We start from the raw sequence: 72089 nt of genomic DNA, 5'->3' as shown, positions 1-72089 counted from the left end.
AAAGAGAAATAAGGAAAGTTTTTTCTTCTCCTGAATATGCAGGCTAACTTCTCTATAAAGGGAAGCCAAGTACAATGCCATCACATAGCAAGGGGAATTGTTATGGTCTTCTGTATATATGGTTTAACAACTCAATTGTGAAGTTTAACTGCAATAGATATAAACACAGCGCAACTAGGGGTTAATCTTGCAATAAATGAAATATATGAAGCCTTGGCAGAGCGCCCGTTGGTATCCATCTTGCTAACTATTGCTATGTGTGCAATGTGTTTATTACAAGTTTCATTCACAAGCATTATCCTACCAGTAATAGTTTGATGTTTCTGTGTATTTTCCCTTTGCCCTATAGCCTGTACAGCTGACAGTCATTGTAATTATTTGTTCTGTTCCACCTATTTAGGCTGGTCCCACACTCTTCAGACCATCCCACTGACGAAGGCTCTGTGCAGCCGATACGCCTCTGGTTCAGGGTCCATTCACACGGACGTATATCGGCTCGGTTTTCACGCCGAGCCGATATACATTGTCCTCGTGTACATGGGGGGGAGGGATGGAAGAGCCAGGAGCAGGAACTGAGCTCCCACCCCCTCTCTGCCTCCTCTCCACCCCTCTGCACTATTTGCAATGGGGAGAGGTGGGACAGGGGTGGGGCTAATTCTCGGACCTTGGCCCCACCCCCGTCCCACCTCCTCTCATTACAAATAGTGCAGAGGGGCAGAGAGGAGGCAGAGAGGGGGTGGGAGCTCAGTTCCTGCTTCTGGCTCTTCCATCCTCCCCCCCCTCCCCCCTGCAGAGAGAGACAACGTATATCGGCTCAGCGTGAAAACCGAGCCGATATACGTTCGTGTGAATGCAGCCTTAGAGATGTGTATACCTGGCAATATTAAATATGTCTAAGTAAAGGAAGATTATGTATTTTATTCTGCAAGCAAGCGTGGATGACACTTTTTCCTGCATGGAATTCTCTGTTGGGTGTAACCCTGTTCAGTCCCTACGTAGTAATTTGACCTAGAAATAAATAGTATCTTTATGATAGATTGTTGGACATTTAATTTCCACAGAATAACCTCCGTGTCATAAGAGCTTAGGACTTCTTATATTTGTACGTAGGTGACTGAAGCTTAAGGACTAAATGAAGCTGTAATTTGCAGTGATAAAACAAATGTTAATTCTTGTTAAAACAAAAATTGACCGTTTTTCATCTTTTTTCTACATCATATTTGTCTGTTTACAGTACATGTGGTACAAATGAAAAGGGTGGTGTTGCACATGCGCCTTCACTGCGGCACACCCCGGACCCAGTTCTTAAGATCTGTAGGGTTGCCAGTGGTCAGACACCCAACAATCAATGTTATCCTGTGGGCAGTGCAGAACTTGTTTTCATGGGACAAGTCCTTTAAGAAAATCAACTGAAGGCAAGATTTTAAAAGCAATATGTGCTGTATATCAGATGAAGTGTAAACCACTACAGGAAAGTAACCCAGTATGAGACCGGGTGTAAGAGAGAACGGGCATGCTAAAGTTCATCTACGTTTCATATTTCAGACTTCTGATTGATAAAATGTGGCATCTTCACTGCTCTGTACTCCTCAGGCTCCACCACTTTTGGCACATGCGCAGTGCTCCGGTGAAGTCAATGGGTATATACTTCACTGCACATGAACTGGGAAGATACGACCAGAGGTGCATGGCACCTTTGCAATATTTCATTGTACCAGTACTGATGGGCACGCACAGGCTGAGGCAGAAGGAAAGGCTGGTTAATGGCAGTGACTTGGAGGGTTCATGGCGCCACCTCTGACTCAAGGTGGATGATTTGCATACAGAGTGCGCTACTTTCAAACTAAGAATTTCTGCAAACACAAAAAGGAGAGAGAGAGGGAGAAATATAGAAGGTAATGATAATTGGGGTGCTCCCAGCAGGCAGAGACGGTACTGATTCTTGTTGTTCATGTGATGCTCTACGGATGCATTATGGGACTGCTAGCGCAGCATAAAGAAAAAGCAGGATGAAATTCAAAAATGAAGATGTGTCAGATATCTGTCAGGCAGAAGGCTTTACTGCATGGAAGTGACTGCAATATACATAGGAGACTTCAGAGTGCATGCAGCAGACAATCAAGTGAGTAAGTAGCTCACCAATGAAAATTATTTTTTTCTGGCGTGGCCCTTTAAGATGAATCAAACAGCCAGCCACCTTGATGCCTGGCACAGAGAGGGAACATACCACATGACCTGGGGTCAGACACAGGCAGAAGTGGAGAGGTCAATACCATGGGTGTGTGTAAGTATTAAGAAAACCCCTTTAAGGACCAATTTCCTATAAATATAGCCTTGTAAATAAACCTAAAAAAACTTGCACTCCACAAGCAGTTCTTATCTTACAGATCTGGCAAAGTTAAGCTTTACACTTAAAGGGGTTGTCCCGCGAAAGCAAGTGGGGTTATACACTTCTGTATGGCCATATTAATGCACTTTGTAATATACATCCTGCATGAAATATGTGCCATACAGAAGTTATATACTCACCTTCCCTGTGCTGGCGTCCCCGTCTCCATGGTGCCGTCTAATTTCATCGTCTAATCACCCGATTAGACGCGCTTGCGCAGAAGGGTCTTCTCCCTTCTGGTTGGTCTGGGCACGAGCGGCGTTCTGGCTCCGCCCCCTTCTACGCGTCATCGTGTAGCTCCGCCCCGTCACGTGTGCCGATTCCAGCGAATCAGGAGGCTGGAATCGGCAATGGACCGCACAGAGCCCACGGTGCACCATGGGAGAAGACCCGCGGTGTATCGTAGGTGAAGATCCCAGCGGCCATCTTGGAGGAAAAGAAGGAAGAAGTTGCAGAGAGGGGATTCGGGTAAGTAATTTTTTTTTTTTAAATTTCAACACATCCCTTGGGTTTGTCCTGCGCTGTACGGGGGGCCTATGCAAAAAAAAAAAACCCGTTTCGGCGCGGGACAACCCCTTTAATGTGTTAAATACACGGTTGCCGCAAATGTCAAGTTGACTGCACTATAAGCGGTTACAATTTGCTGCAACTGTTTAAGAAGTTAAGCATTAATTTAAAGTTTGCTATAAACAGATGAATGGGGGAGTTCTAGAATTCTGTAATATTCTATATAAATGACCTTATATAAAAACTAGTATTCTGCTTTATGACGTTTTGCAGCGTTTGTGAAGTCTTACTCTGTAAGCGGCGTATATCAGACATCAGGACCGTGCTCTCACAAGCTGTAAAACTCAAGTCTACTTTAATATTTTGGCACAAAAGTTCCAGCGACAGAGGGAAATGGTTCGGGTGCAGAGAAGGGACACATGAACTCTTGAGCTATTCAGCTACTTAGAATGTAAAGCAGCATTACATTAGTACTTAGAGAAGGTCTGAAATGTGAACTTTTGAACTATGCAAATGACTCAAGATGTTGTCTTACTAATGTTATTTCCTCTGATGCCTGCATCTGTTTTGTTGTTAATAGAAACTTTAAAGTTCTTTGTCGTTATCAAATAAACTTTTTCTATTGTAGGTTTAATAGCCGTTATTAAGCTATTCCCTATTGTCATCTGAACTAACAGACCATGCGGCAAATGTATTAAAAGTCCCACAACTTAATAACTTTGGCGCCAGAAAGTCAAATCTACATCAGTTATGAGCTAGAACTTATACCAGTTTATGGCATAACTTATAAATTTGCCTGGCGCTGGTAGTCCCTCCCCCTTTCGCTATGCCCCACCCGCTTTTTAAACGGATGACGAGATCAGTAGAAAAGGGGCGAAGAGATGCAAATTTTTGTACAAATCCGCTTTGCAAAAAATATATGCAATATTTTAAATGCCAGAATTCTGATGCACGACCCTTTTTACTTCCCTCTTCTGTTCTTTGCAATATGTGGACATTTTGGACACAATAAATTTGTCTTTTTCGAAATTTGTTTTTCATATTTTTACTTAACATGATAGTTATAATGTAGAAACATAAATTTAGGTTGATTGTATTAAATGTTTCTCATTAAAACAAAACCATATTCCCCACCACCACCACCACTCCAGTGGGGCCCTGCCTGGAACAAATGAGGGCATACTTGCCTCTACTAGGGCCCTGGGATGAAGCTGACAGCCGATGCTGGGATCGGCTGTGACTTCCAGGTCGATTGGCTGGGTGGAAGCCAATTGGAGACTATAGTATCACATCCTGGCATCATAGCTGAGGAATTGTGGTGGTGATGCCATCACCTCTGATTTGTCATAGCATTCATATGCTTGCACCCAGCCATCTACCTAAAAGTCACATCCGATGTCAGCGCCGGCTGTTTGTTGTATCCCGGGGCCCCAGGAGAGGCGTGTATACCCTTTTATTCGTGATTTTAGGTAGGGCCCAGCTAGGAGGGGGGGGACGAGGTTTTGTTTTAATGACAAAACCCCTTTATTATGGAAACTTTAGTCTATGCAGATACAGAAAATTAAACACGTTTCGGTGGAGACTCAAGAAAACTTCTGTTTTACATTATTTAAAAAATGATCATCTAAGGCTACAATTTATCAACATATATAAAATTAAAAAAACATTAGAAGTTGTCGGATTTATTACAGAACTGTCCCTTTCCGATACAAAATGATGCATGCTACAGTTACTGTAAAGGTATGATAGTTTTATCATTTCTGTGAGCAAGAATTGCTGCCTTGGCTGTCATGTCAACAACTGTGTACTTCAATGTCAATATCATAGAAGAGGCCGTCTGCTTCATACTCGCTTAAATTAAATGTGTATTTTGGAAAGTAGCTCAATCATGATTAATTTCACAAAATAGCGTTTCTAAGAACTAGATTCAGTTCTATTTTCCTCTAATGTAGTGTTGGGCAACCCTAGTCCTGAAGTTCTGTACCCCAAGGACGTCATGTTTTCGGGATGTAATATCTGTCAGCGCCTCGCAAATTTTCACAGGTCGTCTTTCTAGAAGTTATCCTCACTTCATGACCTGTTGGAAGTAACTGAGGACTGGAGTTGAGAAACACTGCTTCAATGTATGCTAAAATGCAGATGCTATCATCAAGTCAAGTTCATTAAAAGGGGCTTTCTGGGCAAGTACTATTGCTGACTTATTCTCAGGATAGGTCGCTAGTAGTTGATCACCGAGATCCACTGCTTGGGACGTCTTATGCACCCTCTTACTGTTAGGACATTGGTGCTGCTACTATTTGATGTGTGAGAAACGACACTAGCTTCAGGATAGGGCATCAATAGTTGATTGCCGGGGAGCCGCCACTCGGGAAACCAGTGATCAGCTGATCACCTGGCCCGCTCTTAGTGCAGCAGGCCGGACATCATCATTTAAATCAATGGGAGCGAAACAGTCTTTTACACTTCCAGATCAGCTGGTCGCTGGGTTTGGTTCAGCAGATCCCTGGCAATAAACTATTGATGACCCATCTTGAGGATAGTGTAGTTCCTCATACAGCAAATAGTAGCGTCACCAATATCCTCACAGTAAGAAGGTGCAGAAGATGGATTAATATCCATCCACAAATAGGGTAATAAGGATGAGGTGGACATCAGCACGCCATGCGGCAAAGCTTTGTTGAGCAAGCGGAAAGTACTGAAAACGTCACTGTTGGCCCAAATGTTGATGGTGTAAATTTCTGCTTGACCAATAAAGTTTTGCCACATGGAGCGCTGAGGTTCACCTCATCCCCATTATCCTGAGGATAGGCCATCAATAGTATTTGCACTTTGCCTGGAAAACCCCTTTAAAGAAAGGTAAAGTATGCAAGTTGTTGAAAAAAAATTGGTCTCATCCATTTCCCAAAGGCTTATCATTTGGACAATAAATAAAATGGCAGACATTAAATCGGTTTAAACCCTTCCATATTACACGGGGGAATTACATGTTACTGCAGGTTATTAAACAATAGATTTGCAGTGCAGCACGGGGGATTATATTTAGGTTGTGACTTAACACGTTTAACAGATATTTTAGTAATTAAGTCAAACAGACAAACGGACCAATTCTGTCCCCAAAATTTTTTTGAAGTATCCTGCACTCTGAAGACCCCCTAAAAAAGGCTGTACCAGTGCTATAAGCCCCTCCCCCAACCCTCCCCGTTTCTCAAATTCTTACTGTTCCGCTCTTGATGCTCCGGCCCTGTTTACGTGGCTCTCTGGTCGCAGCAGCAGTGGCAGGCACTCACTCACATAGCGAAAACCAGGCAGTGCACTGCGCATGCGCCAAGCAGCTGCCACACATCCCTGGCAAGCCGACCAGTGCTTCCAGGAGCCGACGACACACTATCACGTGGAAGAGAAGATGCTCGTCCCCATCCCAACAAGTCCTGATAGCCGTCCCGACAAGAAAAGATGGATTTCTCGTAACCAAGGATGACCGGAGGATCAACACAGGGGGCGCCCCTGTAGGCAAGTATATAACTTCTGTTTGGCCAATTTACAGTGCACAATGTATAATTACACAGTGAATTGTAATGGGCAAACAGAAGTGCTCACATGAATTTACCACGGCCGGACACTCCCTTTAAGGAAGGATATAAAAATGATCCTTTCCCGAATTGTCCTAAGCATGTGAAGCTTTCTTTCAAAAATGGACATTGGAGGCGAAAACACCAACTATATGTTCTTAATATGTGTTGACACTAGGTCCTTAGACTGGTCTTTGATTCCAAACTTGACGGTCATCTTGGGCTCACAAGAACTTAGAAACTTTTGCTTTGTATCTTCTGGTATCCTGACTGCAGGGGCGATGTGAAGAGGTATGTCACCTCTTGTGGCACGTGCTCAAAACAAGATGCCACAGGCTCACCCCCTGGATTTCCTATAGCGCCTTCCACTTCCATCCAGGCCATGGGGATTGGCATCTAAGGTTTTCATTGTGGATCTGCCCCGCTCAAAAGGAATGACTGCCATTCTTGTTATTGAAGACTGACTTACGAAGATGGCTCACTTCATTCCCCTCAAAGGGATTCCCACTGCTGAGCATACTGTGGAATTGATGATTCGTATAAATATTTGGACTGCATGGAATTCCTGATGAGGTGGTCTCTGACAGAGGGGTTCAACTCACATTGATGTTCTGGAAGCACTTCTGTAAAGCCCTAGGAATCATCGTGAATCTGTCTTCAGCTTTTCATCCTTAGACTAATAGGCCAGACAGAGAATGTAAACCAAACTCTGGAGCAGTATCTCCATGGCTTCATTTCTCATCTCCAAAATGATGAAGTAGGTTTACCGATGGCAGAGTTTAGCTATAATTATGCCAAATAGTTCCTATGCCCAAACTCCATTGTACACTAATTATGGTATGTATCCTGTCTTTATTCCTGGCCTCCCTATCAATACTTCTGTTCCAACTGTCACCCACAGACAGACAGTGGCGGCTAAAAGAAAAAAAAAAAAAGTTAAAACGAAGCCCAAGATACTTACAAGAAGGCGGTAGACAAACACCACCAAGCTGTCCCTGCCTTCCAGAGGGGATAAAAGGTGTGGTTATCGACCGAGAACCTGAAGTCTCACGTACCTTCCCCTAAACTTGGGCAAAGGCTCATCGGACCCTTCCCAGTTACGGCAAGGATCAGCCAGGTGGCATTCCAGTTGAAGCTCCTGGGCAGTTTTTCACATATCCCTATTAAAACCTTTTCTTTTGGGAGATCACCTTCCCCGGAAGATAATAACCGCCTCCCCTTCCAGTAAAAATTCAGGGACAAGATGAATTTGTTATGATCCCTTGTCTCCTGTCCTTTGTTCTGTGTTTTCCTGTCCAAGTCCACTTCGAGTCTTGTTCCTTCCCCAATTAGCTCTTTATATAAATCTGGCCTTGCCCCTTTATGCGTTTAATTATTGTGCCCCACTGCCTTAATCAAGCTTCATCTCCTAAACCTCCTCCTCTCCCACAAACTGACTACCTGTTAATGACCTCTGGCTCTCCTCCAGATACCACCACCAGCCTCCTCCATTTGTACTGCAAACCATGACTACCTGTTAAATGACCTCTGGCTTCCTACCAACTACTCTCTGGTCCTGCACGGCTACTACACCCACAAATCCAACTTAGTGCCTGAAACTCTACAATCGGGACTATTATTGTAATCAGGTTCAGATTGTGCCAAAGGGGAACAGATGAATTCCCTGGTGGGCCTCTAGCCCCCTACCCAAATACAATACATCCAACTAGGAATCATACAGCATCTGCGACAATTTATACTTTCATATAAGAAACTTGTTAATCAGTTTACTCAATAAAGACATGGAAGCCAATAAAACTGTATAATGGTGCACTTTTGGCCATGCTGTAGTTGTTACATGTGACTTCACCTTTTACAAGATATGCCATGAATGCCAACTGTGGAAGCCTCAGCTGTAGAGTGGAGCCCTGAAATGAATTTTACTGGTGGGCTCTCGGCACTTCAGTTTGCAATCCTTATATACTTTGGTGACTTGTTGGCTTGACTTTGAGAGAAACGATATTTGTGTTTCTCAGGGAACTAATAAAAATGTTCTATACACTTCTCATTTATTGTCTATGTTCTGTCTTCTTTAGGCTATTGATGGCCTTCTTGTATTTACAAAACTAAAAACTATGACCACAAGAGGCTTTAATAAGATTGATGCCCGGATCAGGAAAATGCACAGTCACAAAACATTTTATGTCCAAATGAAACAGTCTCTTCTGAGCAGTCAGGTCAGAAAACATTGCTGTGCTTTAAATAAGCAGTTATTTAAATGATGGCATGTTAAGAATGGTATTCTGTATTTTTCGGTGTGTACTGTACGGCAGGGTTTTGATAGATCCTCATGAATTGCTAATGTCTTACATTTGTACTGGATATATGAGCTGTGTGTTTGCCTGGCAGATCTCCGCACGTTTAAAGAATACAAAAAGAAACTCAACTCCAATACTAGAAAAACTCAGCATAGTTTTTCTAGTATTGACAAGCCTGATGTTCAGTATATACATCAATCAATGAGATTTTATTCACCTATAATTAAAAAACTCCAGGACCGATATGAAGTTTACTAGCTGTGCTGACACCATACGGGTACGTTCACTAACCTATAGTGTCGGAGACTTGTCTGAATGAAAGGCGCATTTCACGTTTTATGTAATCAAGATACGGATTTTAAAAAAAATAAAAAATCAAGATGAAAACAATTCTCCGAAAACCGGAACCCCTCACTAAATGACCAGAAAAATGGGAAAATTCACTGCCATGTTTCGATACAAAAAACCAACTTTAACTATCCTTCGACTAACTAGTATATGAGTATATGACTGTTTTAAAGATGGTAATGGGTTTTTTGTACTGTACGTACAGAGATATAACAAATATGGTTATGTTGTTTTATGTATTTTGGTTTTAATTATTAATATTTTCTTTTATTTGGGCATTAAAATAAGCATACATATATAAAATAAAATTGATACTAATATGATTTTTCAGTTTTTCAAGTGTAAGTAGGGAGGTGTTCTGGTTTTCAAAGAATTCTTTTGTCCTGATCTTTAAAAGCAGCATCCTCTATTACATAAAACCTGAAATGTGCCTTCCATTCAGACAATAAAGCCCTCCGACACTACAGGCTAACGTTCACATGCTGCAGAAACACTGCAGATTGTCTGTTGACAATTTTCCACAGGAAAAACAGCAATTATAAAATCCACATCCACTCCACATCCGTTGCTGAAGACTTGTCATGGATTCCACAGGCAAAACTACTTTTTTGTAGGTGTTTCTTGGCAGATTTTTCACTTTTCTTGCGGATTTGATGGTGCAGAAATGGACAAATCTTTCCGAAAAGTCATAGAAATCTAGATTCAAATGTTTTGAAGAAAAAAAAGGGGGGGGCATGTTGTCTAGGTAATTTTCTGTCTTTGCAAAGTTGACATTTTGATTACAGGGTCTCACATCTACGGCAAGGACTCTGTTTGCCTACCGTAGGAGAATTCCCTGTGTGAATCAGTCTGCCTTATGACATAACTGAACAGCGCCAAATGGACTCTATTTCCACTCAGCTGCCCTATATTTTATGCTGGCCCTTTGTATCGCAGACCGCGCCTCCAACTCCAAGTTTTAAACACTGTCTATGGTGCAGTGGTAAATAAGGTTAAAAGTGTGCTCACCCAGACTTATGAAAATTCTGCTCTAAAGCCAGAAGATCCTTTCGGTGCACTTGCCTGCTTTGAATCAAACGGCAAAGAAAATTCATACGAGAAAGATAGTGCCAACTCCAGTAAAAAGAATGTTCTTGATGTGGTTTTAATGAATACAAAATAATGTCATAAGAGGTACCATATATCAACCATGTTCACACAAATGTATTTCAAAACCAACTGATTTCTTGATGGGGAACCTATGTGTCACACACTATTCATTCTGTCAAGGTGTCTCTGCATGCCCCAGTCAGACCGGGCTTTTTAATTCATAGACACAGGCAGGTACAACTCCCTATTGTGAAGTCCCTGTCGACCGACAGCATGGGTGGCTTCCTGGAACCCACCGGCGGTACATAAAAATATCCCATTGCAGTGCCCAACACAGCTGAGGTAGTAATGCCGTGCTTAATGCAGGTGGGCTTCGGCCCACACTGCATGCCCCAGTCAGACTGGGGTTCTTTACAAGTGGAAACAGATGCATTTATAATTCCCTGTGGACCCACAGCAGGGGTGGGTGCCAGGAAGCCACCGGCGGTACATAGAAATATCCCATTGCATTGCCCAACACAGCTGAGGTAGTAATGTCATGCTTAATGCAGGTGGGCTTCGGCCCACACTGCATGCCCCAGTCAGACTGGGGTTCTTTACAAGTGGACACATGTAGGTTAAACTCCGTGTGCACCTACAGCATGGGTGGCTCCCTGGAACCCACCGGCGGTACATAGAAATATCCCATTGCAGTGCCCAACACAGCTGAGGTAGTAATGTCGTGCTTAATGCAGGTGGGCTTCGGCCCACACTGCATGCCCCAGTCTGACTGGGGTACTTTACAAGTGGACACATGTAGGTTAAACTCCGTGTGCACCTACAGCATGGGTGGCTCCCTGGAACCCACCGGCGGTACATAAAAATATCCCATTGCATTGCCCAACACAGCTGAGGTAGTAATGTCGTGCTTAATGCAGGTGGGCTTCGGCCCACACTGCATGCCCCAGTCAGACTGGGGTTCTTTTCAAGTGTACAGATGTAGTAAAAACTCCGTGTGCACCTACAGCATGGGTGGGTGCCAGGAAGCCACCGGCGGTACATAGAAATATCCCATTGGATTGCCCAACACAGCTGAGGTAGTAATATCGTGCTTAATGCAGGTGGGCTTCGGCCCACACTGCATGCCCCAGTCAGACTGGGGTTCTTTACAAGTGGACACATGTAGGTTAAACTCCGTGTGCACCTACAGCATGGGTGGGTGCCAGGAAGCCACCGGCGGTACATAGAAATATCCGATTGCATTGCCCAACACAGCTGAGGTAGTAATGTCGTGCTTAATGCAGGTGGGCTAAAAATTTATTTGATTACACTGTAGGCGAGGGCCCACAAAAATTGCTGTATCAACAGTACTAATGTACCTGAAAAAAATTGGCCATGGCCAACCAAGAGGGCAGGTGAAACCTGTTAATCGCTTTGGTTAATGTGGCTTAAGTGGTAACTAGGCCTGGAGGCAGCCCAGTTTAACGAAAAATTGGTTCAAGTTAAAGTTTCAACGCTTTTCAGAGCATTGAAACATCTAAAAATTGTTTCGAAAAATAATTAGTGAGCCTTGTGGCCCTAAGAAAAATTGCCCGTTCAGCGTGATTACGTGAGGTTTCAGGAGGAGGAGCAGGAGGAGGAGGAGGAGGAATATTAGACACAGATTGATGAAGCAGAAATGTCCCCGTTTTGGATGGTGAGAGAGAACGTAGCTTCCATCCGCGGGTGCAGCCTACGTATTGCTTACGTATCGCTGCTGTCCGCTGGTGGAGAAGAGAAGTCTGGGGAAATCCAGGCTTTGTTCATCTTGATGAGTGTTAGCCTGTCGGCACTGTCGGTTGACAGGCGGGTACGCTTATCTGTGATGATTCCCCCAGCCGCACTAAACACCCTCTCCGACAAGACGCTAGCCGCAGGACAAGCAAGCACCTCCAGGGCATACAGCGCTAGTTCAGGCCACGTGTCCAGCTTCGACACCCAGTAGTTGTAGGGGGCAGAGGCGTCACCGAGGAAGTTTGTGCGATCGGCTACGTACTCCCTCACCATCCTTTTACAGTGCTCCCGCCGACTCAGCCTTGACTGGGGAGCTGTGACACAGTCTTGCTGGGGAGCCATAAAGCTGGCCAGGCCCTTAAAGACTGTTGCACTGTCTGGGCTGTACATGCTGCTCGATCTACGCACCTCCCCTGCTACCTGGCCCTCGGAACTGCGCCTTCTGCCACTAGCGCTGTCGGATGGGAATTTTACCATCAGCTTGTCCGCCAGGGTCCTGTGGTATAGCAACACTCTCGAACCCCTTTCCTCTTCGGGAATGAGACTGGGAAGGTTCTCCTTATAGCGTGGGTCGAGCAGTGTGTACACCCAGTAATCCGTAGTGGCCAGAATGCGTTGAATGCGAGGGTCACGAGAAAGGCATCCTAACATGAAGTCAGCCATGTGTGCCAGGGTACCTGTACGCAACACATGGCTGTCTGCACTAGGAAGATCACTTTCAGGATCCTCCTCCTCAGGCCATACACGCTGAAATGATGACAGGCAAGCAGCAGGGGCACCGTCAGCAGTGGGCCAAGCCTCCTCCTCCTCCTCCTCCTCCTCCTACTCCTCTCCAGCGACATACTGTCTTCCCCCGGCTCTGTTTCCGAGCGCAAAGCGGCTGCCTTTATGGTTTGCAGGGAACTTCTCAAGATGCATAGCAGAGGAATGGTGACGCTAATGATTGCAGCATCGCCGCTCACCACCTGGGTAGACTGATCAAAGTTTCGAAGGACCTGGCAGATGTCTGCCAACCAGGCCCACTCTTCTGTAAAGAATTGAGGAGGCTGACTCCCACTGCGCCGCCCATGTTGGAGTTGGTATTCCACTATAGCTCTACGCTGCTCATAGAGCCTAGCCAACATGTGGAGCGTAGAGTTCCACCGTGTGGGCACGTCGCACAGCAGTCAGTGCACTGGCAGATTAAAGCGATGTTGCAGGGTGCGCAGGGTGGCAGCGTGCGTGTGGGACTTGCGGAAATGTGCGCAGAGCCGGCGCACCTTTACGAGCAGGTCTGACAAGCGTGGGTAGCTTTTCAGAAAGCGCTGAACCACCAAATTAAAGACGTGGGCCAGACATGGCACGTGCGTGAGGCTGCCGAGCTGCAGAGCCGCCACCAGGTTACGCCCGTTGTCACACACGACCATGCCCGGTTGGAGGCTCAGCGGCGCAAGCCAACGGTCCATCTGCTGTGTCAGACCCTGCAGCAGTTCGTGGGCCGTGTGCCTCTTATCTCCTAAGCTGAGTAGTTTCAGCACGGCCTGCTGACGCTTGCCCACCGCTGTGCTGCCACGCCGCGCGACACCGACTGCTGGCGATGTCCTGCTGCTGCTGACACATCTAGATTGCGAGACAGAGGTTGAGGAGGAGGAGGAGGAGGAGGAGGGTGCTTTAGTGGAAGAAGCATACACCGCCGCAGATACCACCACCGAGCTGGGGCCCGCAATTCTGGGGGTGGGTAGGACGTGAGCGGTCCCAGGCTCTGACTCTGTCCCAGCCTCCACTAAATTCACCCAATGTGCCGTCAGGGAGATGTAGTGGCCCTGCCCGCCTGTGCTTGTCCACGTGTCCGTAGTTAAGTGGACCTTGCCACTAACCGCATTGGTGAGGCCGCGTACAATGTTGCGGGAGACGTGGTCGTGCAGGGCTGGGACGGCACATCGGGAAAAGTAGTGGCGACTGGGAACTGAGTAGCGCGGGGCCGCCGCCGCCATCATAGCTTTGAAGGACTCCGTTTCCACAACCCTATACGGCAGCATCTCAAGGCTGATAAATTTGGCTATGTGGACGGTTAACGATTGAGCGTGCGGGTGCGTGGTGGCGTACTTGCGCTTGCGCTCCAACACTTGCGCTAGCGACGGCTGGACTGTGCGGTGCGAGACATTGGTGGATGGGGCCGAGGACAGCGGAGGTGAGGCTGTGGGTGCAGGCCATGAGACGGTTGTGCCTGTGTCCTGAGAGGGAGGTTGGATCTCAGTGGCAGGTTGGGGCACAGGGGGAGAGGCAGCGGTGCAAACCGGAGGCGGTGAACGGCCTTCGTCCCACCTTGTGGGGTGCTTGGCCATCATATGTCTGCGCATGCTGGTGGTGGTCAGGCTGTTGGTGGTGGCTCCCCGGCTGATCTTGGCGCGACAAAGGTTGCACACCACTGTTCGTCGGTCGTCAGGCGTCTCTGTGAAAAACTGCCAGACCTTAGAGCACCTCGGCCTCTGCAGGGTGGCATGGCGCGAGGGTGTGCTTTGGGAAACACTTGGTGGATTATTCAATCTGGCCCTGCCTCTACCCCTGGCCACCGCACTGCCTCTTGCAACCTGCCCTGCTGATGCCCTTGCCTCCCCCTCTGAAGACCTGTCCTGAGTAGGCGTTGCACACCAGGTGGGGTCAGTCACCTCATCGTCCTGCTGCTCTTCCTCCGAATCCTCTGTGCGCTGCTCCCTTGGACTTACTGCCCTTACTACTACCTCACTGCAAGACAACTGTGTCTCATCGTCATCGTCCTCCTCACCCACAGAAAGTTCTTGAGACAGTTGGCGGAAGTCCCCAGCCTCTTCCCCCGGACCCCGGGAACTTTCGAATGGTTGGGCATCAGTGACGATAAACTCCTCTGGTGGGAGAGGAACCACTCCTGCCCAATCTAAGCAGGGGCCCGAGAACAGTTCCTGGGAGTGTTCCCACTCCTGAGCAGGTGTCATTGTAGTGGAGTGAGGAGGCTGGGAGGAAGGAGGAGCAGCAGACAGAGGATTCGGATTTGCAGCACTGGACGGCGCAGAACTGTGGGTGGATGATAGCTTGCTCGAAGCACTTTCTGCCATCCAGGACAGGACCTGCTCACACTGCTCATTTTCTAATAAAGGTCTCCCGCGTGGACCCATTAATTGGGCGATGAATGTGGGGACGCCAGAAACGTGCCTCTCTCCTAATCGCGCAGCAGTCGGCTGCGACACACCTGGATCAGGAGCTCGGCCTGTGCCCACACCCTCACTTGGCCCTCCGCGTCCTCGGCCACGTCCACGTCCTCTAGGCTTACCCCTACCCCTCAGCATGCTGTATTACCAGTGATTTGATTTCCCAGGCAGGAAATAAATTGGCGCAAGCCTGCCGGCCAAATATAATGTTTTCGCTTTTTTGCAAACGGAAGACCCCACTGCGTATATTCAATGAACAAGAAGTTTAATATCTGTGGTGTGGCCCTCAAAAAGTGTCACACAACTATAGTGTAGCAGAGTTATTAACTCTAGCAGAGCAGGTATTTGCCAGTCAGGAAAGACAATGGCGCTAGGCTGCAGTAAAGCGTAGCTGGTTGCGTCTGATTTTTGTACGTTGTACACGCAGCACACACGTACACGGAGACCTTAGGACTGACACAGGCAGGCCAAATATAATTTATTTTCCTTTTTAGCTTAGGGAAGCACCCACTGCGTATATTCAATGAACAAGAAGTTTAATATCTGTGGTGTGGCCCTCAAAAAGTGTCACACAACTATAGTGTAGCAGAGTTATTAACTCTAGCAGAGCAGGCATTTGCCAGTCAGGAAAGACAATGGCGCTAGGCTGCAGTAAAGCGTAGCTGGTTGCGTCTGATTTTTGTACGTTGTACACGCAGCACACACGTACACGCAGACCTTAGGACTGACACAGGCAGGCCAAATATAATTTTTTTCCTTTTTAGCAAAGGGAAGACCCCACTGCGTGTATTCAATGAATAATAAATGTCTTCTGGCCCTGCCTACACAATTCTATCCCTGTAGTATTAATGCCGGGTGCAATGCTCTGCACAGCCGGTTTTGAGAAAAAAAAAAAATATGCAACACTGCTAACAGCAGCCTTGACAGTACTGCACACGGATAGAAGTGGCCCTAGAAAGGACCGTTGGGGTTCTTGAAGCCTACACTAACTCCTAACACTCTCCCTGCCTAACCCCCACTTCTGTCCCTATTGCTGGGCGCAATACTCTGCAGATCCAATTTTGGACAAAAAAAAAAAAAATTACTGTGCTAACACAGTACTGCACACTAGTAGATGTGGCCCTGAGAAGGGCCGTTGGGGTTCTTGAAGCCTACACTGACTCCTAACGCTCTCCCTACAGCAGCACCAGCAGCAGCACTTTCCCTCAGCTAAGTCACAAGGCATGTGTGGCGAGCCGCGGGAGGGGCCGATTTTTATACTCGGGTGACATCTGATCGCCCCAGCCACTCACAGCAGGGGGGTGGTATAGGGCTTGAACGTCACAGGGGGAAGTTGTAATGCCTTCCCTGCAATTGGCCAGAAAAGCGCGCAAACGTCTCAGAGAGGAAACTGAAAGTAACCGGAACACCGCGTGGTGCTCGTTACGAGTAACGAGCATCCCGAACACCCTAATATTCGCACGAATATCAAGCTCGGACGAGTACGTTCGCTCATCTCTATTTACGACCCTAAAAAGGTTTCCTCTTCAAGGGTCTGTCCACTTCCAGGGTAGCCTTTTAAAGAGCCAGTCCCCCTCACAATGTTGCCACGTCAAGAGTCTGCCCACTTTCAGGGTCAACCTCATAAAGGACCAGTCCCCTAAAAATTATGTCTCTTTAAGACAAAATCTTGGACCAACTGCCCTCAAATCACAATATTCTATTCGTACACACAAATAAAGCGGAACAGTGTATGGGTTTTAGCACTATTCATATCAAAAGAACAATTTGAGGTTCTGGAAAAGGGTTTGAATTTTGTTCCCGATGCAGAACTTGATTTGTTTCAGAACTTATTAGATTTAAACAAGTTTATGAGAACATTGACTCTCAAAAGACATCTCTTTAATAAAGATAGACTTGGGGAATATGTCAGTACAGGATAGTCAGGTGCAAAATTAAAAAACCTGTGTTTTCTCAACTATTAAATTTGCAGGCATTGCATCATGAAAATACTGCTGTGAAGGTGTCATGGTAACACCGCTTACAGCATCAATCAGGCCCACCCCAATGCCCTGTTGCCGGTGGTAAAGGAAAAAAATTACAACACACGGAGGTCTGGTATAGTTCCTCGCAGGGAGAGTAACTGTGCACTTTATTATATATTACATGGGGCTTTATACCCCTTATGTCTCTTAATGAGAGGCTCAGTGTATGGATTGATCAGGCATTGCAGCCCCTGGTATTAGGTATTCCTGTATAGTTGAAAGATAGAAAGGAGGTCAATCATTTTCCTGAGTTCTCTTGGTGTGATAATTACATATGACTTGCATGTGATGTTGAAAGTCTTTATTCATGTATACCTCCTCACCTAGAAATCAGGGTCATTTTACATCACTCAATTATAGCAAAGAGGACGGAAAATTGCAGGAGTAATCATCATGGACGTGGAATATTTACTAAACCATAATGCTTTTGGTTTGATGGGAATTTTTATTCACAAACAGGTGCCCCGACTGGGTCACAATTTTCAACAAGAGTTGCAAATTTATACATGACATGATGGGAGGAACAATTTATTTATACTTCCTATAACGCACTTAAAGGGGTTGTCCCGCGGCAGCAAGTGGGTCTATACACTTCTGTATGGCCATATTAATGCACTTTGTAATATACATTGTGCATTAATTATGAGCCATACAGAAGTTATAAAAAGTTTTATACTTACCTGCTCCGTTGCTAGTGTCCTCGTCTCCATGGTGCCGACTAATTTTCGCCCTCCGATGGCCAAATTAGCCGCGCTTGCGCAGTCCAGGTCTTCTCCTGTTCTCTATGGGGCTCCGTGTAGCTCCGCCCCGTCACGTGCCGATTCCAGCCAATCAGGAGGCTGGAATCGGCAGTGGACCGCACAGAAGAGCTGCGGTCCACGGAGGCAGAGGATCCCGGCGGCCATCTTCACAGGTAAGTATAGAAGTCACCGGAGCGCGGGGATTAAGGTAAGCGCTCCGGTGAGCTTTCTGTACGTCCCTGCATCGGGGTTGTCTCGCGCCGAACGGGGGGGGGGGGTTGAAAAAAAAAAAAACCCGTTTCGGCGCGGGACAACCCCTTTAACCAAATATTGTGGTACGGGCGTTACATCGACGACGTCTATTATTTATGGTTGCAGCGTAGCGACCCAAAGAGGTTTGTGGATTATTTTGTAAAACAATTGCCATAATTTGGTTTTTAGCAGTAAGAGTGAACAATTAAACTTTCCTTTATAGATATTTAAAAGTTCATTTTGAGAAACATTACAAAGAAAAATGCAGGTAACAATACCACAAGCTGACAGCTGTCACCCATCACATTCAATAAAAGCGATCCTTGATTTGTTCATGCCCTTTTTATTTTAACATTCAGATTATTTACAAACCAGAGAAGATACAGGTCTTAAAAAAAAAAAAAAAAAAGGGGGGGCTACAAAAAGTGGAGGTTATTAACAGTGGTATATAAAGTAGATGGAAGTACTTTGCTGGGAGAGAAAAGTATCAAGTAGATTCATTTTGATTGTAATCTGGTGTTTTCTACAGCATATAGTAAAAACTTAGTAATACTATCAAAGTTCTATTCTTTAACAATACAAAACAGGATGAGATTTTCAGACAGATCATTGATGACGGAAAATATCGCGTACCAATATAGTAGCAGAAAGTGTTGGTTGCCAATACAGGGTTTTTTCACCTACAGTTCTGCACGCTGCAAAGTACGTAAATATGGTCTTAAAACCAAGTTGTTTTATACAGCAAATATAACTAATGTCACTACTGAAACATTAATTGCGACACCAAACACGTTGTATATATCATTGGTTGCACAGACCTAATTTATACGAAGTGTACAGTTTGTAAACTTCAAACAAGGATCAGTGAACACATGTCCAACAAATGACAAGGAAATAAAAAAAAAATGCCTAAGCAGTCTCTAAAGGTTTTGTAGCACATCATGAAGACTCAATGGCTGGTTTCAGGGTCTTTGGAATAGAAGGTGTTACGAAACCAGTCAGAGATGGAGACTGGAAAAAACAAGTATTACATAAAGCATATTGTTGAGGCCTGACAGGATGTGCGGCGTACACCAACGCAAAAAAGGCTCAACCATGCGTAACACAACCAAAAAAAGATCTGGTACCGTGTTAGCCAGTAGAGCAAAATGTGATTGTTCTCAGCAAGAGAAACCACATAATCTTGTAGATATGATACCTTTTAATGGCTAACAAAAATACATGATGTAATAATAGCGAGCTTCCGAACCAACGCAGGGTTCTTCTTCAGGCTTCTGGATTGGATCTGAAGAGGCATGGATATTTATACACACTTATAACATACATACTTATGACAAGGCACAGATATGGATGTGATTGGTTGGCACTTAAAAGGAATTCTGCAACAGCAAACAAACTTTTTTTTGTCTAGGCACGGATAGCGGAGTGAATCAACTTTTTGGACACCACCATAAAGATTTCAAACAACTCAATACAGACATCCCTGTATCGAAAACCAATTGATCGGCCTACATACCTCAGATGGGACAGTTTCCATCCTAAACACATCAAAAAATCCATTGTCTACAGCCAGGCCATCAGGTATAACCGGATCTGCTCCAACCCAAGAGATAGAGAGGAACATTTGTACCATCTTAAAAGGACATTTATAAATTAGGGCTACCATCCCACCTCAATTGATGACCAAATCACCAGAGCCACCAGGATACCCAGGAATCAACTACTCCAATACAAGGAGAAGGAAAGAAACAATCGTGTGCCTCTAGTAGTGACCTACAATCCGCAACTAGAGGTACTAAGGAAAACTGCAAGAAAACTCCACCATACCCTGCACAAGGGTGCCCGTCTGAAAACCATATTACCAGACCCTCCGCTTCTGTGTTACAGGCAACCTCCTAACTTGAGTAACTGTATAATCAGGAGTGCATTACCCTGTGACACACAAAAAGGAACTTATCCCTGTAATATAAGGAGCTGCAAGACCTGCTTACATATACTGACTTCGGACAGGATATGGATCCCCAACACACAGCAGGACTATAAGATCCCTGGGACATTCACATGTTCCTCGTCCAATGTTGTGTACCTGATCATGTGCAGTAAATGTCCTGTTGGGGGTCTTTATGTTGGAGAAACAGGACAGAAACTGAAAGCCAGGATGAGATCTCATCGCCACACGATTGAACACGGAAAAAGAGAATTGCCTGTGGCCGAGCACTTCTCTAACCATGGACATAACATAGGAGATATGAGAGTTTTGATATTGAAGTGTGGTTTCAAGTCACAAAACCACAGAAGAATTTGGGAATATAAATTGATAACCTTTGACATGCTGAATACTGGGTTAAATTGTTCCCCAGGATTTATGCGTGAATGGGAAGTGTGAGACATTTATTATACAGATAAGACCCCCTCCAACAGTAATTTAGGGACCATAAAACTTTCATTCCGCTATCAGCGCCTAGACAAAAAAAGTTTGTTTGCTGTTGCAGAATTCCTTTTAAGTGCGAACCAATCACATTCATGTCTGTGCCTTGTCATAAGTATGTATGTTATAAGTGTGTATAAATATCCATGCCTCTTCAGATCCAATCCATAAGCCTGAAGAAGAACCCTGCGTTGGTTCGCAAGCTCGCTATTACATCATGTATTTTTGTTAGCCATTAAAAGCTAACACAACCAAAACGTGCAACGTATACACAGAACGGAACTAAGGGAAATTGTTACCCTGAGAACCCCTGCTTAATCAGCAGGCTGAATCACTCTGATAAGTGCAGACCCACATGTGTACCTCGGGCCCGCTAATAAATCTTTAACAGGGAACCCCGAATACAAAAGAACAGTACAAGGAAACCAACTGTGGTACTTAGCTGTAGCAAAAGTCTGCAGCAAGGAAAAGGATCTCCAGAGGCAGGCTGTGCTCCTCAGCCCTCCCAGGAGGAAACCGAATTGACCAGCACGTAAGTCAAATGTAAGTCAGACTATATAGGGCAGGGCAACTAGAATCAGGTGAGAACTGACATCACTCACCTGACACCACGCCCCTCAGCCCTAGGAAAAGCAGAGTGACAGCTAAAACCTGGTTCGGCCTAATAGCAAGGCGAAGCTATCTGAACACCTGCAACACATTGGATCTTGAGATTGGCATCCCACTACGCAGAAGGTATGAACTGGAGAAGTGATTTTTTTTAATATTTATATACATACAGTATTTTGGGAATTCACATGTTTATTAGGGATGAGCGAGTATACTCGCTAAAGCACTACTCGCTCGAGTAATGTGCCTTAGCCGAGTATCTCCCTGCTCGTCCCTAAAGATTCGGCGGCCGCCGCAGCTGACAGGTGAGTTGCGGCGGGGAGCAGGGGAGAGCGGGCGGGAGAGAGGGAGAGAGATCTCCCCTCCGTTCCTCCCTGCTCTTCCCCGCAGCTCTGCCGCCCCGCGGCGGCACCCGAATCTTTCGGGACGAGCAGGGAGATACTCGGCTAAGGCACATTACTCGAGTGAGTAGTGCCTTAGCGAGTATACTCGCTCATCCCTAATGTTTATCCCTTTAATTCAAAGATTCTTCAGTTATTGTTCTTAACTTTCAGTACCATAAACACCCATTCAGCTGTAAACAAAAAGCTAGTTGGCTTTGAAATGTTCATTTGCATGAACATGATTTCTATATTTTACCGTTTTTTGACATGATGTGGTTTTAATAAACATGAACTAAACAAGATTCTTTTTACTGGAGTTGGCATTACTTTTTTTTGCATGGTGCAGTGGGTTGTTTGTGCCCCTCTTGGTGATAAATTTGCAGTGTGTCCATGAGCCATTCTCACTCCTGTAGCACATATACATACATACTGTAAAAGTGCAGTATACAAGATGGCCTGCAGAAGGTGTTAGAGCCATTCTGCTACTAAGATAAAAGCAGTTCCTACCACACTCAGGGAAAAGAAAGCTGGCTGCTAGCCAAAGAGGCTGTGAGAGACACTGCGTCTGGACTGGGAGCCCTAGTTCCGGTGTGGACCAGTTCTGGGCCTGTCCCAAGTCTGAAAGAGGCCCTGGTGGGGTTAGAGACAGTTTGTTTTCACTGCACCACGTATGCGGTTATGTCCGTTTTCCATTTAGTAGCAGAGAAATGTGCGCACCGGCGCTGCTTAGATCAGAGCTCCACTTCCATTAATAAGTGATGCGAACACAGAATACAGGCCGGGATAGGAGGCAGAGTCCTGGCAAGTCTTGTTTCTCTCCTGCAGTGGGTGCAACTCAACCTATGAAAATATCCCGCTGAAGTGTTATGTCCCTCCTTCTCTGCCACTACTTCAGTCATGCTGCCTTGCAACATCATGGAGGTAAATATAGTATATATGTCTGTGCATCTATATGTGTTAACGTGTGTACTGTATGTATGTAAAATGTATTTCTAATAAGCCGCCCATGTGTCAAATTGTGCCTGTGTGTTTGTAAGGCTTCTTTTAGATTAGCTTTGTGGGTTCCATTTTCTTGCACCTTTTAAGGGTTCAAGCTGATCCATCTACTGATGGAGTCGAACGGAAGAAAGCAGACTTCACTGATTTGGTTTCTGACTGGTTGTCCAGCATTTTCGTGACCAATAGAGCACAGCATGCAGCTCTATTTTGTAAAGGACTTAAATGCACATGACTTGTAAAAAAGACGGCAAAATATGCTGATGCAAGTGCAAAATAGCAATGTTCGCTCTGCAAACGTTCTGTGCTTATGTGTGTGCCAATGCAGATACGCTCATGTGAGTCCTTTCTAAATGCTGATATGGATGAAGCCTTAACATATTCTGTGGGGGTGTTTAGTGTGCTGAGGACCTTTATATACAACTTTCAGGCTGACTCCACACGTTAATGCTGCAAGTTTTTCGAGGCAGAAATCTCTGGAAAACCGCAGCGTTATGCAGCACAAGCAATATCGATGACATTTCAAAAAATCTCATCCACAAGATGCAGAAAAATCTGTAGCCTGAGTTGGCCAGCGGTCAGTTTATGCTGCAGATTCACTGTGGATTTTTCCCACCTCAACTCTCCTTACCCCTAATGCAGTGAGTTCCCATTTCTCGTTAACGCCTTAAGGAGGTGGCCACTTTGTTTTGTGTTTTGTTCTCCTTACTTTAAAAAAAAGTTTATTATTTTTCTGTTGACATGGCTGCCTGAAGGGTTTGTTTTTTGTGGTAGAAGTTGTATTTTTTAATGATAGAATTTAGGCCCCCCACACACGGGCGTATTTGCATTGCGGAGTCTACAGTGGGCGTCTGCCTCCGGACTTTGCAACAAATACAGCCCATAGTATTCGATGGCAAAACGCCATTTCATCTCCACGAGCGGAAGTCAATAGATTTTCTGCTTGCGGAGAAGAAATCGCAGCATGCTGCAATTTTGTGCGGGTTACGCATGGCCGGCTTCCATTGAAGGCAATGAAAGCAGTGCGTCCCATGGCAATTCCACAGGGAGCACTGCGGAAGTATCGCGGGATAGGCGTCACCCCCCAGTGCCAGCATCTACTGCGCACGAGTGACAGTGCCGGATGGCACATCCACAGCGTGTGCAGAAGCCGCCGGACAAGTAAGCTGGGGTCACCGGGTCGAACTCCGCTGCGATAATCCCGCATGTGGGGTCCGACCCTCCTGTGGGCAGGAGACCTTAATGTACCATATAATGCAAAAATGACATGACTGCTTTATTCTGTGGGTCAGTACGATTACAGCAATACCATATATTATATTTTTATATTTAATATATAAAAATGTCTTTGGCTATCCTTAAAAAATGAAATCTCTTTAGAGAAACAGTTATTTTCTGACCACCATGTATGGTGAATGTCGCCAAGGGGTTAACATCGCATGCTTTTTGATGACTACAGTACAATTATAAGACTAGCTACACACTGGCAAGCGCTATATAGGGGCCATGAATCCCGCCCCCATATCGCGCTCCCCACCATGTGAAATAAGAGATGCGAGGTGTTTTCATGTGGAAACAGTCTCGCATCCATGTGGATGCAGGAAATCCCCCGCTGCAGCGGTCGTTGCCATGGCAGAGGATCGCGGAGTTCTCCCATTGATTTCTATGGGATCGGTGCTGCTGTTGCCAGTACTATTGAAAATAATGGGGCTGCACTGTGAAAGCGCAGCCAAATAGAACATGCTGCGATTTGTTTTCAGCGTAGCATCACATTACGGTGCCATGCGGGAAAATATCGCTCATATGTATGACCCCACAGTAATGGGGTTCATATTTGTGCTTCTCGAAACGCACATTTTATCACCCATATGAAGCTGGCCTGAGAAAAGCATACAGTTTTTCAGCGCCACACTCTTACGTTGAGTATAGCCAAACATGCCAATGCATGCACAGTACAGATTTTTTTTTTCTTCCAAGTCTTTCTCCCCTGCGCCATTGCTAGGTGATGATACAGAATCCCTGACCTGTCCGCAATGTCATGCGGACAGGCCGTGGGTTGGACGGTTACCGCACAAAAAAATATAGCATACTGAGATTTTTCTTCTGCTCCTGGAAATTGCAGTTAGTTTCTGCAAGAGTGCAGGAAGAAGCGATTTTCCATTGCATGCCAACCACGGATTAGGCAATGCAAATCAGTTTGTGTGCAGGCGGTTTGTATACAGGGCCACATACTGCAGCTACAGGTCTGTACTACTAGTAGGTGTTCAGGTGATAAATGGAGCCTCTCCATCTGTCCAGCCCCATGATGGCGAACATATGACACGCGTGTCAGTGCTGACTGGGCCGCATACAGAGGAGTATGTGACCGCTTGCGGAGAACCGGAAGGTTTCGTCCTCGGCTCCTACACGGCAAAGTGCTGTAGCTGAGAATAAAACATTGCGGTGGGTAGACACTTTGCGCCGGAGGTCTGTAGGCCAAAACCACAGACCTCCGGCACAGAGTGTCTAGTAGTGCCGGGACTTCCGGTTAGGCCGCTGACCTCACTTCCGGCCGATGAACCTTCTAGCAGCGGACCAACAAAAGAAACCAACTGACGGATGAACAAAGAAGTCACTAAGCAAGTAAGTTAAAATCATTAGTTTTTGGTTTATTCGATACAGTTATGTTACAACTATACATTTTTGTTATTTAAACTATAAATATCACAAATTTGGGTTTTTTTCCCCTCGAAGTGACCCACCACCCGAGTTATGCTTGTTTTTTCGGCGAATTTTGACACACCAAGCCAAAAAGGTTGCCCATCGCTGGTCTAGCCACTCCACTTGGATGCCGCAAATCAGCATTGACTGTGGAATCTAAGTGGTTAATTGGCCAGAGTCAAAGTTATCTTCAAGCCCAACTGCTACAGGGCATGTCAGGCTGTTTATCATGTGACAAGTGTGTCAAGTGTCAGGAGGGGGTTAATACACAAGAGCCTCTTATTTACATGGTTTTAAGTAGACAGAGGAAGGCGATTATTCCTGCTAATCACAAATATTCTGTTGAATCATTTACACGAAGCACATGCATGTACTGCATTAGTAACACAAAGTAGGGGGAGGATTTACGAGATATCATTACAGAAAGTTGGGAAGACATTTACAAATTTGATGCAAGTGAACTTTACACATTGGGTTTCCCGGTTTACGATAAATCACTGATTATACTCACGGTGAAGTTTTTGAAAAGTTGCTGAAATCTCTGAATGTCTTAAGTGATGCAAACCCTGTTCACCTGCCATGGCACTGTCATAAAGTGGATTTGTACTGGCAGGATTTACTGTATTAATTTATACTGGAAGTGACCTGACTGCGGTCCTTCCTATTGATCCTCTTCTCGGTAGGCTATCCTCGGCCATAAACATAGATTAAGGAATATTGTAAATCTAAATTACCAGATCTTGGCTCTTCAGTTACTGTTCATGGCTTATTTGATTACAATATATTTCATCATTCATGTTCGAAGACTTAAACTACAGCGATGGAGTGAAAGAGGCTGATGAGTCGGGTTCTGCTTTATGAATATATACTTCCAGTTCAACTCCAGATTGGAGACTTTGTATTGTAAATGGCATCTTCGGCTTATAAACATAACTCCAAAACTTAAGGGTAGTCTGCATGTTTATGGAGATGGTTAAGGGGGGACATCCTTAATCCCCACTGCCCCGTGTATTTTTAGGCTACTAATTTACTGTTCACTTTATTGCATTTCTTTTTTTTGCTTTCTGTTTTGTTACAAATTTTCAATTCTATAGTTACAAATTATCTACCGATTGACAAATGCATTAAAGTTGCTTTCTTGATTTAAATGGGCCACATGACCTGTGAATATAAGATAGTAGCTTTAATCCCCTTTATGATTGCATACTTTTGATCACCCGATTTTCTCCACTTCAGCCGCTGATTAATCTCATACTTTTAGAAGTGAAGAGTTAGCGGTCTACTTGGTTGGCTGATGTAGGTCATCGGGTCGGATAGTGAAAAGCAATAACAGTTACTAATGTAATCTCATAGGTTTAGTTTATATTTTAGCTTTTGATACTTACGGATGTAGAGGCACAGCAGTATATTTGAAAGTTTAATTCTTTGTGTTTTTTTTTATGTTTTTACTTGAGATTTAAGAGAAGCTTATCACAGAGACGGGAAGTCTATATGTAAATTTTTCTTAAAAGCCCTTCACAGGTATAGACTAAAAGAATATAGTTTATTAGAAACTCTTAAAAACATATACGGGCTGACTAACAGTACTAACATACATTAACACAAAAAAGAGGAGAAGATATATTTCGGTGCAAGTTTGAATTATGCATCCAATGTCTCCAATGTAGATAATGGTCACAATAGCATGGTCAGTATAAGTGGATAACTTTTGTGCATATACAGAGTTCCTGCACTGAATGACTGGTGACAGTCGTATGTAGAGGTCGCAGAGAACTACGGCTTTGAATGACTGGTAAAGTCACAGAGAAATACGGCTCAACGCGTTTCTCCGCTCGCTTTAGAGCGGTTCATCAGGAGCCACAGATGTATATTTGACCAAAAAATCTTTAGTGGGATTAATAGCGTCAATCATTTAATTGACTAAGCTATCTTCCTCTTTTAGGATATATCTCCTCTTTTTTGTGTTAATGTATGTTAGTACTGTTAGTCAGCCCGTATAGGTTTTTAAGAGTTTCTAATAAACTATATTCTTTTAGTCTATACCTGTGAAGAGATTTAAGAGAAGCTGTTCGCTTTAACTATGTGGTGGTAGAATCTTTATAACAACTATAACAGTGTTAAGAGCAGAGCCGCGGACCAAGCCTGGATGGCAAAACTCAAGTCAGACGGCCATTACACCACTATGCGCTCTACTGTTCTTGCTCAATGCTGTCTTAAACTCGTCTTCTTTTGAGTATAACAAAACTTGTGTGGCAATTTCACAGTTCCGCTGTGCTTCAGAATTAGCAGCTACTTTCTTCCTGCCTTCCCTTTTTGTAGTATTGGATGATCCTGGAGCACCGATAAAATTGTAACCATCAGCAACAGAGAAGCTTGATGAAGAATTTACTCAATATAAGTGACTTTCTTGATAGTGGAGCTTCACTTTGTTATCTTTTTACCACTTCCACACCCTCATGGATACCTGATTGTACAAGAGGGTTGCTCAGTTCTAATCATTGCCATTTTGTTTAGAGGTTAACCTACTTCTTTAGGGTCTTGCATCGCTTCTGTATGGTACTGTTTCTGGACTTGGGCTCAGTGTCTGGGCTGCTATTGTTATTTTGTGTGCAGTATTACATTCAAATGAAATTTAAAAAAGGATAATGATGGTCTGGTCAAATAGCATAAAATGGCACCATGCTGCTGGGGTCCAAAGTAGCACTAGTAAATGGTAGTGCAATACGTAAAGTTATATTTCTGATGCTACACATTTCAGCACTGTACAAACCGTGTTTTTCAAGCGTATATGCTTGAAAAAGGCACGGTTTGTACAGAGCCGAAACGCATAGCATTCCGTCAGAATGTGCGGAATCCGCACTAAAAGAGAACATGCTGTGATTTTTTTCCTCCGCTTGTGGGAATCGCAGTTACAATTCGCAAGTGTGCAGGGAGAAGCGATTTTCCATAGCATGTAATGAATGGTATTTGCTGCGGATCCGTGGTGCGGACGCAGATTAGAGATCCCGCAATGACAATCTGTTAGTGTGCAGGCGGCCCAAGTCTCTCCCTTCCCCCCTTCCCTTCTCCTCTTTCCCCTCTATAGACTTTTATGGGCATCATAAGTAATCATCCTCATTCCTTCAAGAGGTTATCCATCTTGGAATCTTTGCCCTTAAAGATGAACTTAGGTGAGAACAGCAGTGAATATCAAATTAAACGGCAGTGAGAACCCCTGTAGTCAGCACTTTAGAGTGATTGTTTTTTTTAAGCACAAAAATAGGTAGTTATTTTTCACTTTTGCCATTTATCACATGGGCGATCATATTAACACTAATTGTCTCAATGTGCAGTGACGATTTAAGTTGAGCAAACTCCTGTAAATTAAAAATATATAGAAATATGGAATTAGCCTGTTATTTTGTTCCGGAACTGGACAGACAGTACACAAACCGATCTGGCCTGTGATTCCCTTTTGTGTCCTACCATTGCCAGCATCGTTCACAATGCCAAGTGTTTGCATACTAAACAGTTGTATTAATCATCTGTATTGTCACCAAACAATAGCTACTAATAGATGAAACAAGCGAGCTGCTGATGAGCTAATGTGAATTGTGGGTTGAATCGTTTCCATGTTGACCAGGTGGTCACCCCAAAGTGATATTAATGTGTAATGGCTACCATTGTCCTATGTTGATGTGAAGCTTTCAATTTCTAAAGCATAGCAAAGGGGTTACAGGTAATACATTGGATAATGGTTTATGGACTTCAAAGAAACAATGTGAACATATCAAGATTAAAGGGGTTTGCTGGGACTTGACTAATGACCTATTCCTCATGATAGGTCATTAATTGTCGAGAGGCTGCCGCTCAGGATTTTCACCAATGAGCTGTTTGTCCGCACTGACGGTGGGTCAGGCGTGGTCAGAAGCAGATGGCCCTGTTCACATTTCAGCAGCCCAGGTAGAAATTGCAGGCACAGCTCCCATTGAATTCACTGGGAGCTGTGCCTGCAATACCATCCCGCGACCACTGCAATGTGGACAGAGCTGTGTGCTTCTGGCTTTGTTCACAATCACAGCAGACCTTGTGACCAGCTGATGAGCGAGAAACCCAAGTGGCTGTTCCCACCAGTCATCTATTGATGAGGATAGGCCACCAATAGTTAAAGGGAACCTGTCACGTATGCACAGCACCATAAACAAAATGGGGGATGTGACAGGAAGCCGCACAAGACATTTCTTATATTCACCCACCCCCTGGTTCCTGCGCGCCCTGCCGCTGAAGATCGCACACAGCACTGAAAATCCAACTCTTGTCACTCATACATAGTAACATAGTTTGTAAGGCTGAATGAAGACAATGTCCATCTAGTCCAGCCTGTCTAGCCTCCTGTTTTGTTGATCCAGAGGAAGGCAAAAAACCCCAAGAGCAGAAGCCAATTAGCCCTTTTGGGGAAAAAATTCCTTCCTGACTCCCTAATGGCAATCAGACTGTTCCCTGGGTCACCCCCTAATAGTTCCTACCTGCCTGTATACCTGGATTAACAATTAACCTAAGATTTATAGCCTATAATATCCTTCCTCTCCAGAAAGACATCCAGTCCCCTTTTAAACTCCTCTATGGGTTTTGCCATCACTACGTCCTCAGGCAGAGAGCTCTACAGTCTAACTGCTCTAACAGTAAAGAACCCCAGTAGTAATACGTAGATATAACTCGTCAAACTGAAAAGTGACAGGTACCACGCCCCCTGTCACTTTCCGCCCCTTATGTTGCTGTGTCAGCTGTGCTCCTTCTGGTGTATAACAGTGTATAACTCGTCAAAATCAGCCTAAGTTATTATGCCGTCCCTTTCGTTCAGTGAAACTTAGATTTCTGTCCCTTATCTTAATGCGGTATCTGCTTCCCTTCTGGAAGCTGGGAGCTGAACTTTCGTTCAGTGAAACTTAGCATGGGATAGCAGAATTGTCAGGCACCTGTCACTTTCAGCCCCTTATGTTGCTGTGTCAGCTGTGCTCCTTCACAGTCCTATGACGTGTCAATCATGATATACTCTGCGGAGCAGAGTATATTCTGAATATGTCCGGATTTATCTACATCCGAAGCCTATTACGATTATGTCCGGCTTTACCTACAGCTGATATTGAGTATATTATGAGACTTTATCTACAGTCTCTTATTTCATGAAGTTATCTATCTCCATACATCCCCAGCCTTTTAGCCCCCCCACCTTTTTTTGTTTTCACAACAAGAGAGAGAGAACGCAGGAGACTGATGCAAAGTTTTAAAAAGCTTTATTGAGTACACGTGCGAATACATAAAATATTATAACTGCAATGTACAGAGTCCTCAGCCAGCAAGGCTCCTTTTTCATCAAATAATGCATGTATGAAGTAAAAGTATCTTTTTTCTTACAATTTCAGAGCGGCCAAAGCAGTGATCAAATAATCCATTTTTAATTCATCCAGGTCCTCTCGTAGTCGGGGGTCAACAATGACCGTAGAAGGCATATTAATCTCGGCCAAAGCGTGCATGAAGGTGGTCCACCCCAGAGGGTGACTTTTCTTGGTAGTACTGTGGTTTTGCGTAGCATGACGGATCAAACCTTGGATACTGGACCCTCTGATAGCGTTTTCTTTGTAGACGAACTCCCCTTTAGTGTTCCACGCTATAACTTTCCTGTTCAGCGTGAGTCTGTGTAGCAAAAGCACCGCACCATGCTTGAATCCTGGGGTCAAATCACTTCGCTGTAAAATAGCAGCCACATCAGCATCGTGGCGCTCTTTATCCGCCTTTCGCGGCGCAGAGTCCATAGCTTCATACATCATGGCTTAGTAGTTGTGAGCTCATCAGAGTTGCGAAGCAGGCTGACATATTCTTACTGCGCTGGAAGCCAGCGAAAAGCGACGCCCACAGGGCGTGATTAGCCGCTTTCTGAAAAATAACCACTCAAGGACCTAAGGGGCAACAGCCCTGGCTATATGTACAATTCAATCTACAGCCGTAGTTTATGCGTGGTATATTATACTTTACAAACGCTGCCACAAATACATCATTTGATTTAAATTTGTCACTGAAACAATCCAATACTTTTTTATAAGAAACTCCCCTAGCAATTTGGTAAAGTACAAACACGCAGTAATGGCCACAATAAGCGCTAAGCGTATCTTGTAACTGATTATCTTGATATATGTATGTGCGACAATTCCGGTTTAAAAAGTTTATAAACGCCTTTGGAAATAGCTCACTTGTTGGTGGTAAACCGTAACTATCAAAAAATAGGGCTTTCTCATCATCACACAAGATAATTAGTACCCAGTGACGACCTGGATGGCTGGAATCGTCTGTGTTTACAACATAGGCGGCCGGTTTTTGAGATACAACATCACGGGGTAAGAAGTCACAGGGATATACACCCGCAAATAGCTGATCGGTATAAGGATCTGCCTTGAGAAGATTTGTAATCTGTAGAGTGTTCATGATTAGTTGTGATCATACAGGACTTCTCTTCTGTGGTTTATCTCCAGAATAGCTGGGTTGAGGGCGTACACTATCATGTTTATAGTGTGCGGCGTAGGGATGGCAAATCTGATTTCTGCCCGCAGGTTCCCCGTTTTAATGAGGGAGTAGTGTAATCCTGGTTCCTGATCCGGAGAAAGATCAAAAGAAAAAAATGTATAACCGCGAATGTATTCTTCTCGGTCAATAGCGATCGCGCTGTCTGATTTGTCCTTTCCGGAAATATGCACAAGAGCCATGTACTCTCTAATGGCTAATTCGGCATCGAAATTAGGCTGAAAAGGCCTGGCGGGTATCTGTTGTCCGTCCAGATACAGAGAAGCAAAATTGATGTCGTAATGATTAAAGCAGATAGGATTCTTCTGATACGATCCGCTAAAGGCCTCATTATCGACAAATCCTAATATCACTGTTTTAGGAATCTGCCCGAGGAACAGATTTTCATGGTTCGTAATTCGGGCCCCTGCAGGCACGCTATAGACTTTTAGGCAGGCTCTTTCTAGTCCATATTTAGCCGTGGATGAAAGAAGTGCTTGGCTGTGACCTATTCTGACAGCCGGTGACACTTGCACGCGTTTTATGAACAGGGACGCTCGCGTGATTTGAACTTTATACGGCTCGGGATCGGAAGACATCAGGCAGAAAGAGTCTTTATTTCTAGTCATTTTAACCTTAAGATCCAATCCATTTAATATGAGCTTTGGCTGGTTAAATATATCCCCATAAATAGGCCCCAAAAGTTCCACAGATTTAGAACGGCGTGAGGCCTGGGCTCTTTTGATGAAGCCTAAGTTGGGGCCATCAAGAGTCCTATCATGATGATGACCAGACGTGTCTTTGTAGAACAGTCCAGCCGTAAGCTGTGATGCCAGCGCTTGAGAACCATAATTCAAAATAGTTTCAATATACGCTCTATAGCTATAAAGATTATCTGATTGCGAGATAATACGATCCCCCAGCGTGATGTCCACTTGGTTGAAAAGCGTCGCTATAGGATAATTAATAAATGCAACGCGAGCACCGTCTGGGATGTCCGAGTTATCTTGTTTAACTATACGGCAGGTTAGATGTAGGAGGGTATTATTTAAGTCATAATAATATTCACCGCTGCCCGATATGAAGAATTCCAATGGTGCGTTCTCGGTGAGTGCCGCTATAGGCTGTACTTCAACAAATAGCGATTTTTCAATACTCGTTTGTGTGGGCGGTATGGCGAAAATATCCAATTCAGATTTGGTGCATTCTATGGACCCGTCGTGTATGAAAGCCATGTTGGAGAGTTAGAAGATGTCGTCCGCTGAGCGTCTAACCTGTTTCTGACGTCGTCGTCTTTTACGCAAAGCGCTCTTATCCATGAGCATCGGGGGCATTGCGAGACGCCTTTTTCTTTTACGAGTATTTTTGGTGACATAAACAAGGCCTGAACCGCTTTGAGCTTGCTGGGGCTGATTGATCCGATCCATAACAGCTGTGGAGATAGTTGTGACTGCGTCTTTAGCGATGTTTTTGACAGCCGTCTTTACATGCGGTTTTACTAATTCTAGGCCTTTTCTGAAAAGAGGAACGGCTCTTCTAAAAAGCCCACGGAACAATCCAGCAAGCCCCGCCCCATACATATACTCATCACCCCGGAAGCTTTCCAGGCCACGACCCGACTGAGCCACGTAATAATTCACGTACACTTGGGGGTCGCCATACAACCTCTGAGACAGCATTTTAACGTGACGATTCGTTGCGCGGCCTAAAGTGTAATCGTACTAAGCTTTTTCCGTACTTGAATTTAACAGGACTGCCCTGATCGGATAAAATTGTAATTGTGATAGAGTCAAAATGATGTTTGCACAAGGGTATGTAATCCGGGCGGACGTAGTGCAACGTGACAATATTGGCATTTTTACCGCTGATTTCAACGTTTTTTAATAATTGGACATAGCTATCTCCCACAATCTGATGCTGAACAATATCTGAGTAAATAAATAATGTATAAAATCCTGCGTTTATATCGGCGTATTGTTTTCGTCTTTCAGGTATAGTATCGGCAGATGCTTCGCTATATTCTGGCAGGCCTAACAGAACCGACAACTTATGTCCCGGGGCAAACTGTATGGTTGGCGAATCGGAAACTGTGACAATTCTTCTCACAGCGTCATAACGCAGTTTAAATACGTCGTTTGTTATCTTCAAGACTTCAATTCGTTCATTGATGGCTCTTACCAAATCCGCAATGTTAGAATAAAATCCAGGCTTCATATAATACTCGTTAAAGATACCCCCCTGTTTAGCGATGAAAAAGTTGCCTTCGTACGGATCAAGCGTGTCCCACGTATGGGGGTACTGTATCTCCGTTAATGCCACTTCATAAGGTCCCGAGAGATGAACAGGCTTAGCCAATTTCGTAGTATAAGTAGAAATTGTGTTTTCAGGGTAAATTTTAGAGGACGCGTTACTAGGGAGAGTTATATAAAACGAGCCAGACTCCATGATCTATGCGGTCGTCAACTGATTTTCAGTGATCCAGCTGTTAAATTTTGAAGGGTATCCGAGCCACTTTACAAAATAATGCGTAGTACCGCGTCGCCGTCTTTTCTTCAGTATTTTTTCAATTCTGTAAATACGGTTAGCGTCAGCCGGTACGCGCTGTATCTCCTCTTTATAAAATGTTCCCTCTATAGGATCACCGCTCAGGTCGGCTAGTTTATAGAGTGGTTTTTGAAACCGCGTATTAATAGATTTGACTACAAAAATTTCATCCGTGAATGATTGCTCATAACTTTTCGCAAATGTTCCTTTATATTGAGAAATTCGTACATGATCTCCAATATTTAATGAAGGGTTGTCATGCCTCGAGTTCAGAATATCGCTGTAGACATTTCGCCATATTCTTAAAGAGTTATTTTTCGTTACATCCACTGGACGGCACTGAATAGTACGATGATAAGTTCGGTTATAACTGAATACAAGATCAGTTAATATGTCGATATAACGAAAAGTGTTACGCTGTGTGAGGTATCGCCACATTCGTGTTTTTAAAGTCCGGTTAAAACGTTCAATCAATGCGGCCTTTACGGAGTTAGTCGTATAGAAATGATGTATACTGTAGGAACTACAAAGCTGTTTCATGGGGCGGTTCACAAATTCCCTTCCGAGGTCTGTATGAAGTTTTTGGGGGACACGGCCATCATTTTCAAATATCAGCTCGAAGGCTTTCGCGACACTGCTTCCTGATTTGTCTGATAAACCTACGCACCACGCATATTTTGATAGCGCATCTATAACTGTTAAAATATATTTTAAGCCATTGTTTTCTTTAGAATATTGTATTAAGCTTACGAGGTCAGCCTGCCACTGATAGTCGATATCTGATACAATTATTTTATTTCTTACAAATTTCTTTCTGGCCGCTCTATGAAGACTGTAAGTATTTTGCGCTGTTAGCCACTGGGCAACACGTCGGCGTTTCACACCATTAATATGCTTGCATAGCTTATCAATTCCACCGAATGAGCCAGGCTTTGTGGGATTAAAATATCTTCTGCGTAAAATGTCTTCAGAGCTTCTAGAATCCATACTGGTTTAGGGTAATAAATCTAAAGAAAGTCCAGCTTTTCAAAAGTCCAGGGAAAAACACAGGGTCAGAGGAAAAAAAACAGATGCCCTGTGTGTGATAAACATCAAGAGGAACTTTACCACATGAATTGGAAGTTAATCAAGCTACACCAAAGAAGGCTTCTATGAAATCCTCCTCTACAAATGTCTTTAGTGGCTAAAAACTAATGACATAGCAGGTTTTTGGCAGCTAACAACTCGACTCTACAAATTTCTTTAGTGGCTAAAAACTAATGACATAGCAGGTTTTTGGCAGATTGACACAGCTGTTACTAGTTAGCATAGATAGCTAGGTGGTTGACCATTTTCCCGCGCGAAGCTCTTTAAAAGGACAATTGAAACAGCGATGTCATAACAGCATCTAACAGCCTCACACAGAAGCTCTCTGATCTCTCTCTCCCTCAGCTCAAAGGTAAATATCTCCTGTATTTTTTTTTATTTGTTTATATTTCTTTTATTTTAATATAACTAAAGAGATTTTGACGTGCATTTTAGAAATATTCACAGAAAGTTCTTTTTTAATTTCAGATGGACGCTCAAGGTAACGATACGCAACATCTTCTGGCAAATCTGTATACTGAAGCCGAACAAGGTAAAACTGTATTTAATTTTTTCTTTTTATAAATCACGTTATTTATACGCATTTCTGATCATTTTCACTTTTTTTTTTCTTTTCAATGTTTAAGCGGATCTATACGATATCCAGAATTTGGGCGCTGACGTTCTGGCTGAACTGTTTCCTACGAGTTCTGAAGAATGTTCTGCAGTTGCCGACATTCTAGATATTGCACTCGGAGGTATGATTTATATAATTAAGGCCTTTGTCCATATTTGCAAACGTGTAGATGTAGAAACTAAATTGCTTTTTTCTACAGAGATGTCAATTGCACCAGAAGATGCTAAAGACACCCAAGTCTCTAAAGCCTGTGAAATGTCGGACCATGTGAAAAATTGGATGAATCCTGGAACGCAGGCGAATAAAGAAAATATCCCGGCAAAAAAGCACAGGCCTGACGCCCCTAGCATTATACCGCAATGGCGTAAGTTAAGCGATTAAACATATTTAAATACTTGTAAATACACACGTTAATACGCATAGATGTAGTCTGATTAGCTTTTTAGTACATCGCTGCGTAAATATACATGCTGCCATGCATTGCTGTAGTCTGGGTAACTTTTAGTACGCGTTAGCTGTGTTAAGCGGCATCAAACATGGCTCTGCTGCGCATTATTAACCCTTGTTTAGCGATGTAATCTATGGCGTTGAGTCAGGCTATACGCTTGTTGCTAATACGCTGCGTAATAGGTAACTTAGAACGTATATTGACGGATTATGTTTTACTCATTCCGACACATTTTCTTTTTTTATATATAGATACTGCATCGCTGATGAACTATAATCCAACACCCGCATCTGAGTTAATACAGCCAGTGCCTAGATATGCCAATCCTTCAGCGACGCGTGTCAACCCGGAGCTCAGCGTGTTTAAGCCTCAAAATGGCCGGCCAAGATACGACTCGCTATTACCGATTTCAGAGCTAGATGAAGACCAATCTCTATCTGTGGAATACAACACAACTTCTGCTGGTCGCTGCAAACCGAGACCACCTCCATTAAAGCCGCAAAATGGAGGTGTCAGAGAGGATTATAATACAGCTTCTTTTGCACGCATAAATCCTGGACTAGGACCGTTAACCCGTCAAGATGGGAGTGGTGGATACGAAGCTCTCTCAGCAGTTTCTGCGATGGTTGAATGCCCGAATAGCGACAGAAGCGTTGGTAAGCCGCATGCCTTAAATTCAAACGATATACGGGACTGTCATAGCATACCTACATGTGATACACAACAAACACTAGACACAGCACCCACTGCCCCTAAAACACGTAGAAAGAGAAGCATAGCTCCCAAAAACATCACAGCAATAGGTGCAAATATGCTGCCCGGTCATAGCGCTGTGGGGCCTGATACACCGCAAAATCTATCTGGATCACTCACTAACACTGTTAGTCGTAGAAAGAGGGGGGCAGCTCTTGAAAACGCAGAGGGTAAAAGACAAAAAACGCACGATGATAAAACCATTGTCAATTCAGAGAGGTATTGGTCTGCAGCTATAGGGAATGAATTTGATAGCATACACCATATGGCCTTTCAGATTGGTGGGATAGCAGCATCCTTGAAAGCTGTACACGAAAGGGCTCAGAAGCTTTTGACCTCCGAGCCAGACTCTCGCAGAGGTCCAGAAATATTTGCTTTAAAGCGAGAATTGACTGAATTAGTGAGAAAGCACGCAAGTGGCTCCTTATGACTGTCAATGACAGGCTCTGGATTGAAAAAATGTAACAAAAACAAACGTCTTGGCTTTCACAGATCACGGGTTGTTAAAAAAGCTATAAAAATGCTCCACACAGCTAGGATGTCCATAGACCGTAGAAAAAGTAGAAAGTCTACACGACACAACACAACACAGAGACAGGATGCAGACACTCTGCAACATTCACAACTGTCTGAACATCATGAGCCCGATGTAGTTGTTGATCAGCCTGGTGCTGCGTCGGTTTTTTTAGAGTCTTTTTTTCATAGACGCCGCGAACTTTCAAGGTTCAGGGGCATTGAGCATGTAGAGCATTTCAGGTTTGTGAATTTAGACCGTATACAGTCATTTACCGATGCTATGAGGGCCATTCATGGTGCTGTTGAGTCTTTGTTCAATAGAATACGGACTGATATTCAGCCCGGCGACTACATACATCTAAGTCTGAATGGTGGCAGTTCTCTGGATACGGTTTATTCCAAAAAGCAGCTCAGGGATGATTTTAATGTGGAGAGCTTTTTAAGCGCTGTGGCTTCAGCACTTCAAAGTAATGCAGAATGTTTATCCGGCGATTGTTTGCATCTGGTTGTCACAATAATAAAAAATAGGAGAGGTGGTGTGACTCGTCGCAGGCGCTTGAATTCGATACTTTACACAAAGATCATCAAACAGAAAAAGCGCTGGTTGTATGACTTTAACAATTATGATTCAAACCTATGTTTGGCTGCTAGTCTGTACGCAATGCTGGAGGTGGGGGCAGCTGCTCCTGCTGATGATGGTGATTTATTGGCACGTGCTAAGCAGCTACACGCTGCTCTTGGAATCCCTGAAAACCAGCTGGTCAGTTTTAGTGATGTAGATGCTTTTGAGAGATACCTGAACATATCTATCAAAATTCTGTATCATAGCGATGGTGATTGGCGCTATTATCACACAGGCTCCGTGTCCGCGGGTAAAACTGTATATATTTTGTATCATGATAAACATTACTACGGAATTACAAACATCAAAAGCTTTATTGGAGAACAATATTTTTGTGATCATTGTAATTCAGTTTACCACCACAAGAATAACCATTCTTGCCTGCATTTTTGTACAGCATGCCAAAAAAATGATTGCGCTGAAAGTATCGGACAACAGTATCGCTGTCCCAACTGCCGTGTATTTTGTCGCTCGAGCGAATGTTTATCACGGCATGAGAAGTTGGCCGCGATTGATTTTACGTTTTGCAGAGTTAAAACATTTTGTGATCGTTGTTATCGATTTGTGCCCAACAGTGATGATGGTCATAAATGTAAGGGGCTGTGCTGCCACGTTTGTCGTGCCCCGTTGCAAAAATTTGATAGACATCTGTGCTACATGCAGCGCTACAAACCGCCTAAGAAAAACGAACGGTATATTTTTTACGATTTTGAATGTTCACAGGATACGGGTTTGCATATAGCGAATTTCATTTTTGCGACGACCTTGTACGGTCAGAACTCTTGGGAGTTCGAGGGTAAAACGTGCACTCGTGACTTTGTCCAGTTCTTTGCCAGTGGCAAGTTTGCAGGCTACACCTTTATCGCCCACAATGCTGGTAGATATGATGCATATTTTATCGTTAAGCAGTTGATCCGAGAACGAATACGTGTAAAGCTGATTAGTCAAGGAGGGCGGCTTTTGTGTGTGACAGCGCCTGATATGAACTTGAGGTTCATAGACTCGCTGAGTTTCATACCCATGAAACTTAGCAAGTTGCCGCAAGCTATGGGCTTTTCTGATTCCAAGGGACACTTCCCACACTTTTTCAACACTGAGGAAAATCAAAATTATGTCGGACCCCTACCTGGTGTTAAATATTATGGGGTAGAATACATGATGTCTGATGAGAAAAAGGAGTTTATGGAATGGTATGAGTCGCAAAAAGATGTTGTTTTTGATTTTAAAGCAGAGCTAAAGAATTATTGCAAAAAAGATGTTGCTGTTTTGAGACAAGCATGCGAACTTTTCAGAGATCGAGTCATGGAAATGACTAAAAAGACTGTTTTAAAATACTGTACGGAGCGGCGCAAAAAGGTTCCGACGACGATATGTGTTGATCCTTTTCAGCTCATCACTCTGGCATCTGTGTGTATGGCTATGTACATGTTTAAATTCCTTCCAAAAGACACTATAGCCATTGTACCTGCTGATAATTATCACAAAACAAAAAAACGTTACTCGACACCCGCTATTCAGTGGCTCATGTACGTGTCTCACACAGAAAACATTGACATTCAACACGCTCTGAGAGGAGGTGAAAAACAGGTGGGCCGCTATTTTTTGGACGGCTATGCGTTTGTTAACGGTCAGCACGTCGCTTTTGAATTTGAGGGGTGTCATTTTCACGGATGCCCCTCTTGTTACAATGAAAAGGATGTAAACAAACTCACTAAGACCACATACAGCCAGCTGTATCACACTTTTCTAGCCAAGAATCGTTTCTTACAACAATGCGGTTTTACAGTGCGCGTCTTGTGGGAGCATGAGTGGAAGGAAATGGTTGAAAAGGAACCACAGCTTCAATCATTTCTTCTCAAAATGCAGTTCCCAGTTCCGCTAGAACCGCGTGATGCCCTCTATGGCGGGAGAACTAACGCCATAAAGCTCTATCACAAGCAGGCTGCTGGGGAGATGATAAATTACTACGATTTCACCAGTCTGTACCCCTTTGTCAACAAAACAAAAACATATCCTGTAGGACACCCTGAGATCATTTATAAAGATTTTGGTTACATCAAAAATTACTTTGGCCTTGCAAAAGTTAAAGTATATCCGCCCAGAGATTTATTTTTCCCGGTATTGCCTGTGAAAATGAACAAGAAGTTGATGTTCCCCCTCTGTTACAGATGCGCTCTAAACACACAGGTAGAACCCTGCACACACAGTGAGGAGGACCGCGCTATTGTCGGTACTTGGTGTACGATAGAGCTAGAGATGGCCGTAGAGAAAGGGTACAGGATAGTACACATCTACGAAATCTGGCATTTTCCTAGAACCTCGGATGATCTGTTTGCACCCTACATTAAGTTACATCTTAGGGACAAACAGGAGGCCTCTGGTTACCCAAGCTGGTGTACGGATGATGTCAAGAAAAGCGAATACATCGCCGCCTTTCTTGAAAAAGAAGGTGTGCAATTACAGCCTGACAATGTGGTTGTGAATTCCGCTAAAAGGCAAATCTCCAAACTTTTCCTTAACTCCTTGTGGGGTAAATTTGCCCAGAAACCTGACCTTCCGTGTACCAGCATCGTGACTAATCCCAACGAGCTTTTTGAGTACGTGTTTCTCCCCTACTATGAGATTTCAGGTTTGAATTTTATTGATGACGAGACAGCCAACATCACCTGGAAATACACAAAAGAACATCACAAAATCAACAAAAACACAAACATCTTTATAGCTTGTTTCACAACCGCTTACGCCAGACTAGAATTGTACTCTATTCTGGACCGACTGCAGGAGAGGTGTCTTTATCACGACACAGACTCGGTCATTTTTGTGCATCGAGAAGGCGAGTGGAATCCGCCGTTAGGCGATTACCTGGGTGAGCTAACCAGCGAGATACCCGATGACACATACATCACAGAGTTTGTGTCTGCGGGGCCTAAAACCTACGGCTACAAGCTGAACACGGGTAAAACCGTCTTAAAAGTTAAAGGCATAACTCTAAACGTTGCTAACACGCAACATGTAAATTTTGACAGCCTAAAAGATCTAGTTTTGGATTATCAGCACAATTCCTACCCTGAAACGCAGAAATCTATTCACATAGAACAGCCTGGGATTGTGAGAAATAAGAAATACTGGGATATTGAAACAAGGCCGTTGCGCAAAACACAAAGATGTGTTTACACAAAGAGATACTTGTTAGATGATTTTACGACATTGCCTTTCGGCTATTAGCTCATATGTCAGACGGACGTCTGACACATTCTATTCAGTTCCTGTAATATCGTTTGAATTTATGTATGTTGGCTGAATCTGTATCATGACTCGTCTGCTTCTTTTCCTGACCAGGCTTTGTAAGAAATAAGAAGCATCGGGTCTCTGGCGCAGGTGCACTACACAAAGTACAAAACCGAGTGAGGAGGCGATTATTAGACGAATTTACAATATAACATCTCGGTTATTAGCGCTGAAATAATGGATACACGTTTGCAACACCCCTTCTCGTGTATTTTAGCCGGACCCTCTAACTCTGGGAAAAGTTACTTTGTAAAGCAGTTGTTACATAATGCCGAAACACATATATCACACAAGCCCCAAAACATTGTGTGGTATTACTCCTGCTGGCAAAAACTGTATGATGAACTGTCTGCTTCTTTCCCTATCATCAGATTTATCGAGGGCCTTCCGAAGACATTTATAGATGATGACTTATTTCCGCCCGACAAGGTAAATTTGACCGTTGTTGATGATCTTATGGAGATCGCTAGTGAAAACAGCGAAATAGAAAAAGCATTTACCAAGTATGTACATCACAGAAATCTCAGCATTTTATATCTTGTGCAGAATGTGTTCTGTCAAGGTAAGAAAAGCCGAACGATAAATTTAAATGCAAAGTATTTGATTCTCTTCAGATCCCCTCGTGATGTATTGCAAATTGTCACACTAGCGAGACAGATGTACCCCGGAAAGACGCGCTTCTTCTTAGAAGCCTTTGAGGATGCGACACGCGAGCCTTATGGGTATTTGCTGGTAGATTTAAGGGGTAATACGCCGGAGGAGCTGCGCTTGAGAACGGGCTTGTTTCCACCAGCCTTACCAGCTGTGTATATTCACAAAAAAAATCACCTCTAAAAAGTGAGTACACCGTCTTGCACCCTATTTTATCCCCCGTGCATTCTGGTGAGAAGATGTCTGAGAGAATCCGTCGTAATTGGAGTCTCTTAAAAAGGCTGGTGAAAGCTAAACCCAACGTCAGAAAATCTATTTTACGCAACGCTAGCAATGATTTAGTTACAGCCATAGCGGAGATCGCTTTAAACATTTTAAAAGGTCGTATACCCCTAAAAGAACGCCAAAGAAGCGCGTTAAAAAAATGGCGCAGCGCTATAAGACGTTTGGGTGATAAAACCCTGACCGTAAAGAAAAAGAGGCGTATAGTCAATCAGGCCGGCGGTTTTATAGGTTCACTCTTGGGTTTTGCAATACCGATAATTACGAGTCTACTTGCCAACCGATAATGGAGCATGCGGAGAAAATGTATTTGGTTCCTAAACACGAACTGAACAAAATAAAGCAAAGTGTTCCTACAACCCCTGACATACGACAGGCTGCTATTCATCGCCTTGATGACGAGATTAGCTCAGTTTTACAGCGTAGCGACCTACCGGATGATGTGAAAATTAAAAAATACACCGCTGTTTTACAAAGATACTTGGTTCATGCTAAACAGGCTGCAAAAGAGCTAACAACGTTAAACATTGTAACTCCGAGTGATACTGGTCATCAGCAATTGTCAAATGCCGAACCTGTTAATAGAAATGCTGTTCATGAAATTGTAAATCATGTCAATCCCCGTTTCAGAAAAAATGCAGAACTTTTGCTAAACAGGTTATCGCAGAATGGCGATATTACAGCGTGGAATGCTAAAGAGGAGTTCGTATACAAAGGGCAACCCGTTCAAGGGTCCAACATATTGGACCTGATCCGTCATGCTACGCAGAGCCATAGCGCTACCAAGAAAAATCACCCTCTGGGTTGGGACGCTTTTATGCGATCGATGGCCGAGATTAATATGCCTTCTACGGTCATTGGCAGCCACGGCACTAGAGAAATTCTCCAGGCGCTGAAAATGGACCTGAACGTCGATTCCCCACACGCTACCCTGCAGAGGAAAAGCCTCCCTTATCCTTCCACACCGCCAAGTGGGACACAGGCCACCTTGCTGCCTAAAAAGAGGAGTCTACCAATGCTTCAAACTGCTTGGTTAAATTTGTAAATCACTGTAAAAAATGCGACTATATCCGTGTTAAAGTTCATTGTGTAATAATTATATATATTATTTCTATAACTTTTTTTCATTTATGTATTCGCACGTGTACTCAATAAAGCTTTTTAAAACTTTGCATCAGTCTCCTGCGTTCTCTCTCTCTTGTTGTGAAAACAAAAAAAGGTGGGGGGCTAAAAGGCTGGGGATGTATGGAGATAGATAACTTCATGAAATAAGAGACTGTAGATAAAGTCTCATAATATACTCAATATCAGCTGTAGGTAAAGCCGGACATAATCGTAATAGGCTTCGGATGTAGATAAATCCGGACATATTCAGAATATACTCTGCTCCGCAGAGTATATCATGATTGACACGTCATAGGACTGTGAAGGAGCACAGCTGACACAGCAACATAAGGGGTGGAAAGTGACAGGTGCCTGACAATTCTGCTATCCCATGCTAAGTTTCACTGAACGAAAGTTCAGCTCCCAGCTTCCAGAAGGGAAGCAGATACCGCATTAAGATAAGGGACAGAAATCTAAGTTTCACTGAACGAAAGGGACGGCATAATAACTTAGGCTGATTTTGACGAGTTATACACTGTTATACACCCAGAAGGAGCACAGCTGACACAGCAACATAAGGGGCGGAAAGTGACAGGTGCCTGACAATTCTGCTATCCCATGCTAAGTTTCACTGAACGAAAGTTCAGCTCCCAGCTTCCAGAAGGGAAGCAGATACCGCATTAAGATAAGGGACAGAAATCTAAGTTTCACTGAACGAAAGGGACGGCATAATAACTTAGGCTGATTTTGACGAGTTATACACTGTTATACACCAGAAGGAGCACAGCTGACACAGCAACATAAGGGGCGGAAAGTGACAGGGGGCGTGGTACCTGTCACTTTTCAGTTTGACGAGTTATATCTACGTATTACTACTAACCCCTTTCTATGTTGGTGATGAAACCCGCTTTCCTCTAAACGTAGCGGATGCCCTCTTGTTACCGTTGCAGTCCTGGGTATAAACAGATCCTGGGAGAGATCCTTGTATTGTCCCCTCATGTATTTATACATAGTTATTTGATCGCCCCTTAGCCGTCTTTTTTCTAGAGTAAATAGTCCCAATTTTGATAGCCTCTCTGGGTATTCCAGTCCCGTCATTCCATGTATTAGTTTAGTTGCCCTTCTTTGAACCCCCTCTAATACCGTAACATCTTTCCTGAGCACCGGTGTCCAGAATTGTACGCAGTATTCCATGTGAGGTCTGACAAGTGCCTTATATAATGGAAGGATAATGTTCTCGTCCTTTGCCCCTATACCTCTTTTAATGCATCCCAAAACTTTATTTGCCTTTGCACCAGCTGACTGGCATTGGTTACTCCAGTTTAATCTACAATCCACTAGTACCCCTAGGTCTTTTTCCATATCACTTTTCCCTAGCAGTACCCCATTAGGTGAATATTGGTAACATCCATTCTTGCTGCCCATGTGCATAACCTTATATTTATCAGCATTGAACTTCATTTGCCATTTTGCTGCCCAAGCCCCCAGCTTATCCAGGTCCGTTTGTAGTCGCACATTGACCTCCATTGCATTAATTATATTGTATAATTTTGTGTCATCGGCAAATATTGAAATTTTGCTGTGCAGCCCCTCTGTCAGGTCGTTGATAAATATATTGAACAGAATGGGGCCCAATACTGAACCCTGTGGCACCCCACTAGTGACTGTGGCCCAATCGGAGTATGAACCATTTATTACCACCCTCTGCTTTCTATCATTGAGCCAATTTTTAACCCAATTACACACAGTCAGTTTAATCTAATGCCCATGTTAAACAATTTTAATGGTGTGCAATAAACTATGTACCAAGTATAATTGCGATACTCCTTGACTTTCACATGGAGATATCACTGGAATCATACGCAACACTGCAGCCCATTTATCCTCACTAATACGGCCTAAACCTTTCCCCATTTCCCCTTTATTAGGAATTGCTGTAAATAGTAAGAAAGCATCCGTCTATATAAATAAAATATTATACCCTTCGTAGCTACAGAACACCCAAGAAAATTCATCAAATGTGTTGAACCTTAAAGGGGTTGTCCCGCGCCGAAACGGGTTTTTTTTTTTTTCAACAGCCCCCCCCGTTTGGCGCGAGACAACCCCGATGCAGGGGTTAAAAAAGAACACCGCACAGCGCTTACCTGAATCCCCGCGCTCCGGTGACTTCTTACTTACCTGCTGAAGATGGCCGCCGGGATCTTCTCCCTCGGTGGACCGCAGGGCTTCTGTGCGGTCCATTGCCGATTCCAGCCTCCTGATTGGCTGGAATCGGCACGTGACGGGGCGGAGCTACAAGGAGTCGCTCTCCGGCACGAGCGGCCCCATTCAGAAAAGAAGAAAACCCGGACTGCGCAAGCGCGTCTAATCTAGCGATTAGACGCTGAAAATTAGACGGCTCCATGGAAACGAGGACGCTAGCAACGGAGCAGGTAAGTGAAAAACTTCTGTATGGCTCATAATTAATGCACAATGTACATTACAAAGTGCATTAATATGGCCATACAGAAGTGTATACCCCAACTTTGTTTCGCGGGACAACCCCTTTAAGAACAGATACTGACCAGGCTTCAGCAGGAAATGCATGATGTAATTGAAAGAACTGGAAACAATAACTATGGGGATCATAAAAATCTCTAAATTGCTCAAAACATTTTTTTTTTTTAAGTTTATAGTTTTAAATTGTACTCTAATGCAATTGGACATACAACAGTGCAGTGACCAGCAGCGGATAGACACATTGGTGCAGTGGGTAGACAAAGATGAGCCTGGCTGCTGCATTCAGGATGGATTGGAGAGGGGAGAACTTAGTGGGGGAAAGACCGATTAATAGAGGAGAATAAATCAGAGCAACCATAAGACTGTCTGTTTCTACAATAAGAGGCCGCTTTTCTCTTTCTCGCTTTTCAGCTCTCTTCCACTTGCACTCACTGAACTCTGACTTGCTTACAGTCTTAAGTATGGGAGCAGTTATCATTTGAATACTGGCTCTCTCCATCTGAACTTGGTCTCACTTCACCTCACAGCAGCTTGCCTCTCGTTATCGGTCTGTCTCATACCGGAGTATTTGCCAACACTGGCCCCTAGAAGATCTTCGCAAATCAAGGGAGTTCTCCAACTAGTCATCGCTGTTGCTCCTGGCATTTTTCTGCTTGGTCGCACTAATCATCAAGATGGCGCCATCCAACATTTACAACATACTGGCGCAGTTAGGGGGCAGGGCTTGGCAGTATTTATTCCATGGAGCCAAATCTTCTGGGTGGTGATGAGCTATCTGTGTTACCAACCATGTCATTGGGGTGGCAGGGCTTCATTAACCTGGCGCTCCCAGAGCCTGTCATTCTTCTCTGCCATGGCCGCATTACTGACAGGCGAGTGGGGCTTCACTTCAGCGGCTGTCGGAGCAGGAGCAGCTACTCGGGTACTTCAATGAAAGAAGTGGAAGCTCCTTCCTTTTGCATTAGGCATAATTCAGTTTTGCACACAGTGAATTGTTAATAATGGCAAATCTACCAATGTATCCCTTCTCATGAGGAATGGAAGAGTCAAATCTATAATAAATATGCAAAATTTATACGGTCTTTGTACAATTCTGGCTTCTGGGCTAGTAAAAATATTATACACAGAAGCATTTGTAAAAGGCTTTGGAGGCAGTGGAGTAAACAGTTTGGTATTTTGTTTGGTCATTCACCGGCAATCACTGTAGACGGCAGAAGAAAACCATCCCTCCATGAGAGGTTCGCAGCAACCGAGGTGCATTATAATCACTGTTGCAGAAAGGCAAACAAACAAATAGGCTTCATACAGAATTCTTCCGTTATGAGCTGAACATATAGGTCAAACACATTCGCCTTTTATGTTGTATAGGTTATGCTGACATTTTCAAAAAGGTACCTTAAAATGATTGCAAAAAGAAAACCAAGCTGGATTTAAAAAAAAATCCAATGAGGCATAAAAGCAAGATGAACTTTTGACTGCCAGTCTTCCGTCTTCAACCTCTAAACTCTTCATTCTTGATTCCCCAGCATAGTCACTCAACAGTGCCAGTCGGCAGAGTTACATATCTTAGCTCCTTCTTGTAATATTAATCTCAATTCTGACAGTGGCACAAAGCGGTCAGAGGTTCCTATAGATAGTTCTGCCACTTTTAAGTGATTGATAGGAAGTCTGAACTCATTTGACATGTGCTGCATCTCTTGTATAAACAGGATTCATTGTGGTCTTCGGAAGAGAGGTGGAAATGTTCACTAAATACTTCCATGTCAGTTCAGTACCATAATACAGCAGCAGATATTTAATGTAGCAACGTATTACTGGCATTGTTAAAATGTATAATTAACTACTATGGGATTATATTACCATATGTGAGCAGACAGACGGCTACTTTACCTCTGTGCTGAATACAATATGCTCCAAAGCTTATCCCCACCACGAAAAAAAAATTAAAGTATAGTTATCACATAGCATTGTTGCTGCTGTGCCAGAGGGAAATATATTCTGCTGTGGTTTTCGACGCAGATCTGCAGCAGATTGGGCCCTTGCAATTGAAGGGGTAAATTCTGCTGCAAATCAGCACCAAGATCCGCGTTAAAATCCGCACCAATTCCGCTACGTGTGAACGTACCCTTTCTATTACCATACTATTACTGATTAGGAACCACTATAGAGAGATCAATATTACCAATACCAGGCCTAGTTAATATCACCATGCCACGACCACTACATAGTGACAAGTATTACTTTTATACTGATGCTGAATAAAAATAACTATAGATAAACTATTACCACCATATAGCGGTAGATACTGGTTCTACACAGTACTGTAATATCTACTGATCACAGGGGACATCCAGTCTGACTAGAGACATTTATCTTTTTATCTTGTCTATTGAGCGCAGACCACCATGACAATTTCCTCCAGTTACAACTTGTTTCTGATAAATTTTTAAACACTAACATCTTTGGCTCCTCACCTTGACCAACCTACACAATCTCTTCATCCTGCTGCTACCGAAAATCTGTGCCTGTTCCAGCCCTATCTGCCTTCACCATGGGAGAAGACCCGCGGTGCATCGTGGGTGAAGATCCCGGTGGCCATCTTAGTAAAGGAAGAAAAGTCGCCGCAGCGCAGGGATTCGGGTAAGTAATAAACTTTTTTTTTTTTTTAAACCCATCCCTTGGGTTTGTCTCGCGCCGAACTGGGGGCCTATTGAATTAAAAAAAAAAAAAGTTTCGGCGTGAGACAACCCCTTTAAATGGAGCAGATTGACAATTTTGGTTTTATTTTTTTTATGTGGTTTTTCTGCTATGTGTGAGCATACCCTCAAAGTAATAAGGCCTCCTTCTATAGTAATAATGACACCTTATATAGTATTAGTGCCGCCTTCAGACCCCCCTAATAAAGTAATAATGCCCTCTTGTAGATTAATGCCACTGAGAAGGTGAGAATAATCTACTTCTTTCTCAAAGGCATTCTCCAGGATCAGCATAGCGTCTCATTTCCTCCATGCATTGCCACGGTCCTGGTGCAGGAGACGCGATGACATTACAGCACGTTGCCTGTGCCAGGCTGGCAACAATGCATGGAAGGAAGGAGACGCTACGTTGAATGGAGAATAGGTGAGAATAATTCTTTATTTCTTTTATTCATGCTCTCTACAGTTCCGGTTATGGTGGATTGTGGGGCAGGGAGAGCCTCTGACTCTCTGCTTTACTATAGTCATCGACTGTATTAGTACCCTGTAGGGAGTCTATAAGCAAAAAAAAGGGAAACATTCAAATTATTAAAACAATTAGGCAGTCAATGAAGCACTAAACACACGGGTAAAAAAAAACTAATTATGTAAGGAAAAGATCAAAACTGACAAGGAGGCAGAGAGACCAATTGCCAAAAAGAACAAAAAAATAATCCTAAACTATTTTTCAATTAAATAAACCATAAGAGGATTTGCACTTAGAGCACTGGCCCTTTAACAAATAATGCAGGAGAGATCATAGAAGATGACGCAGGGAAGGTGAATCTATTGTATAGTTTTTGTTCTTAAGCGTATTCACAAAGTAAAAAGAAATGTCACACAAGATGGAATACAACGAAGGGTTCTAAGGGAACTAAGTGACGTGATAGACTGCCATTTCTTATATTTACAAATAGTGAAAAAAAATACCAATAGAGAGCGCCACAGGTAGATGTAGATGTTAGGAAAATCCCAAAAGGAAAGTGTATATGAGATGTCTCAGGTGGATCCTTTCCTCTGTACTCCGATCCTCTTGGTCAAAGATGGAGAGCTGCAGAAAAAGACCGGAGGATCTGAAGATCAGAGCTCCCCCGGATAAGTAATAGTAAACCGTCAGAAAAGAATCCGCGCTCAGAATGGAGCAGAGGTATTGGAAATAAAGTGCGTGGATCCCACACACAGTGCAAAATTGTGACACTTACTTAGAAAGGAGGGGGGGTATGATGTACAGAAGCCCCCTCCTCTGAGTGTCTCCCACGAGGTATAAACTGTATTCCACAGTGTGTAATAAATAGGATGCTTTATTCTCGCAATGCATTTCGGTGCGACAAATAGCACCTTTCTCAAGCAATGTGTGATGCAGATATTGACTAGGGATAAAAGTTTCTCTCCCCCCTGTGCATGAGACTATTTGTTTGTACAGTGAATTTGCAGATTGCAAATTTCAAATGAAAGCCCTGTTGTAACTCATGTCTCTTATTGGCACTGACATCTTACAAGCCTTATCTGCCTCCATCAAATTTGCGCCGGATGGATTAGTATGGGTTGAGACCTCAGGTGCCAGAATTTTACTAACTGCCCTCTTGGTGGAGCCAGCTCATGTGTTTGTCCTGACAGCTGCTGAGGAAACTCAGCTTTCTGCGGTTCCTGACAAATTGTGGGCCACCTCCAATTCAGACATAGGGAAATTGAATGTACCCCCTATGAGGGTATATCTGAAACCAGGATACACACCCTGGGTCAAACAGTATCACCTTAGCTTCCCCACAAGAAAATGCTGTTAGGGGACAAGTAGGAGACTTGGTTCAAATGGGGACTTTGCGCGGAATATGTTCTCCAGCAAACACCCCTCTTTTTCCGGTCAAGAAAAAGACACAGAAAGGTCAGCCGGACACCAACTGCATGGTCCATGACCTCGGCGAGGGGAGTAAGGTTATGGCTGTGGACTACGCCCTAGTGGTCCTCACCCCTCATGACATCCAGAGCATACTCATGCAAGTGCAACCCAAGCACTTATTTCTGGCCTGTCAGATTTGGCTACAATGTGCACTTCTCATGCCTCCTAGCATCTCTTTTCAACGTTGTACTACCTTGAACCCGGCTACTCTTCTTCCAATCAATTCAAATGGGGAGGGGGAGGCATCGGTGATCTAGGTGGTGTAGATCAGCTATTTATAAATTCTTTGCAGCAAGATTCTGATCTATTTGAAGTAGAACATCAGCATGATTGTCTAGCATTGATGCAACAAGAAACTGCAGGTTTTGAAACAGTTACTGGAACCCCTGTTGAAAATGCATATTTTGAGCTTTTTGTAGATGGCTCCAGGTACAAGGGTGTGGATTGACAACCCCACACTGGATATGTAGTGGTCAAAACAAGATGTCTTAAAAGCAGAAGCTCTGCCTCCGCATGTCTCAGCACAAGAAGCGGAATTGAAGGCCCTCACTGAGGCATGTAGAGTGACAGAAGGTAATACGGCAAACATTTACACTGATTCCCAGTATGCATTTGGCATAGCTCATGATTACGGCCCAATATGGAAGGCCAGACAGTTTCTTACCTCAGCAGGACAGCCAACTAAGAATGGTGTAGCGTCTCATAGAGGCTCTACTTCCACCTGACAAAGTAGCAGTCCTCAAGGTGAAAGATCATACCAAAGCCAACACTGTAGAAGCAAGAAGCCGTGCAAGAAAGAAGAAGAGAAAATACTGACAGCACAAGTCAGGAGACAAAAAAATTTGGACGTTGATATGCTAAGGACTTTACAGTTACAAGTCAGTAAGGAAGAAAAGGATAAATGGACAAAATGAGGGTGACAGAACAGGAAAGCGTATGGCGAACAGTCATCAGAACTTGTCTACCATGGCCCCTTTTCCCCCATGATGGCCCAGCTGATGCACGGAAAGACGCACTTATCAAAAGCAGCAATGATGTCGACACTTGAACAAGGGTAGGTGGCTTCTAGGTTCTCTGTAGATGATGCATCATTTGTTCAAACATGCATGATCTGTGCTATAAGCAACCCAGGACAAAAGGTAAAGGTGCCACAAAAACACTTGCCTAGGCCACTCTACCCATTTCAGAGATTGCAAATTGACTACATTCAGCTCCCACCTGTTGGGAAGTATGAATATGTGCCTGTTGTCTTTTCAGGTTGGAGACCTACCCTGTTACCAAGGTAACTAAGCAGGTAACCACAAAGAAGCTCATGAATGAGGTAATCTGCAGGTATGGGGTAATGGAAGTGATTGAGTCAGACAGAGGTACACACTTCACAGGTCAAATAATGCAACACATCATGTCTACTCTGGGTGTATCCCAGGCCTTTCACACACCCTACGATCCACAGAGTAGTGTGAAAGTAGAAAGGATTAACAGTACCCTGAAATTAAAAATACAAAAGGCAATGGAAATAGGCAAACCTTGGACTGAGTGCCTTCCGTTAGCCCTTTTCTCAGTTAGGATTGTCTCCCTATGAAATTTTGTTTGGCAGTGTGCCAAGACTGGGCCTGTACTTTCCTGAACAACTGCAGGCACAATTTGGGACACTGACTGACTATGTACAGTCTCTAAGTAAATGTCTGAAAGTAACACATGACCAAGTGTTCTCTTCTATTTCAGGTTTTAATTCTTTTAAAGGTGCACACGACCTGCAGCCGGGAGATTGGGTTGCTATCCGGAGGCACGTGAGAAGAATGCTGAAACCCAGATTTGATGGTCCCTACCTGGTTTTGTTGACTACCAGCATTTCACTCAAATTGGAGGGAAAACCAAATTGGATCCACGCCTCACACTCCAAAAAGACAACCAAACTCCAGGGTCAATGAGGCATGTATCCCTCACAGCCTGAGGTATAATTGTCATGGTCTTTGAATTCTCACCAGCTAGGGAACCAGAGCCGCTAAGGCATAGAAGGGGGTAGATGCAATGGGCAGAAGGGCATGCCAATATGTGGAAATACCTGGCCTGGGGATGTATTAAATATTCCTAATATGTGTATGGCAAATCTCAGTAGAAGTCAGGACATACTGCGTACCTGCCTGTTAACAGTTCCTACCTTAATTTTAGTACTAAAAAAGAGTATTTTCAGTAATCCATAATGCCACTGACAGGAGAAAGATATTTACAAAGTTCTGAATATCAATGACTACTGTCCAGGGTGCTCACAAGTAGAACACACCCAGTGGGCAGACCTGACCAAGTTTCAAGTCAGACAAATCACGGGTGCAGAAGCCTGTTATAACTTCACCTGCAACAAGTCTGAGATAGGGAAATGTGCACAAATATCACTTAACCAGGTGTCAGCAACATCTGATTTAATGATAGTGTAACCGAAAAAAGTGCAAAGTATGATCAACCATATGAAGTGTAACACTGTAAAAAGTCCTAGTCACTTTAAACATGTCAAGTTACCTACAGGGCTGAGTCTTTCCTTGCGGGAATATTACATGTCATTTGTATATTGTTGGTGCTAATGTATACCTTTTTTAATGACTATGTATGGGAAGTTTGGGGCACACCAGAAAGAGTCTTGATGAAACTTTTAGCTTAACTACGCTATAAGCAGAAATAATGTAATCTTATTTTACTTTGTGGTAATTTTCTTTTATTCTTTTGAGTATCTGCAATTTTTGAATATTCTGTGCAATACGGAGACAAGCAAAGTATTTGGAGTCTCTCCCACTGCAATATCGTTGAAACAGTCACTTGTAAAAAGCCATGATGGTGGGAATCCGGCCTGAAGTAATAACTAAGTCCGGCATGGGTGGAGTAGAACCCTAGAATGTACCACGAATATGGACTCTTCTCATGATGAACTGTTTCAAATGGGGGATTTGTGAAGGCTGTCGGCCTAAAAGACTCCATGATGTCTCCTTTTTGCTCATGTAATATTTATATAACTGAGTATTATATTTGTATGGTTTTCAACTTTTACCTATATATATGTGAACTGTCACCTTGAAGATCCAGTTGCAAGTACTAATTGGGCCAAGCAGCCCACCACAAAGTTTTCTCTCTTGTGATATTTCTTGCCAAAACTTACTAATGAAATGTACAGGAAATCTCTTAAGGACCAATATTTCCAGAGAGGAAGACAACTGATAAGAAAATGCAATGCATTAAGAGAGTGCTATGTATGCATATTAATTGTCTTTGGCATAAAGCCACTCGCTTTGTAAAATCCTATGAGAATCCGCACATATGGTAAATAAAGCTAGACTGCATTACACATAGCATGGTCTCTGTGTGCGTGTCCGCATCCTCCTGACCGGTCAGTACCCCTTTAATTTAGAGCTCGACAGCATATGAATGAAACCATTGAAATTCCCTAACACCCCCAACATCAGCTGACATAGGAGAGCATAGCGAACTCTGCACATTAGTTTACACATACACAACCTGAAGATTACTGCATAAATACAGTAAAAGAACAAAGCTAACTGCATAGATACACCAAATCGAAGCTTACGGAACAGATAAAGTAAAAGAAACCAGCTAACTATATAAATACAACGCCAAAACCCAGCTTACTACATAGATACGGCACCAGAATCAAACTTTCTTTATAGATACGATAACAGAACCAAGTTTACTGCATAGACACATTAAAGGAACTGTGTTTACTACACAGATACAGTAAAAGAACTTGCTACACGAGTTCATTACTAGAACTGAGCAAACTACAGAGATACAATTTATACATTAATGTGACCCATAAGAAAACTAGGCAAACCAGTGAACAAAAAGTCTAAATGCACAGAGAGCTTGTGAATGCCAAACTAAGGCTGCCTACCCACAGCTTTGTCGGAATATCCCTAGCGATATTCCGCTACGGGGGAGGAGAGGGGAGCACTGACAGGTCTCTGCGATGAGTCCATCTAATAGATAGGTGAACCACGGAGAATTGCAGCAAATAGCAGCATGCCGAAACTTTAATGCCGTGAGTGGAAGGCTGCACTTTCCATGGTCTATGGAAAGCGTTCACTGCGTTACCCATAGCCGGATTATAGCTGCAGATAACACAGTGACATACCGCCCGTGGACAGGCAGCCTTAGTCTCATTCTCTCACTAAAACAAAAATTTTATCACAGTATAACTTGCTAAATAACACACCGCAGTGAAAATAAAAACAGAAAAAATGCCCCTCAGTATTAGGCCTCATTCATACGGGCGATGTGATTTTACGCCAGCGAAAATTGCATCCTTTAATAGCCATGATCGAGTTCCAAGAGATTCTCATTCAGTCACACGAGTGTATCGCATAAAAAAATACACAGCAGCACGGAATTCAGTTAGTCAGCACAAATCCTTGTAATGACTTCCAAAGCTTCAATAGAGCCCGCTGTCTTCCTTTCCGAGCATTGTACGCAGGTAAACCCCCTCGCACTTTTTTTTTTTTAGGCTCCAATTGGAGCCTCCAGCGTTGTTCGTCAAAATATAGGTCAAGACATATGTTTCGACACAGCATGGAAAATCGGCAACCGAAAACGGTTGTCGTTTTGATGGGTCGATTTTTTTTCAGGTGCAATCACCCATGTGAATGCATGCATTGGAATCCAAAGCTTCACACAGTCGGGATCTTCAGCTGACTTTTTATGGCAAAATAGCCATGAAAAACGTTTGTGTGAAAGAGACCTAAAGAGTTTATCACAACTCCCTAGAGCGCAATCAGAACTAATTACTGCAGACTAATGCGTCTCCTGTGTATATAGAGGCACTAGGATCTGCATTTAACACATGTTATACAAGCCCCCCAGACAGGTATCACTACTAACCAGCGTCATCGGAGGGTAAGACTGAGGCCCCTTTCATGCAGAACAATTATGGCTCAGATTGAATCACAAGAATCTGAATCATTATCATTCTTTGCAAATGCCGGCAGCGACGGAATGATGAATAATAGTTTGTTTGCTTATAGTTTAATTTTTCTGCCTGCATGATCTTAAAAACGAACGGCGATCGCCCTGCGTAAACAGGCAGTTGCCCATTTATGAACAATTGCCTGTTTATTGTGAACAGAGGTGGGCAGGGTTTCCAGAACACTCCGCCTCCAATTACTAAGCAACGATCGCTGCTGTGTAAAATCATAGGAACGATTATCGCTGGAGAGACTATTAGGATAAGGTGACAAGATTTTCCCAGGGTGAAAGTAGGATAGAGGGGTGGGGCTTATCACGAAGTAGGACTTTACCTCAGTCGTTATAAAAACAGTAAGGCTGTTTCAAAAAAACACAAGGAGCAAGTTCCACCACGTATAGATATACCCCAAGTCAGCTTTAGGCATGCTGCCACATGCATAGTGCAGCATCCAAGCAGGGCACGTCTAAGAGAGAGACCACAGGTAAACAAGATGGATGTCACGGGTGGCTCTGCGATCTCTCTGGCAATGGTGGCAAAGGGCCTGGCTCGGTCACGCACAGTGGCAAAGGCTTACTACGGTTTACAATTAACGGTGGCTTGCCAAGTGATGCCAGCACCTTTTCAGGGACTCCAAGGATTAATGACAAAATAACTGACACAATTCCCGATAGCTTTAATTTGTAAACTGGAGGTTCACAGTTTACTTCAGCTTTCGTAATATTCAAAACAACAATTAGTCTTGCAGTAATGGCAGAGGTATTGCTTTGCATTAAACAAACATTGCTCCACAATTCAGCACAATTTAATCTTCAGCACTCTATCTATTTGCACTTAGAGGTTACTCAGTAGAATTCCCACAGTCCTAGTTACCTGAGGCTGCTTTCTAGAAGGTTACTTTGCAGTTAATGAAGTTGATTTAACATGGGCCTCTTTCACTTTCCTGGTTTTACGGTTACCGGGGCTTGTGTTACTCACTGTTGTGTAGATGAGTCACAAACTTTCTCCTCCCCACTGTGCTTGATCAGGAAGCCTGTAGATACTTGCTTCCAGCAACGGACAACTTTAATCCTCTCCACACAGAGGAGCACCTTCCCTGATGGCCTCCTCCAACTGCCTCCTCACTACTTCCTGTCTTCTCTCCAAACTCCTTCCAACATCCTGCCTGACCCTGTTCATTTTCCCGCTCTTGGCCTTTACCCATCCCCCTCTACCAATCAGGGATAGCATGACAAGCAGCAGCCAGCTATTGCCAAGTAGTTAGCTTACGTTTGTGAAGAAGTGGGAAAGATAAGGTCTTTCTGAAGTATGGCACCTTCTATGTCTCCTAGGAGCATATAGCTAGGTGTTACAGGACTGATGATTGTGTGGCTACTCTGGAGGACCTTTCAGGCCACTACACATAGTGGTCTCAGTAGTAATAGTGTCCCCCTATATCAGCTTCACTAGTAATAGCGTCCCCCTATATCAGCTTCACTAGTAATAGCGTCCCCCTGTATTAGCTTCACTAGTAATAGCGTCCCCCTGTATTAGCTTCACTAGTAATAGCGTCCCCCTGTATTAGCTTCACTAGTAATAGCGTCCCCCTGTATTAGCTTCACTAGTAATAGTGACCTCCACATTGGCCTCAGTAGTACGAACGGCAGGTAACCGCTGAAGCCAGTGATCGGCTTCTGCGCGGTAATGGCAGTAAGAACGGCAGGTAACCGCTGAGGCCAGTGATCGGCTGCAGTGGTCACGTGCTATTATAGCACATCAGCATTGGCAGCAATGCACAGAGAATAGAGTCCATTGTTTTCAATGGGTCAAAAAACGCGACATGCTCTATTTTGGTGTGCATTTGCGCAGTAAAAGCATTGTTGAAGTCCATGGTGGTGTGCAAATACGCACCTGGACCTCATGCAATTGCACAATGTATTGTGCAATTTTGCGGGGAAAATGAAAACACAGCAGAGTAATTGGGCTGCAAAGCCTTAAATTACGGCGAGATATGAAGGGACTCGGCAGCGCAAAAAGTACAGTAAAATGCGCCAAACTGCAGTGCAAAAAGTCGGGCTGTCGCAAGCGGTTTTGTGCATATGCCGGTGTGAAGCCATGCTAATACTGTGTCCACTTTCTTACAGCGCACATGCATTTATATATGCCGGACAGATAGACTATACATATACACACACACTGTATAACATACCCTCCTGATGTCAGACAGCACATAGTACCTACTTCCATTCTGTAGTCTGATCCTCTGCATTGCTGGCAGCTTCTTTCTCTCTTAGGCCTCCTGCACATGGGCGGAAACTCCACGGCGGGATTTCCCGCAGAATTTCCACCCGCGCCTGCTGCCATGCAGACAGCCACGTTTTGACCGCGTGAAAACTCACGCAGTAAACAAATCGCGACACGTCCTATTTCTGTGCGAGGCTCGCACAGAAACGTCACTGGAGACGCGCCGGCTCTAGTCTGCACATGCGTGGCTGTGCGACAGCCAGCGCAGAGCAGAGCGAGACGCCAGGAGAAGGTGAGGGTGAAGGAAAATTCTCCCAGCAGGATCCGACCCGGACGTCTGCATGAGGCCTTAGCCCTTCCCCAGTTCTATCAGGCTGCGGCATTGCATACTTATAAAGCAGGTTTCACGCAGTATGCTGATGCTTATCTGCTTCGTAGGGCTCCTTCATACTAGTTTATATGTATTTATGGGTGCCTCAGACCTGCGTTTTTGTGAAACTATGCTTTTTTTGCACTTGTATTGGCATTTGTTACTGTACTTTTTTCACCCGCAAAGCATGTTCATTGGAACGCAGCAAACAAGACGCACCACTTGAAATAGCTAATTAGTGCCAGATGTGTTCTTTTTCCAGCGGAAATTCCCAGAGCATCATGCATCTCCTTGCATGCTGCACACATATTTGCACACCCCCACTTACTTCTATGGGGACCTTCATGTGCAAACAGAAAAGTAGAGCATTATGTATTTGTTTTTTGGGGTTTTTTGCGTGACCGAAACGTGCATGCAAAATATAGAAATGTGAACGAACCCACTGAAATCAATCGGTTCTATTCTCTACATATTACACATGCAAATTGTGTGCACGCCTGCAAGAAGAAGCCCTTATAAAAATACTACAGACCCAAATTAATGGGAAGGAGGGTGCAGGGGGGAAGCATTGGCATAGCAGGATAACAATATGAGGGGCAGATAACAAAACAAGCCTACCAGAAGCTGGTTGAGTAGGCATCACGAGATCACGAGGACTGGACAAAAAAAAAGTAGGCTGTGGAGCTAAAGACACTCCAAAACAGCAGCAATCCATGTAATCAGCACACAGTTAGGGAGTTGTGTGCTGATGATATCTATTGCTAAACCCACTGAATAAATGTAGAATGGTACCGCAGTAAAAATGCTTTATATGTCCCGCAGCTGTTCACTGACTCGGTAAGTCCCTGATGTATACAGCAGCACCTCAGTGGTCCTGCTCTGAAGCTAAGGCCCTGTTCAGATCATGTGCTTGATCTAAACCTAGCATGTACGTCAGGGAAAACTGCCAACGTAGACGTGTAGTGTGTCCGTAGGCCTCCATTAACCCAATGGAGGCCAAAAGCTCATTGCTATGTATAGAAACTCCTTTCCTTGATTTTCCAGGGATCTGCATTACTTTTTTCACTCTTCTCTTCTATCATCTACAGTTATCGGTAAAGGTACCTCACTGGGCCCCTTTGTTGATGCTTTATATGCTACCCTGTTAGTTATACCCATAATGTTATTCCAGCAAGTATAGAGAAGGAATAAAGTTACAAAAATTATGCTAATTAGCAATGGAGTTTATGGCTTCTTTCATATTCTTGCACTGTAAGCCTTATGAACTAAGAAATAATGGACATGTGATGCGTTTAACATTATTTCCTTCCAGCAATAAGCTTTTTTAATGAGACAAAAATTTTAGATCTGGCCCTTGTATTCACACTGTGCAGCCTACGATTTCAGGAAAATAGCAGAACCATTGTTTGCCAATGACCCGTTCCAGTACTCCTACCAGGCGTGTGTTATACAGAACTTGCCAATGAAATGAATTCACAATAAAATTATTATCAATTCTTGGAAATGTATATTTCAGCTGTTACATTTCCCATTGTGTCCATGACTAGTGTTGCTAGTTGAGATCAGCCAGGCAATAAAATCGTGCTGATTTTTGCAAAATCAGATATAGTCAACAAACCCAACTTTTTGCAAAAATCTTTTTACAAATAAAAGTCATAGAGAGGTAGATGTGTGTGCCTGCCTATCTGTATGCCTCAGAGGAGGAGGAGAACAACTGCAAGAATGGATACAAAGAGAGCATGAAAACTCCAACCTGGTGTTGCGCTTGGACAGATTTGAACCTACTACTCCAGCATTGCAAAGCAGCAGTGCTAACCACTGAGCCACCACACTTTTTCAAACTGCTTCAGAGAAAGTGAACAGCAGAACAAATAAATGCAAAGAGACTGTAAAAAACCCATCCAGCTATTGTCCTTGGGCAGATTTGAACCTAGAACTCCAACATTGCAAGGAAGAAGTGCCGGCAACTGAGCCTCCATATTTGATCTTACTTCTCAGGAGGATGGAGACACAACAGAGAAACTCAGGGACAATATACAAAGTCCATGCAGATTTGAACCCAGGGCCCCAGTTCTGCAAGTAAAGCTTGTTAAAGACTGAGCTAGCATGCTACTTCTTTCTTCTTTTCCTTTTCCTCCACTGAAGGAGGATCAAGGGAAGCAGAAGAACAAGAAAAATAAAAAGTGGTAGTATAAGGAGAAGGGGGAGAAGGGGAAAGGTAAGAAAGAGATTAAGGAGAATAATAGGAATGCCTTTCCTCCTTTTCCTCAGGAGCAGGAGCAGAAGTAGAAGGAAGAAGCTTGGTGATTCGGTGGCTAGCACTATTGCCTTGTAGCACTGTAGTTCCAGGTTCATGTCTGATTATGGACATCTGCATGATAGTTTGAACGTTCTCTTTGTGTGTGTTATTATCGTTCTCCTTCTCTGGAAAAGGGAGTTTTTCTGTGTGGTAGCACAGTTGTCGTTTGCATTGCAGGAGCTGCGGGTTCAAATTCGAACATGGGCAACATCTGGATGGTTTTTTTGCATTCTGGAGCAGAAGAGACAAGTGTGCTGGCTAATCGCTGCGGCTCCTGCATGTATGTATAAAGGTCTATCTCTTTTCATGACCTGTAAATTCTACACATGTAGTTTATCTGATTGGTGGTTTATCGTGCTGTGTTCAGTATGTTGGATGTACCATGCATAAACTTAAAATTGGGTTAGCTAAGCATATTACAGGTGCATCAAATGCCTCGTTCACACATAACATTTCTGGTATCTCATGCAACTGAGGTTTCACAGCTTTATGTTATAGCAATTGAAAGGGTAAACTGCCTGCTTCATGGGAGGGAGAGAAGTGTTTTGGGTTATGGAATTATGTACTCAATCACCTTAGGGACGTAAATCCATACATGATCTTATGTATTTATATTGATTTACATTGTTTTTTGTCTTATTTGATGTTTTATCAATATGGAAATCCTTTTGTGGAACTCAATCCAGGGCCCTATTTTTAATCTTGCCTTATGTGTTGAAATACTTGGCTCATTTCAAAATGCATATGCTTTGAGTAAGATCTGATTACGGCTTGAAACGCGTAGGTACCTTTCACCTTTAAGTAATAAAAACACTGACAACTATATTTTGAATAATTTGGCCACAGCTGCCATTGTATTTGCATAACATTGGACATAAATGATGTATAGTGTAAAAACATTACATACAAGGGGAGGACCTTGAAGCCCCAAAATCTGGAGCTTAAGCTACTCGGTCAAATGGTATTACTTTTTCAATGGGTCATTTTATAAAAGGCTACCAGCTCTGAGGGACTTCACCCTATCAGAGCCACAAAGTGCCAGAACCAACCATGATTACTCAAAGAAAATGGGTGTGGGATCATAATCAACTGGACCCCCCTCCAACCAATATCGAGACGACTCCAAGGCCCCTACCTGTTACGACAAGATTCAACACCCTACAATTCCCCCCAACCTCTCAACTAGTCAAGTTTCCACTACATCCCGGTTAGACCGAACCCCGGAATAAAAAAAATCTTAGTGGGGAAAGGGTGGGACTGCCACTAATTTTCCTGCCGAAAATGGCACTTTCACCCCCAGGGGAACAATTGTAAGATCTAAACTCCAGCCCTGTAAACCTCCCCTAAATCCTTAACCCTTTAGCTCCCAGTCCTCCCTACAAACCCCGTGTTGTGAGCCTCCACCTATGGCCTCAGTTACTTTTCCCTTTACGGTCTTACTGTGTGAACCTGGCCTGACAATAGAAGCGGCATAGCACTATAACCTTACATTGCAAATACAAGACCCAAAGTGAAATACCACAGTTGAATTAATTGATATGTTATCCATAACTAAGCTTCCACAAGACAAAGAAGTATGAATAATTGATTTAATTATGTCTAAGCAGACACTTAGTGGGATGAGTACAAATTACCGCTGGTCTGCAGTGAATAATCTGGTACTCACATAAGGATTACAGGTAGAATGAAACCTCCTAAAAGATCTCAGAAGTTAATGACTAATTTGCCGCGCATCTTAAGGAATCTATTATACATTTCATCATTCATTGATAATAATGTTTATTCCCAGGTTCAAAGGGCAGTTTACAGCGGCTGGTAACTCAGGCATGGAAGACATACATTATTTAGCACCATTTATCTGTGTTAGGTCTCATATTATAATTATGGCTTGCAGGGAGATTTGCTGGGATTCAATTAATTCTTTATCACAAGGCTGGGACTCCGGTGGAATATATTCAGACAAGCATGTTTATAGGAATCCTGTATCCCGAGTTTGTGGTCTACTGAACCCGCAACATCAGGGCTGCCGCGGCTACAGGGCGGATGTGACAACTTCATCTTATTCCATTTAACTGGGAGAATGTGGCAAACAATATTGTGCTGTCTATTAACGTTGTGCATGGGTAAACTAGCTCACTAATAACATATTGTGAACCCCAAGACGCTTCTACTTCTGTTCCTTCACTGAACCATTGCCAATTACAGCAGGTATGAGGTTTCACTTCTGGAAATGATAACAGTAAAAGGTGTCGTCACTGCGAATCCCTGAAAATGGTTAGATCTCATAGACTAAAATCTATAGTTATAAGGCCGTACAAGAAAGTCACCCCCGAGTCCCGCTAGTGAGTGGATAGGAGGGGTGCACAGCGCCACTCACTGTCTAAAAGTGCTTTTAGACAGAACAACTACATTGGTCAATATGATTTCTTTCACAAATATTTAAGGGTGATTCTAGTAGTATTTCACCTCCTGAATTCAAATATGTTGTTCGAATTTTGTTTTGTGACACTTATTTTTTCTTTTTAACCCCTTAATGACGCTGTCCCCTTTTTCCCCCCATTTTTGTTTTTTTCCTCCTCCCTTTAAAAAAAATCGTAGCTCCTATATTTATCCATCGACGTCGCTGTATGAGGGCTTGTTTTTTGTGGGACTAGTTGTAGTTTTCAATGGTGCTATTTAAAGTACCATACAATGTACTGAAAAACTTAAAGGGGTTGTCTCGCGAAAGCAAGTGGGGTTAAGTACTTCTGTATGGCCATATTAATGCACTTTGTAATATACATCGTGCATTAAATATGAGCCATACAGAAGTTATTCACTTACCTTCCCTGCGCTGGCGTCCCCGTCCCCATGGCTCCGTCTAATTTCAGCGTCTAATCTCCTGATTAGATGCGCTTGCGCAGAAGGGTCTTCTCCCATCTGTTCGGTCCGGCACGAGCGGCATTCTGGCTCCGCCCCCTTGTACGCGGCATCGCGTAGCTCCGCCCCTATCACATGTGCCGAATCCAGCCAATCAGGAAGCTGGAATCGGCACATATGGAGGGGGCGGAGCTACGCGATGACGCGTAGAAGGGGTGGAGCCAGAATGCCGCTCGTGCCAGACCGAACAGATGGGAGAAGACCCTTCTGCGCAAGCGCGTCTAATCAGGAGATTAGACGCTGAAATTAGACGGAGCCATGGAGACGGGGACGCCAGCGCAGGGAAGGTAAGTGAATAACTTCTGTATGGCTCATATTTAATGCAAGCTGTATATTACAAAGTGCATTAATATGGCCATACAGAAGTACTTAACCCCACTTGCTTTCGTGAGACAACCCCTTTAAACAAAATTCTAAGTGGAGTAAAATGAAAAAAAAATACAACATTCTGCCATCTTTCGGTGCGTCTTGTTTCTATGGTGCACAAACTGCAACAAAAATGACCCAATAACTTTATTCTATGGGTCAGTATGATTACTACTATACCAAACTTGTATAATTTTCTTTTTGCTATACTACTCGTCATTATGGGAGACGCACGCTGTGATGGGGAGAGCGATGTCGGGCTGTGAGTGACGGCCTGATACCTCTCTCCGTCCATGCGAGTCCCCTGATCTCACTGCTTTCAATGGAGCCAGCAGACAGACGTGCCGACCCCATTCAAAGCAATGGGAGAGCAATGCGATCTCCTGCTAGAGAAGTGACAGGAGATTCCTTCATCTCCCCGGCATGTCCCCTCATCACGGGACACTGGGACAGCACATCATTGTCACAATGTCCAGTGATGAGGGGACATGCCGGGGAGATGAAGGAATCTCCTGTCACAGCTGTAGCAGGAGATCGCGATTCTGTCTCATTGAAAGTAATTAAAAGTGGAACTAACCCCACATGCTCCCACACAGTACCCACTAGTGTACCTACATAGTGCCCCCCATGGTGCACCTACATAGCACCCCACATGGTACACCCACAGTATCACTCTACAGTGCCCCACATGGTGCACCTACATAGTGCCCTCACATAACATAGTGCTCCCACATAACACAGTGCACCCACATGGTGCTCCCACAGTCCCCCACATAATTCTCCCACATAGTGCCCGAACATGGTACTCCCACATTGCCCTCACATAACACAGTGCCCCCACTTGGTGCTGCCACAGTCCCACACATAATACTCCCACATAGTGCCCCCAAATGGAACTCCCACAGTGACCCCCACATAATATAGTGCTCCCACATAATACAGTGCCCCGACATAGTGCTCCCACATGGTACTCCCAGTGACCCTACATAACATTGTGTTCCCACATAACACAGTCCCCCACATGGTACTCCCACAGTGGCCCCCCATAACATAATGTTCCCACATAACACAGTGCCCCCACATAGTGCTCCCACATGGTGCTCCCACAAGTGTCCCCCCCCCCAGTGACCCCACATAACATAGTGCTCCCACAGAGAGCCCCCACAGTGCCCACCCCAGTGACCCCACATAACAGTGTTCCCACATAACACAGTGCCTCCATATGGTACTCCCACAGTGCCCCCCCCCAGTGACCCCTCTTAACATAGTGCTTCCACATAACACAGTGCCCCCACAGTTCCCTACATAATGCCCCCACATGGTACTCCCAGAGTGCCCCCACATGGTGCTCCGACAGTCCCACACATAATGCTCCAACATAGTGCCCCCACAGTCCCCCACATGGTACTCCCACAGTGCCCCCCCCCCCCCCGTGACCACACATAACAGTGTTCCCACATAGCACAGTGCTCCCCCATAGTTCCCCCACATGGTTTTCCCACAGAGCCCCCACCCCGGAAACGCCACATAACATAGTGCTCCCACATAACACACTGCTCCCACAGTCCCACACATGATGCCCCCGCATAGTGCCCCCACATGGTACTCCAACAGTGCCCCCCCCCAGTGACCCAACATAACCTAGTGTTCCCACATAACACAGTCCCCCACATAATGCTTCCACATAGTGCCCCCACATAGTACTCCAACAGTGCTCCCCCCAGTGACCCCAACATACCATAGTGTTCCCACATAATACAGTGCCCTACATAGTGCTCCCACAGTGCCCCCCCCCCAGCGACCTTACATAAAATAGTGTTCCCACATAACAAAGTGCCTCTACATGGTGCTCCCACATAGTGCCCCCATATGGTACTCCCACAGTGCCCCCCCAGTGACCCTACATAACACAGTGTTCTGACATAACACGGTGCTCCCACATAACACAGTGCCCCCAGATTGTGCTCCCACACGTAATGCTCCCACAGTCCCCTACATAATGCTCCAACATAGTGCCCCACATGGTGCTCCCACAGTGCCCCCCAGTGATCACACATAACATAGTGTTCCCACATAACACAGTGCTCCCACAGTCCCACACATGATGCCCCCGCATAGTGCCCCCACATGGTACTCCAACAGTGCCCCCCCCAGTGACCCAACATAACCCAGTGTTCCCACATAACACAGTCCCCCACATAATGCTTCCACATAGTGCCCCCACATGGTACTCCAACAGTGCCCCCCCAGTGACCCAACATAACCTAGTGTTCCCACATAACACAGTCCCCCACATAATGCTTCCACATAGTGCCCCCACATGATGCTTCCACATAGTGCCCCCACATGGTACTCCAACAGTGCCCCCCCAGTGACCCAACATAACCTAGTGTTCCCACATAACACAGTCCCCCACATAATGCTTCCACATAGTGCCCCCACATGGTACTCCAACAGTGCCCCCCCAGTGACCCAACATACCATAGTGTTCCCACATAATACAGTGCCCTACATAGTGCTCCCATATGGTGCTCCCACAGTGCCCCCCCCCAACGACCTTACATAAAATAGTGTTCCCACATAACAAAGTGCCTCTACATGGTGCTCCCACATAGTGCCCCCATATGGTACTCCCACAGTGCCCCCCCCAGTGACCCTACATAACACAGTGTTCTGACATAACACGGTGCTCCCACATAACACGGTGCCCCCAGATTGTGCTCCCACACGTAATGCTCCCACAGTCCCCTACATAATGCTCCAACATAGTACCCCACATGGTGCTCCCACAGTGCCCCCCAGTGATCACAAATAACATAGTGTTCCCACATAACACAGTGCTCCCACATAATGATCCCACATAGTGCCCCCACATGGTACTCCAACAGTGCCCCCCCCCCAATGGCCCAACATACCATAGTGTTCCCACATAATACAGTGCCCCCCCCCCAGCGACCTTACATAAAATAGTGTTCCAACATAACAAAGTGCCTCTACATGGTGCTCCCACATAGTGCCCCCATATGGTACTCCCACAGTGCCCCCCCAGTGACCCAACATAACACAGTGTTCCGACATAACACAGTGCTCCCACGTAGTGCTCCCCTGTGGCGCTCCCACATAACAGGGCCCCCACATTGTGCTCCCACAGTCCCCTACATAATGCTCCCATATAGTGCCCCACATGGTGCTCCCACAGTGCCCCCCCCAGTGACCACACATAACAGTGTTCCTACATAACACAGTGCTCCGACATAATGATCCCACATAGTGCTCCCACATGGTACTTCAACAGTGCCGCCCACGTGACCAAACATAATATAGTGCTCTCACATAGTGCTCCCACAGTGCCCCCCCCCAGTGACCACACATAACAGTGTTCCCACATAACACAGTGCTCCCACATAGTGCTCGCACATAATGATCCCACATAGTGCCCCCACATGGTAATCCAACAGTGCCGCCCCTGTGACCAAACATAACATAGTATACCCACATAATATAGTGCCCTCACATGGTGCTCCCACAGTGCCCCCCCCAGTGACCCTACATAAGTGTTCCCACATAACAAAGTGCCCCTATATGGTGCTCCCACATAGTGCCCCCATATGGTACTCCCACAGTGCCAACCCTCCCCCAGTGACCCTACATAATAGTGTTCCCACATAACACAGTGCCTCCACATGGTGTTCCCACAGTCTCCCACATGGTACTCCCACAGTGCCCCCCCAGTGACCCCACATAACATAGTGCCCCCACATGGTGCTCCTACAGTCCCCCACATAATGATCCCACATGGTACTCCCACAGTGCCCCCACCCAGTGACCCCACATAACATAGTGTTCCCACATAACACAGTGCTTCCACATACTGCTCTCACACAGTGCCCCCCCAGTGACCCCACATAACACAGTGCCCCCACATGGTACTCCCACAGTCCCCCACATAATGCTCCCAAAGTGACCCCCAAGTGACCCCACATAATATAGTGCTCCCACATAACACTTTGCCCCCATATAATATACTGCCCCCCATAGTGCTTCCACACACTGCATCCACATAACATAGTCCCCCCACAGTGCGCCCCGACACACTGCCCCCACATAACATGGTACTCCAACATAACATTGTGCTCCAACATGGTGCCCACACAGTGCTAGCACAGTGTCCCCCCTCCAGTGCCCCCACATAGAATGGTGCCCCGCATGGTGCTCCCACAGTTCACCCCCCACATAACACAGTGCTCCCACATACCATTGTAGTGCCATAGCAGCATCAGCAGTAATAGTGCCTCCACAATAGTAGCCCCAGCAGCATCACTGCTCCAGCAATTATAGCCACAGCAGTAATAGTGCCCCACAATAGTAGCCCCAGCAGCATTAGTGCCCCCACAATAGTAGCTCCAGCAGCACCAGTGCCCCAACAATTATAGCCACAGCAGTAATAGTGCCCCAACAATTAAAGCTCCCTCACAATAGTAGTCACAGCAGTAATACTGCTCCCACAATTATTAGCCACAGCAGTGATAGTGCCCCCACAATAGTAGCCCCAGCAGGAATAGTGCCCCCACAATAGTAGCCCCAGCAGTATCAGTTCCCCTCAACAATTATAGCCACAGCAGTGATAGAGACCCCCAGTAATTGCCTCAGCAGTGATAGTGACCCCCCCCAAAATTGGCCCAGCAGTGATAAATATTGGGGGTCACTATTTCTGCTGGGGCAATTATTGGGGCAGTTACCCCCAACAATTGCCCGAGCAGAAATAGTGACCCCCAATAGTTGTACCAGCAGGAATAGCGACCCCCAATAATTGGCCCAGCAATAATAGTGACCCCCCAATAGCCGCCCCCCGACCCTCCCCGACAATGGGGTCAGTTCGGCGCTGTTTGGACCCATTCGGCCAAGCAATTCCCCTTTCCTGCTCCCGAAGGAGACAGGAAAACAGAATCCCTGCCGCAGAGAGGAAAGCAGCTTTAGGGCGCCCACCCACTGGCGTTTTTTTTTCCCTGCGAAATTCGCAGCATTTTTTTTCTCCTGGGGTCTATGGGACTTGTAATGTTAAAATCGCGATGATGCAAAATCGCAATTTACCGCGAATCGCGATTTTAACATTACAAGTCCCATAGACCCCTGCAGAAAAAAAATGCTGCGAATTTCGCAGGGAAAAAAAATCGCCAGTGGGTGGGCGCCCTAAGGCCTACAAAATAAACTCTGTATAGGCAGAAATGAAATTTAAAAACCACGTTGGACAAATGGGAGGAGTTTACGAGCCATCTGAGTGAGGTTGCCTTGTCGCTATGCAGAGCAATGATTTCATACTTCCTTCTCTTGGTGCCCTTCTTATAATGTAGGCTTGTAAAGTACAGTTCTTTCATTAATGTGCATTGATTAACATAGAACAATGTTAACTTGTGTTTGATGTGCATTTCTTTTACTTGAGGCTATACTGTAATTTATAAATTTGCTACTCAAGTCATGTAATTAGTGAAAAGCATCCAGCAATTCAATGTCTTAACAGCTGAGTGAAGGAAGCGGGCAATCTAATGAATAGAACTCAGAATGAGCTTGAAATAGAAACAGACTAATTAATTTGCTTGACGGTTAATTCTGACTACACCAAGGCTATTCAGCTCTTCCCCTTATTCCAAAAATAATCTGCTTTAGCCAGGAGATATCTGTGGGACCTTACAAGGGGCTCGTGTGCCACGAGGAACAGTAACATGAATACAGACAAACGTCCTACAACGTGAAGAAAACATGATGGACCTTTTTAACTGTCGTGAACAATATTTCAAATTAATTAATAATTTAATTCGATCACTATCCTGAAGAACCAAGCTATAAGGATGGAGCAGAATCTGAAGCCAAATGTATCACCAGAAATGTGTATTATGTTTTTGTTAGGCTTCATTCACACAGGCGTATATTGGCCGCGCTTTCACACCCAGCAGATATACACTGCCTATCTGATGCATTGGTTTACAATTAGAGATGAGCGAACATACTCGGCCACGCCCCTTTTTCACTCGAGCACCGCGATTTTCGAGTACTTCTCTACTCGAGTGAAAAGATTCGGGGGGCGCCGTGGGTGAGCGGGGGGTTGCAGAGGGGAGTGGGGGGAGAGTTAGAGAGAGACAGCTCCCCCCTGTTCCCCACTGCCTCCCCCCTGCTCCACCACGCCATCCCCCGCGCCCCCCGAATCTTTGCACCCGAGTAGCCAGCTACTCGAAAATAGCGATGCTCGATCGAGTAATTACTAGAAACGAGTACGTTCGCTCATCTCTATTTACAATGCATTAGTTCAGATGGGCGTATTCCTCTGGCTTTTACGCCAGCCAGGAAAGATAGCTCAAGAACTATCTTCATGGCCGGAATACAGCAGCGGCTCCCATAGGCTCCTATGGGAGCCTATAGTAAGCTACCGGAGAAGGGAGGGAGTTCGGCAGCGTGTCTGCTAAACTCCCACCCCTTTCCCTCCTTCTCTCTGACCCTTGACAGCTGTTTGAAATGGAAGGGGGAAGGATGGGGCAGGAGCTAGCTGCTAAGCTTCCGTTCTGTCCCATTGACAGCAGTATCACCTTCACTGCCTGATCATAACTTTAACGCCTTAAGGACCTGGCTGTTTTGTACCTTAAGGACCAGACAGTTTAAGGATTTTACCCATATGGTAGTTTTGCTGCCCTATATTTTTTTCTACAGCTACCAAAATTGTTACTGCATTTTTTCCGTGATATATAGGGTTATATTTTTATTTTTTTTTCACTGACTTTTTTCCCGTTTTTTAGTCTTATTTATTACACTTAGTTTTTTTTTTTTAATTAGTATATTTACGCTAAAATAAAGTATGGGAACGGGTTCCTCATTTTGTTTCGGATGTTTTGACATATAATATGGTTTTGGATCACGGGGTGCATACGGCGGTGGTTTTGGTTGCCATCTGTTTTGGGTTATTTTGTTTTTTATGTATATATTTTTTGTAATTTTGTTTTACTTATTTATGTAATTATATTTTACAATCTATGTCCTCCATGACATTATACAAGACCTCTGGGGGACATTCACATTTTTTAATTTGACACTTTCCCACTGTAGCTGGGGCATCTCCAAGAGCTCCAGTTACAGGAGAAACATCCGCTGTAGTGACAATAGTCACTGGCAGAGCTGATCAGGGTCTGCAACGATCCTGCAGCTCTGCTAAAGCAGGGAATGCCTGCAGTCAAGTGAGTGTCGGCTCGTATAGTTATACTTCCACTTTTAAGTACATAGCGCTCATTGAGGGCTGTGTACTAAAGAAAGGAAAAGCCAGAAAGGGTAAAAAAACCCTCCTGCCTTCTCCTCCAGGTTATCAGCTGTGACTAAGGCCTCATTCACATGAGACACGGCATTGCCGCACGAAAAATCGCAGCGATATCGAATCGCTTGTCCATGCGATATCACTGCGTGTTTTTGTGGCAATACCGTAATTTTTTAGCGCTACAAAGCTGCATGTGGCACTACAAAGTCGTACGACTTCTGAAATAAGCCCAACCTGCAGGAAAAAAAAAAAGTATACTTCACTTAGAAGCGCTGTGTGCGGAGCTCAGCTGCAGCTTCTTCCTGGTCCCCAGCACTGGTCTTTATCTCTTCTGGCCTGTGATTGAAAAATCCCCCCCCCCCTCCTGGGACTGGAAGCGCTAACTGTGATTGGTAGACACTTAGTCAATGAGAGGCAGCGCTTCCAGGGGGTGGGGATTTTTCAATCTCTGGCCAGAAGAGATGAAGGATAATAGTTCCGGGGATCAGGGAGAAGATGCGGCCGGGCTGACAGCGCTTCTAAGGTGATGTATACGGTTTTTTTCCCCCCCTGCAGTTAGGGCTTAGGATTTCCTACTGTCAAGTTGCATTGCAGCGAATGAAAATCACATATTCATGCGATGTGATGCAGCAGAGAAGATGGCTCCTTAGGCAAACATGGGCTACGAAACCTCACGAGTCACGTGCATATTGTGGGACCCGCAAGGTTTTTGTGTTGGGATGTCGCATTCTACAAAACACTCCATGTGTTAATTAACCCGTAGGAAAGCATGGGCTTCACATACGCGTGATTTGTAGCATTGAAGCAACGTGACAAAATTGCACAACCTTGTT

General features: G+C 44.3%; 2 protein-coding genes across 3 annotated transcripts; one reads left to right on the top strand and one right to left on the bottom strand.

Moving 5' to 3' along the window:
- Window positions 1-31708: 31708 nt before the first annotated feature.
- On the bottom strand, window positions 31709-33016 carry LOC136578632 (uncharacterized protein F54H12.2-like). Its single transcript, XM_066578825.1, has one exon. The coding sequence runs from the start codon at window positions 33014-33016 to the stop codon at window positions 31709-31711; it is 1308 nt and encodes a 435-aa protein (XP_066434922.1).
- A 2664-nt stretch (window positions 33017-35680) lies between these two features.
- LOC136578955 (uncharacterized) lies at window positions 35681-43759 on the top strand. Of its 2 annotated transcripts, none has more exons than XM_066579179.1 (5): window positions 35681-35763; window positions 35880-35943; window positions 36038-36148; window positions 36227-36391; window positions 36727-37674. In XM_066579179.1, exons 2-5 carry the CDS (start codon window positions 35880-35882, stop codon window positions 37656-37658), a joined length of 1272 nt encoding a protein of 423 aa, XP_066435276.1. In that variant the 5' UTR covers window positions 35681-35763; the 3' UTR covers window positions 37659-37674. The 2 variants fall into 2 exon arrangements, with proteins under 2 accessions (XP_066435276.1, XP_066435277.1); XM_066579180.1 differs by lacking the exon at window positions 35681-35763 and adding an exon at window positions 41706-43759 and having other exon boundaries at window positions 35848-35943; window positions 36727-37131.
- Window positions 43760-72089: the final 28330 nt, after the last annotated feature.

This window comes from Eleutherodactylus coqui, chromosome 9 (genome assembly GCF_035609145.1).
Source record: "Eleutherodactylus coqui strain aEleCoq1 chromosome 9, aEleCoq1.hap1, whole genome shotgun sequence".
NCBI classification, from domain to species: domain Eukaryota; kingdom Metazoa; phylum Chordata; class Amphibia; order Anura; family Eleutherodactylidae; genus Eleutherodactylus; species Eleutherodactylus coqui.
Note: the sequence above shows the minus strand (reverse complement) of the source record. Positions and strands in the feature narration are given on the sequence as shown.

Bases quoted from the DNA above. Each gene is read 5' to 3' on its own strand.
- LOC136578955 (XM_066579179.1), top strand. From the start codon at position 35,880: ATGGACGCTCAAGGTAACGATACGCAACATCTTCTGGCAAATCTGTAT. The intron at 35,944-36,037 runs GTAAAACTGTAT...TCAATGTTTAAG, and splicing joins GTATACTGAAGCCGAACAAG to CGGATCTATACGATATCCAG. The intron at 36,392-36,726 runs GTAAGTTAAGCG...TTTTATATATAG, and splicing joins TAGCATTATACCGCAATGGC to ATACTGCATCGCTGATGAAC.
- LOC136578632 (XM_066578825.1), bottom strand. From the start codon at position 33,016: ATGGCTTTCATACACGACGGGTCCATAGAATGCACCAAATCTGAATTG.